Raw genomic sequence first — 72,089 nt, forward strand, 5'->3', positions numbered from 1 at the left:
TTCAAGTCACTGATCAAAGTGCTGAATAAACAAAACGCATCTTTGTTCCTTAACAGGCTAGAGTTCTTAATTATGTTGCCTGTTCATATTTTCATTCTCATCATACAGTTCCTTTGCAAAATGGCCGTTCCCAGACACCATACCTTCTCAAGGCCACACTACATAGCCATGAAGTTACCTTCAGCTCTGCTCTCACCAGATGTCCATCACATGACCATTTTCACAGTGCTTCTTTGTTCTCCTGGTCCCAGCGTTTCTTTGTCTCTCTCTAGCTAGTTGCATACTCCCAAAGCTTGTCGGGATACTTGACATCAAGTCTCCGGCTGGAACAGGTAGTGCAAAAAGGGAAAGGAAACAAAGTTCAGAATATAATGTTAGAACTACAAAGAAAGTGCAGATAAAAAAGTGAAAGGGCAGCAACAAGGTAGATAGGTCAATTGAAAATACAATTGTGTGGAGGAGGCTGGTTAGCATGATATACTGGGCGATGTCCACAGCTCTTTGCAATGTATAGCGGTCTTTGGCAAAATTGCCAAAGCAAGCTGTGAAACCCATATCCAAGTCATTCACAAACATGGTAAACAGTAAGGGACCTAGTACTGATCCTCATTTGACACCAATAATCATTGACATCCAATCGCAAAAACAACCCTCTATTGCCCCCCTCTGTCTCTTGTTGCCAAGTTAATTTTGGATTCAGTCCAACTTATCCTCAATCACATAGGCCCCTGCCTTTTGAACATCTCCAATGAAGGATTTTGTCAAAGGCTTTATTAAGGCCTTTATTTATTACTGAATCACGTCTTCTGTCCTGCCTTCATCAATACTTTGATTCTTCTTCAAAGAATTCAATCACATTGGTCGGACGGGCGGCACAGTGGCAGATTTGCTGCCATACACGCTAGAGACCCTGGTTCGGTCCTGACTGCAGGTGCAGTCTGTATGGAGTTTGTACGTTCTCCCTGTGACTATGTGAATTTTCTCCGAGTGCTTTGGTTTCCTCCCGCACTCTGTGTAAAAAAACCTGCCCCACACATCTCCATGAAACTTTGCCCGTCTCATCTTAAAGTTATATCCTCTTCCATTCTGGGAAAAAGATTCTAACTGTCTACTCTATTAATGCCTCTCATAATTTTATATACCTATCGTCTCCTCTCAACCTCCAATGTTCTAGAGAGAACTATCCAAGCTCTAATTGTAGCTGAATCTATTCAAAATTCATCTAAATCATCCTTCTAAATTTCAGTGAATACAAGCCCAGTCTTTCCTCATATGACAGTCCCGCCATCCCGGGGATTAACCTCGAGAACCTACGCTACACTGCCTCAATAGCAAGGATGTCCTTCCTCAAATTGGGAGACCAAAACTGCACACAATATTCTAGATGTGGTCTTACCAGGGCCCTGTACAACTGCAGAAGGACCTCTTCACTCCTATACTCAAATCCTCTTGTTATGAAGGCCAACATGCCATTAGCTTTCTTCACTGCCTGCTGTACCTGCATGTTTATTTTCAGTGACTGGTGTACAAGGACACCCAGGTCTTGTTGCACTACCCTTTTTCCTAATCTGACCCCTTGTTCTTGCCACCAAAGTGGATAACTTTACATCATAATGCATCTGCCCACTCACTTAACCTGTCCAAGTCACCCTGCAACCTCCTCTTTCCATTTCACACTGCCACCCAGCTTTGTGTCATTTGCAAATTTGGTATTGTTACTTTTAATTCCATCATCTAAATCATTTATATTGTAAATAGTTGCTGCCCCAGCACCGAGCCTTGTGGCATTCCACTCGCCATTCTGACAGGGACCCGTTTATTCTTACTCGTTTCCTGTCTGCCAACCAATTCTCTATCCATGTCAATACCCTACCCCAATACTATGTGCTCTAATTTTGTCCACAAATCTCCTATGAGAGACCTTATCAAAGGCTTTCTGAAAGCCCAGATACACTACATCCACTGGCTCTCTTTCATCCATTTTACTTGTCACATCCTCAAAAAATTCCAGTTATTACTTCTTTAGTAAGCATCCAGCATCTTCCCCACCACCAATGTCAGGCTAACTTGTCTATAATTCCCTTTTTTCTCCCTCGCTCCTTTGTTGGAAAATGGGATAACATTAGCTAACATCCAATCCACAGGAACTGATCCTGAATCTATAGAACATTGGAAAATGATCACCAATGTATCCACGATTTCTAGAGCCACCTTCTTGAGCACCCTGGGATGCAGACCATCAGGCTCTGGGGATTTATCAGCCTTCAGTCCCATCAGTCTACCCAATACTATTTCTCGCCTAACGCAAATTTCTTTCAGTTCCTCTGTCTCCCTAGATCCTCTGTCCTCTAGTACATCTGGGAGATTGTTTGTCTTCCTTCGTGAAGACAGAACCAAAGTACCTGTTCAACTCTTCTGCCGTTTCCTTGTTCCCCATAATAATTTCACCTGTTTCTGCCTTCAAGGGACCCACATTTGTCTTTAATCTTTTTCTCTTAACATACCGAAAAGAAGCTTTTACTTCTTTATATTCTTGGCCAGCTTACCCTCGTACTTCATTTTTTCACCCAGTATTGCCCTTTTTGTTACCTTCGGTTGTCCTTTGAAAGTTTCCCAATCCTTTGGCTTCCCGCTACTCTTTGCTACGTTATACACCTTTTCTTTTAGTTTTATTCTATCCCTAACTTCCCTTGTCAGCCACGGTTTCCTCTTACTCCCCTTAGAATCTTTCTTCCTAAGGTTTCCTCTTACTCCCCTTAGAATCTTTCTTCCAAAGGTTTCCTCTTACTCCCCTGAGAATCTTTCTTCCAAAGGTTTCCTCTTACTCCCCTTAGAATCTTTCTTCCAAAGGTTTCCTCTTACTCCCCTGAGAATCTTTCTTCCAAAGGTTTCCTCTTACTCCCCTTAGAATCTTTCTTCCTAAGGTTTCCTCTTACTCCCCTTAGAATCTTTCTTCCAAAGGTTTCCTCTTACTCCCCTGAGAATCTTTCTTCCAAAGGTTTCCTCTTACTCCCCTTAGAATCTTTCTTCCAAAGGTTTCCTCTTACTCCCCTGAGAATCTTTCTTCCTTTATGTTCTGTACTAATTGACGGCAGCGTTCACAGCAGAGCCGGATGGGCAATGAAAGGGGGAATATGCGGGATCATGAGGAGAGGCTAGATCACAACGAGCCCGGCTCGCTATCCCGTGGGCTGAACAATTTTGAGATAACTTAGTTTGTCTTTGTCCTTTAGGGAAGAAAATGAGCTTTCTTCTGCCTTTGGCGTTGATGTCTTCGATTTACTTCAACTCACTCTTCCACTCTGCAGCAGCACGTCGCTGCACCGCTGGTCACCCTCCTTCGTCCTACTGACTGCGCCTGCGCGGAGACGGCGGTCCTCCTCATGCGCATGCGCCGAGACAGCCGGTCTGTCCCCGCGCACGCGCGCCGCTGTGAAGCGCGCTGCCATTTTGCTCGAGCGGCCGTTTCCCGCCCGCCGCCAGCAGCAGGAGGTGAGGACGACGGTCGACGCCCGAACTCGGGCCGGGCCCACGGGAGCTCGCTGGACCGGAGCTGCCTCGGGATCGCGCCCATCCTGAGGTGGCGTCGCCCTCCTGCACCCATCCTGGGTCCAGGGAAGGAGGCCCCCCCTCCATCACACACACACACACACTGCCCACCCACCATGTCGTAGCCTCAACAGTCCCACTGTGTTGCATCAGGCAGCATTGCTCACAAGTAAGGGCGACATTTCCGTCTGGACCACTCTTCAAATTGATTATAGGTGGGAACTGCTGGAAACAAAAAGTGGATGGGGGCTGGTTGAAGGAGAGGCGGCGGGACATTGCCCTGGTAAATGATAGGTGGATACAGATGAGAGTTTAATTGGCAACTGGATGGACAAAAGCTGGAGATGAAAAGGAAACAAGGGTGCTTACACCCTTAAATAGAGGAGGAATGAATACAATGATCCCTGCCCCTCAAGTCAGAAAAAGCAAGAACTCCCCTGGTCCTAACCTTTCACCCCACCAGCATCCAACACATTCTTCAACATTTCTGTCCCCTGCAATGTGATCCCACCACTAATCACAATCCTGTTCCCACCCCTTTTTGCAAACTACTCCCTCGGCAGCTCCTTGGTTTACTCATCCCTTCCCATCCAAACCGCTGCTATATCTGTCCCTATACCTCCTTTCTCTCTTGCATCCAGGGACTCCGACAGTTCTATGGCCTGAGACCCAAGCGTAGGCCAGTGTTTCTTAAACTGGTGAATAGTTCACCCAAGGATGAATGAAACTCGAGGGGTGAATGACTTAATTTATTCAGATATTTATTTATTTTTTTCTCACAAGAGAGAATAAGACAAAAATTACCAAAAAACATAAAATTTAATCGAGGGTGAATGAAATGTTGTGATAAAGACTCAAGGGTGAATGACACTGAAATAGTTTAAGAAGCACTGGACTAGGTGACTGTTTCGCAACACACTTGGCTCGATCTGTCAAGGCCTGCTTCTCCCGGTTGCTAACATTTTAAATCCCATTCCCATACTGACCTTGTGTGTAGGAAGGAACTGCAGATGTTGGTTTAAATCGAAGATAGACACAAACGGCTGGAGTAACTCAGCGGGACAAGCAACATCTCTGGAGAGAAGGAATGGGTGATGTGAAGAAAGCTCTCGACCTGAAACGTCACCCATTCTTTCTCTCCAAGATGCTCCCTGTCCCGCTGAGTTACTCCAGCTTTTTGTGTCTATCTTCCCATGCTGACCTTTTATGTCCTGGTCCTTCTCCCATTACCTCATGCAAACGGAAGGAACAGCACATCATATTCTGCTTGAGTAGCTTACAACCCAATGGTATAAACATTGAATTTTCCAATTTTAGGTAAGATCCCCCCATCCCCCCACTCTCCTGACTACGCCCCCAAACCCTGGTGCATACCTATTTCTCCCACTACCTCCTCCCCCCCCAATGGCATTCCACCTATATTTCTCCCTCTGGCTTTACATTTCACTCATTGCCTTATCTATGGACTGACATTTCACTCTTTCTCCTTGTTTCCTCTTTGTATCTTAAACTCGAGCCTTTGTCCACATCTGCCAATTAACCTCCCTCACCCGTATCCACCTATCATTCGCCAAGCTTTGTCGCATTCTCACCTTTCCAGTTTTCTCTTACATACTACAATCAGTCTGAAGAAGGGTCCGACCCAATTGCCCATTCATGTCCTCCAGAGGTGCTGCCTGACCTGCTGAGTTATTCTAAAGCTTTGTATTCTGCACAAGATTTCAGCAACTGTAGTTCCTCCTGTTTCCAAATGATGATAATACAGATCCCCTCCATGCCCAAAGTAAGCGGGGGAGACTCTACAAATAATAATTAAAGTGATGGTCAAATGTGAAATTTATGGGTCCGAAACAAAATGCTGGAAATACTCAGGGTTTGATCAATGTTTTTCATTTGAATACCTTTCATATGCTCAGATTGTTTTCACTTTAGATTTTCAGTATCTGCATCTTTATAATGATGGCTCTAACGACCTGGTGAAAGGGTGGAGGTGTGGGATGGCCTTTTATCTGAACTTGTTACTCACTGGTCGATCCTCACTGTTTTAGTATCCCAGTTGAATCTGGGAGTGTGTACCTAAGGTCAGGATGAATCTCTGGAATTATTTGATACTACACTCATTTTTATTACTTTCCAATTCCATTTTGGGCAGAAAGTGAACTGATAGTAAACCTGAGTCCTGGTAGTCAACATTGCTGAAGAATTCTTGCTGCTCGTGGCTTGCAGAAAATTAAAGTTCTCGAGAAGTTCCTGCTGGAAAGAAGTTATGAATTATAATTAGCCAAATCTCAATTTATTTTAAAGATTTGGAGAAAATTCCAAATGTTTTAAATTACTAGTTTGACACTTTTATGTGTGGAAGTCCTGTTAACCTGATGTTACACTCTGTAGTGGCGATGGGTGACTGAAACTCATTGAGTGGTATTTTGAATCTGTCATTGCTGTGCTGTTAAAGGTGTACTGTGCTACTGTACTATGAAAATCTGAAAAAGGAGGAAAGTATGGTGTAAGAAAATGTTTTGCATATATAAAATACCTTTCACAGCATCCGGAAGCACTATGGTAGTTTGAAGCCAAAGTATTCTGGAAGTGCAGTCTTTAATGTTCCATTAGTTTGAGGCATATATTCAATTGTTTTGACTAATTCATGTTTCTTTTCAGGCATCCATATCAGATGAAGTCTCAGAATTGGAAATATTTTGGAAACATTTACTTATTACAGTTCACTAAAAGAAAAAAGTGATGCAGTTGACAGAATACAAAGCTAACGCAAAGTGGAAAAATCTGAAGTTTAGAAACCATGATGGAAAGTGAAATTTTATTCCATGAAACAACTTTATTTTTAACAAAATCAGAGGAGGACATTGTGGAATATTCTGTAGAGCAGGGAAGTTCTGACAAAATGCACATCATCACGTTACAGGTGGTGAATATGGATGAACACGTCCAACCCTGCCTGAATGAGATTAATTTAATGACAGTGCATCAAGAAGGGATTGAAATAATTCCAACTGGTGTGAACCAAGTGTTGGAAAGTGAGGGAGAGATAATGCATACTCTTCCGCTCCCTGATGGAGTACAAGTGTTTAAGGTATGGACTTGAAAACATTGCAAAATAAGTTTTTACTACTTTATTGGTAGCTTTTCTAAAAAGGTTTTAAAATTTCAAATGATTATTCAGCATTATTTTATACCATAACTTTTATCATAGAAACATACAGCATATAAATAGACTCTTGCAGCCCATCTTGCCTATGCCAACCATGATGCCTATCACAGATAATCCGATGTGCCTACATTAGGCCAATATCCCATCACACCGTTCCTGTTTAAGTACCTATCCAAACGTCTTTTAAAAGTTGTAATTGTATTTGCCTCCAATACCTCTTCTGGTATCTCATTCACTATCTTTTGTGGGAAAAACTAAAACCTGTCCCCCTAGTTCTAAAGATAGACATTCTTTCCATCCAGAGATGCTGTAAACCAACATCTGCAGTCTGAAGAAGGGTCTCGACCCGAAACGTCACCCATTCCTTCTCTCCCGAGATGCTGCCTGACCTGCTGAGTTACTCCAGCATTTTGTGAATAAATCGATCTGCAGTTCCTTCCTCCAACTCTAGCTCTAAATTTGCCTGTCTGGGCAAAAGATTCTAACTATCCTATCTATGCCCCTCTATAAGGTCACTCCTCAGCCCCTTACATTCCACTGAGAATAAACCCAGCTTATCCAGTCACTCCATGTAACTCCATTTCTGGCAACATCCTGGTGAAACTCTTTAGCCCTTCGATCCACAGATTTACCGAGAGCTGAAATTGGTCGTAGGACAGAAGAATGGATGGTGACGTAACAATTAAACTAAACAGTTTATTCTACAGTGATAAAAAAACAAACACATGAAGAGTTGAAGTGCAAAGATGCTCAAATAAGGAATCATTATTGTTATCAAAGAATCCATGAGCGGACAGAACGATTCACAAATGCAGGAAAACGAGATCATAATTAAATATTTTTAAATGAATCTATAATTGGTTTATTAAACTATATTGATAAACTTATAATTATAAACTAATTATAGATTATCATCTATAATGCACTCAGTATGCACAGTTGTGTATACCACTTAGTTAAAATGTGTTAATGGCTGATAAAATTTGTGATATATCAAATTCTGAGCACCAATTGTCAAACTTATCTTGGTGATCAATCAAAAATTGGCTTTGCGGAGCAATTCATTCACAACCTAGTGAGCAACAGAATGGACGAAATTTTGGTACAGTGTTCATACTTATGTTTTGGTGTGTGTAAGATTTATAGTTGCCCAATGCACACTACAAATTTAGAGATTAAAATTAATGTCAGATTGTCTGATTAGTTGTGTGTGATACACTGTATCTTACCCAAACTTAGTTAATGTAATCTGGTCACTATCCGTTGTTTGATTTATATTTTTACCCAGCCTTAAACTTACTTCTTGTTGTTAATTTCTTCATTGTTAGGTTGGTCCTAATGGAGAAATGCAGAATGTTGAGAGTACAGAACTGGGTACTGCTACCACTGAATCAGATTACATGGGCACACTGGTGTATCACGATCATAATCCTGCTAACAAGGAGAAAAGTACATTGCCACATAACATGCAAGTTGGAAATACTACAGATGTGTCCATTTGTGAACATCGAGAGACACTTTTGGAAGGGTCACGACCAGATGTAATTGTAGAAAATATTGGTCTTGTCAATAGCAACAAACCTATCAAAATTAAAACTAAAGGTTAGTGTTCTTTTCCACTTGAAAATAATTTGTTTGTCCCTTTCATGCCATCATTCCATCTTAGCTAAGAGTTAAGCGACTAGCTTCCAGGTATCTTGTTACGCTGATTAATTGCTAGGAAGTGGGTAAAGAAGTAATCTGCAGCAACTTCCCAAATTGTTATCACTGAAGCCAATTGTGATTTAATCTTAACTTAAAGGTCATTAAAGTTGATATCTGTACACTGTTCTAATGGTCCATTTTTATTGTTGAAGAGCTGACTCTTGAGTGAGTAACAAGCTGTGGTATTGATGTAGGAGTAGATATGCTCTGTTTCAGTGCAGGCAATTTATTTAATTTACGGGGCATTGTAATGACATTAAAATAACTGCTCCACTACAATCTGAATTAAAAGCAGAGCAAGCGTCCAGAGGAATGTGTCATATCCCAAAGGCAATTTCTGGACATGGTCAGAGTCCTTCCTCTGTTTAAGTACGACAATCACTATGTCTCCATATTTTTTCTTTATTTTAGCCCTTTTGCCACTGACAACAGTGACACAGCTGGTTGGAAATTCCATCATATAATGCAATGTTTGTTGGTCCTTCAGAATTGAATTTCTTTGAGTAGTCTTTAAAATACAATTGCTCTATACAAATGTCCGCAGTCCAAACGTAAACAATGGGTGGGAAACAGAAATCTCCCCAATCAAATCTGGATTTAGACAAGGTTGTCATCTCTTTTGTCTTGTTTGTGTGCTACATAGACTCTTTTTCAGAGTCCATCAAAAGGAAATGGGTATAAGAAGGATGATGATCTCAAGCAGTAGAGGCACTTAGGTCAAGGTCTCCCTTTAAATGGTCAATGTCATCATCTATTGGGATTTCCATCCACAGTGATTTAAAATTCACCGGCAACCAGTTTGAAGTGGTCTTGGGCCAAAGTCAGTTGCACCAAAAATGAAGTGATGTTTTTTGGCAGTTGGTGCAAGTAATCCCTCCACTGTCAGGTCCAATTATCTAAGGTGCTTGGAACACAATTCAAAGGATATGAATAACATATGAATAACATAAAGAAAAAAATTGATAACTGGTCACAGCGCTCACTATTGATCGTGGTAGAGAGCCTGCTCATTTGGGGCGAGGTGTTTCAGTGTTGCTATACCGGGTGCAGGTATAGCCCATAATCAGCAATTGTGTTGTAGCAGTCACCTGAGAACTTCCCTGCTTCATCTGGAGTGCAAAACTGGACTGTTTGTAGCATCTCAATGTTTAAATCTCCAGTAAAAATGGGGAAAACTACCCACATGATCCTCATTTTGAGGGCTTCTGCAGGCAAAACTGCATCAAACTGGGCATAGACCCTGGATATGTAAAACACAAGCATCACCATATGACGAAGTTCAGTGTAACCACAATGTTGTGAAGCGTGGATCTCGTCATATTGTTTAGGAACATTCCTTTTCGGTTGGCCATTCCCTTCCACGTGTACCTTGTAGAACATGGGAGCATTGCGTATGATTTCCAATGTAACTTTTAAGTTGTTCTCTTGTTCCCGATCAAAATCGCATCATAATCAATTTGGTTCGCATCATTCAAGATTCAAGATTCAATTTATTGTGACGTGTACCAATTAAGGTACAGTAAAATTTGAGTTACCATCATACAAAGTGTTCCCTAATTCATCAGTCGTGTTGTTATCCAATTAGTGTTATGGAAACAGGCGTTACAGCAGAACTATCTATATAATATATGGTAAATAATATTCACCTCAGCTGCATTGTCCCTTTCAGAAAGCAGCATTGGCTGCTCTAAAGGGGGAGTGGTGTGATCTTACATCAAACACGACTATATGCACTTCAAATATTGCATCTGCCATGACAATATAATTTATATTCATTTGAAACTTGCATGCTCATGCAGTTGAAAGACATTTTACAGTTAATGTTAACTTCTGTGCAAACATATCTTTAAGTGTCATAGAGAACATCATTATATTTCAGAGATAATCGTACCAGTCTCATCACCCTGTTGTAGAACAGAGAACAGCACAGGAATAGGCCCTTCAGCCCACGATGTCTGTGCTGAACTTGATGCCAAATTAATCCATTCTGCCTGGAGGAAATTGATCCTTTCTCCCTGACAGTCATGGCAAAGGGCAAACCTAGTCATTGAATGAAGGGGAAAAAATAATACATACAGTGATTATATTGTTACCCTTTGATCCCATTTAGAAGTCACTTACTGTGCCTAAATGTTACTTGTGCTGCTCTTCTGCTCATGCACCTTTGTAGTAGAGATGCATCTATGCCTAATTGACCTGGCTGTGGACTTAATGTCTCATCACGAGTGGGAGCAAGTTAGTCATGGAGCAAATACAAGGGGACAATTGGATTAGCTGGAGTAGAATGCTGTTAACCAGAGAGAAAACAATAGTTTTGTGCAGTGCTCATAAGGTCAGAACTTGAGGTGGCTTTGCAGTCTAATGGGGCCCAGATTGCCCTGCTAGTGTTATAATCTTGACGGCCTTCCAGTGCATTGATATCAGTTGGCTGTGGTTGACCAGTCTGGTTGACAAGCAAAATCAAACCAAGCTTTGAGCTGAACTGAACATCCACTACTGCATGCAAATATTGAGTGTATTCCATCTGCGCTTCCATGGAACCTATACTATGAATATATCGACATCTTTCAGCTTGGGAGTGGCCACCATATCCGAGTTGGTAATAAGGGGCTCCAGGCTCAGATGGTAGCCATGTGAATGTTTGGGAAACCCTAACTCTTGTTGTTTGACTTCTCTGAAAGGTAATCTGGCCGGTCAAGTAAAATGTTGAGCATATTGATGTGGATCTCCAGCTGTACAATGTCCTGTCATAGTTTTCATCTATTCCCAGGAAATTAACATCACGCTTAAGTTTTGACTCATTTCTATTGCTTCATACCCTGATTGGAGCATGCAGGTGCTTGGCAATAGTTATTATGGCACAGAGGAGGCCTTACCAGTCTCGTCATGACTAACTATAGCCTAATAGTTTGTGATCTTGGCAGGCACATTCATGTTCCTCCAGTCAAGCAAATAACCACAGATATTTAAATCAATTTTCTCTTCCCAAGCTTTAAGTCTTTGCCTCCCAAAACCTGCTACTATTTCCCCCCAAAACACAGCTTTGCCTTTGCACCCTTACCTGCTATGGAAGCAGGTATGTACCAGCTCATACCTTCTTTCATCTTCATACACAGCCATAAGAGATAGAAAAAGAAATATACTATAGTTTTGAAGATGTACTATTTTAATCAGCATGATACAATAAAGAACTGTGAAGTTTACTTGCATTTAGTACAAGCAGAACCAGGCATTGAGTCTGGTTGGTATTAATATTATTTCAATAGCAATGTAGAATAGGAGAAGAATTTTGGAGTTGAGCTTCTCAATCATAAAAAACATCTCAAACAGAGATAAAACCAAACCAAATAAAACCAAAATCAAGCAAATTGAATAATAATACATCTAAATTAGCAAACATGAAATCTTGGTAAGATCTCAGATTGTGTGGAAATTCGGAATGAATCTGGATAGGAGGAAGTCTGAAGTAAATCTGAAGTAATAGAAATGACGCAGCATAGATCCAGTATGTTGTTGACTGATTCTATTAAAAGTGTCAGATTTTCATATTCACCAATGTTGATTGTAGCTTTGTATTTACAATTTTTAATTTGTGTATTTGAATTTGTCAGCTAGGTTTAAGTACATGCCATACCTTCAGTCACTCCTGGATTATTTGTATTGTGGCACAACAACAATCCTAATCTATCTCCACTAATCCTTATCTTCCACCATAAACCAATGATAGAAAAATCTATGCTGTGCACGTAAATCAGAATCAATATTACGCAGCTTTTGATTAGAACTGATAAATGTATGCTTTTCGTAAGTCAGTCCCTACTCACAACACTTTCCTGGAGCCAATGGTGACACGATACAAGATGAAAGGTACCATTTGTTCAGGCACATTAAAAATAATCTCATCCAACCATCCACATCGAATAAGCTTGCTCTTCAGCTTTTCTGCTCTTCTACATATAACCTTCATTATCGCAAACCATAGGGGAGGGGGTGGTGTCTGTTATTGCCGATTGTTCGCTATAACCAAGTAAGGGATTTGCTCCAACCACCTAGCAGTCACTCCATGAAACAATGAGTTTTTTTCAAATACAATGTTTATTTTGCTTTCTCATTCTCGATTGCCCTAATTTTAGACTAAAATTTGCTACAAACCTTTCTGACAAGCCGAAGAATTGTATTTTGTAATTGGCCAGTGACAATTAAGAAATCATTACTATGTAGTGCAAGTTATTAACTGAGAATCAGTTCCCTCAGCTCAGTTTGTTTATTATTAGTAAAATTATTTGACATTCACGAACAGTAACTAACATGTTTTGTTCTTTAATAGCTTTTTATTCTACAGGCATGAAGAAGACTTTTCAGTGTAAACTGTGTTCACGCACCTTCCCTCAACGATCTGGTCTAGACCGTCATATGAGAAGCCATACAAATGAACGGCCACATAAATGTCATCTATGTGATAAAGCTTTCCGAACCATCACCCTCCTGCAAAACCATATAAATACTCATACAGGTAAATGGGCTGGTTACCTTCTGTGTTCATGTACATTGCAATGTGGTGTTCTTGATTACTGGCCTGTTAGAGACCGACATTTGAATGAGGACATCAATTAATTCCTGTCTGCCCTCTCCTGATAGGTTGTGGTAATGCATGTTGTCTATGAGCCATTTAATTCCAAATGTTTCTTACTTGACTGGCCTGTGAATTTAAGACTTGGGCCCACTTTGGTTTTACTGACCATAACATAACATAACATAACATAACAACACTTTATTGTCACTCGGCACAACACCGAGCGAAATTTCAGCAGTCACACAAAATACAGCAAAAAAGAAAAGAACACAGGACACCCGACCCCAACACAAACATCCATCACAGTGACTCCAAACACCCCCTCACTGTGATGGAGGCAACAAAACTTCCCCTCTCTTCCTTTGAAAGGTTTCTCTGGGAATGGTGAGAATGTGAATTTACTCTTCTATTTCAGACTGCTACAAATAATTTGCTTGTGTAGGAAGGAACTGCAGATAAACCGAAGATAGACACAAAAAGCTGGAGTAACTCAGCAGGACAGGCAGCATCTCTGGAGAGAAGGAATGGGTGACGTTTCGGGTTGAGACTCTTATTCCGACTGAAAGTCACAGGAAAGGGAAAGGGCCACTTTCATTTCACTGCACATCTTGTATGTGTATGTGACAAATAACGTTGACTTGATTTGACTTGAGATATAGATGATGATGTAGAGAGATATAGAACAATGAATGAAAGATATGCAAAAAAGTAACGATGATAAAGGAAACAGGTTAACTGTTAGGTGAAAACATGAAACTTTATTTCTATAATAAAGAAAAATCCCCAAACATCTGTCCAACAGATCAGAGACACTCTTCAGAAGTCAGGTGTGGATTTGTCAATAACCACTGTCCGCAGAAGACTTCATGAACAGTAATACAGAGGCTACACGGCAGCAAAAATAGGATGGCCAGGTTACAGTTTGCCAAGAAGTACTTAAAAGAGCACCACAGTTCTGGAAAAAGGTCTTGTAGACAGATGAGATGAAGATTAACATATCAGAGTGATGGCAAGAGCAAAGTATGTAGGAGAGAAGGAACTGCCCAAGATCCAAAGCATAACACCTCATCTGTGAAACACAGTGGTGGGGGTGTTATCAACTGGGCATGTATGGCTGCTGAAGGTACTGGCTCACTTATCTTCATTGATGATACAACTTCTGATGGTAGTAGCACAATGAATTCTGAAGTGTATAGACACATCCTATCTGCTCGAGTTCAAACAAATGCCTCAAAACTCATTGGCCGGTGGTTCATTCTACACCAAAGCAATGATCCCAGACATACTGCGTGTAGCGGCCAGTTTCTCATCTATATCAATTAGCTCCCAAGCTGTCAGCGATAAGCGTAATGACTCGAACAAATAATAACAGAGATCCTCCTTGATGTTTAATAGTTAGTCTTCTTTATTTGAAGGTGCAATAAACATATTGGCATATCTCTTGTCATCGACTGGTTATTAATTGCTAGGTAAAATTCCATATCTTACCACAGTCTATGCGATCGTTACGAATTGCCAGATATAACTTTCGACGCAGTTTGTATTAATCTTCTAGTTAATAAAACTTACAGGCGATTACATCATGGCTGATAAATCTTTTGGCGGAGCTTATAGCTGACCCTCTGTCAGCACCTCCCAGCTCACATACTCTGCCAGCACGTACCCAACTGCCCGTACTCTGGCTCCGCCCAGCCCCAACGTAAACATTGCATTAACTCTATAGTGTCCAGACTACAGCAGGATACAAAGTAATAATATTAATAAGCAAAAAAACGAATAACTGCAAAATGGCTCCTACACACCGGCCCCTAATTGTTATAAGTGTATAGCGCAACAATTACTAATACAAAAAAAAGGATGAGCCAAAATAAGCTCCATACATAATCGAAGCATGCACTATACATTGGCATCTAATCTTTACAGTATTTAATCAACAAAATCATCAGTCCATGTTAAGTCAAGTATCAGCTTCCAGTAGCAGACATATCTTGGTTATCGGTCTTTCCAAGATATTGTTCTTGGTCTACAGCCGAACGTGCCCAAATGCGTCCGGTATGGTCTCCAATATTTTGTTTATCAGCCAGCAGTTTTCAGTTCAGCTCCTTCTTTTCCAGTTTAAGAAGCGGTCTGCCGTTAGTCCTCCGGCTTCATCTGCGGGATTTGCCTTCGTACTAACATATCTCCATTGCGATACGTCAGTAACATCTCTCGCGACAACGATTCTGTTAGCTACAAACGTCTGAAAACGTTTGTTTTCGCTGTTGATGTATTTAAGCACTGTTGTGCTATCAGTCCAGAAAACTGATTTGTCTAGCTGAAGCTGTAATTCTTTTTTCAGCATTACATTGACTTTTAACAGCTAAGACTGCAGCTGTAAGTTCCATTCTGGGAATCGTCATTGTTTCAATGGTGCCACTCTGGCCTTACCAATTACAAATGCAACATGCACTTTCTTACTGTGATTTTCCAGTCTCAGATATGAAACAGTGCCATAACCACTTTCATGTGGTGTAGCTGTACATTTCTGATTTGACCAAAGTTGGTAGGCTTCATGCACCGGTCCACCTCAAACTCTGCAATCTTGTCAAGATCCGTCAGCCATCCTGTCCATTTCTGATGCAAAGTTTGGGGTATATCGTCATCCCAACCAAGCTTCTCCTTGCAGAGTTCCTGCATAATCAACTTAGCAGGCAGAATAAATGGTGCCAGAAATCCTAGAGGATCGTAAATAGAGCCAACTACTGACAGGATGCCACGTCTGTTGCATGGTCGGTCCTGTACAGTAATTTTGAACTTGAACCTATCGGTTTCCACGCACTAGTACAATCCTAGTGCTCTCTCCATCGGCAGATTGTCCTGATCTAAGTCCAACTCCTTGATCTCTTTAGCCCTACTTGCTTGAGGAATGGATGCTAGTACAGCACGGCTATTACTGATCCACTTCGATAGCGTAAATTCTCCCATTTGGCAGATGTCAGTCAGGTTTTTTACCATCCGGACTGTTTCTAGTTCAGAAGGCATGGACTTCAAACAGTCATCCACATAGAAGTTGTTCTTCACCATGTCTACCACCTCTTCCGAAAAGTGTGCTCCGTTGTCCTCAGCATTTTCTCAATGCAAAGTTTGCACAACTTGGTGATGACACGGCTCCGAAAAGAGGTACCTTCATCCGGTATTCCACAAGATCTTGCTGCACATCACCATCAGGCCACCACAGAAATCGCAGATAGTCAACATGCTGTCCGATACCTTGACCTGATGAAACATTGCTTTAATATCCGCCATCAAAGCAACCGGCTCTTGCCTGAATCTGATGAGAACTCCAATGAGTGAGTTAGTTAGGTCTGGACCTTGTAGCAGCTGGCAGTTAAGTGATGTCCCTTTAAAGACTGCCGCACAGTCAAAGGCCACTCTTAAGGTTCCTTTCTTCGAGTGATACACCCCGTGATGAGTGATGTACCAGAGTTTACCATCATTACGGTACAGCTGGTTCATTGGTACCTTTCAGCATAATCACTATTGATCATTTCCGTGAGGAAAGATGTGTATTCACTGCAAAACTTTTCATCCTTATTAAACTTGCGTTTCAAGCTCTGGATATGCTGTTCTGCAATGCACCGATTGTTAGGCATGCTGGTATTCTCCCGCTTGAAAGGTAAGTCCAGACAATAATGTCCATCTGTCATCCTTGCCGAACAATTCATAATATCCATGAACTTTGCCTCTTTCCTCGACATTTCTTCCTTGTCCTTGCTGGTTTCTTCATTGAAGTCATGGTTGTATTGTTTGACCAGAAGTTCTTCCAGATTAACAACGGATATTCGATTAACAACCGTTGTAGGAAAGCCTTTTCCAATGCTGTTGTCATGGTCCTCTCTATTTAGACCACAAATAACCCATCCCAACAAGGTTTTCATGGCGAATGGTCCATCTTCTTTGCTGTGGACCACTTCCCAATGTTCGAATACCTTGGAAGCATTAGCTCCGATGAGTAAGTCAATACCAGAGTCTATTTATTCACAAAATGCTGGAGTAACTCAGCAGGTCAGGCAGCATCTCGGGAGAGAAGGAATGGGTGACGTTTCGGGTCGAGACCCTTCTTCAGACTGACCAGAGTCTCAGTTATCTTGATATTCTTCAAATAAGGCCATTGACCCAGGTCTTCCTGTCTAGGAATGCATAACCGTGAAACAGGAATGGTCTTACTGGTAAGCATGTCTGGTAGTTGAACAAAATCATTGCTGTCCAGACCAGATATTTCCAAACCAGAAATAACACAACTAGTTATAGACTTCTCTTGATTCATGGTATGCAGGGTAAACTTCTTCCTTTGTCCTGAGATCTTCAGCCTTCTTACCAGGCTTTCGGTGCAGAAAATAACTGAACTTCCACCATCCAAGAAAGCGTACGTTTGCAACACCCATTGTAGCTCTTCACTTGCACTGGTACGATCGAGAAGATACAAGTTTCTTCACCGGCCCGATATGTCCACACATCGGAGAAAGAGGAGTGGCGTCATCCTGGCTCGCCTTCTCCTTGGCTGGTTGCTCAGGTTTCCCTTCTTTGTCCTTCCGTTCAAAATGAAGTATCTCAGGATGCTCTCTTTTGCATACAGCACAAGCCAAACGATTCTTGCAATTTCTGCTCATATGACCTTCTTTCAAACAACCAAAACAAATTCTATTCACTATTATAAATTCTCTTCACTCTAGTTCCTTCTTTTTGATCTGCCGACAGTTCTCCAGTGTATGACCCCTCATGTTGCAGAACAGACAAGGATCTTGCTGCTTGCCGATAGTGAGCTGGCCGCTACATCGCGTAAAATTCCTTCTTAGCTGAAGCGATCAGCTTGAATCCACTCCTTCGGAAAGTTCAGAGAACTTGCCTTCGCTAGAGACGAAGTGTGAGGTCTTATCTGAACTGGTGTGATTCATCGTGAAATCTGCCTAAGCTGGAACGATTTATTGGAATTTTATGCGATGTAGCGGCCAGCTTCTCGTCTATACCAATTAGCTCCCAAGCTGCCACTTGCATAGACCGGGTCAGCGATAAGCGTAATGACTCGAACAAATAATAACAGAGATCCTCCTTGATGTTTAATAGTCTTCTTTATTTGAAGGTGCAATAAACATATTGGCATATCTCTTGTCATCGACTGGTTATTAATTGCTAAGTAAAATTCCATATCTTACCACAGTCCATGCGATCGTTACGATTTGCCAGATATAACTTCGGCGCAGTTTGTATTAATCTTCTAGTTAATAAAACTTACAGGCGATTACATCATGGCTGATAAATCTTTTGGCGAAGCTTCTAGCTGACCCTCTGTCAGCACCTTCCAGCTCACACACTCTGCCAGCACGTACCCAACTGCCCGTACTCTGGCTCTGCCCAGCCCCTACGTAAGCATTGCATTAACTCTATAGTGTCCAGACTACAGCAGGATACAAGGTAATAATATTAATAAGCAAAAATAACTAATAACTGCATAGTGGCTCCTACACTGTGAAAGCAACAAAGGAGTTTTACAAAACTAAAAAATGGTCAATTCTTGAGTGGCCAAGTCAATCACCCATTCTGAACCCAATTGAGTAAGCCTTTTATATGTTGAAGGGAAAACAGGGACTAGCTCCCAAAACAAGCATAAGCTAAGATGGTTGCAATACAGGTCTGGCAGAGCATCACCAGAGAAGACACCCAGCAACTGGTGATGTCCATGAATCGCAGACTTCAAGCAGTCATTGCATGCAAAGGATATGCAACAAAATACTAAACATGACTACTTTTATTTATATGACATTGCTGTGTCCCAAACATTATGGTGCCCTGAAATGGGGGAACTATGTATAAACATTGCTATAATTTCTACATCGTGAAACCAAAATGTATAAAAATGGCCTTTATTAAAATCTGACAAAGTGCACTTTAACCACATGTGATTTTTTCTATTACAAATCTCAAATTGTGGAGTACAGAGGCAAATAAATAAACAATGGGTCTTTGTCCCAAACATTATGGAGGGCACTGTCATTTTCTTGTGGCTCAGAGAGTAGTTGCTTAATTATAACATTATAGTGTTAAGTCACGTTCTGATGATTTCAACATAACATTTAGGTTAGGATTTCAGTGCAGCGTTGTATGATTGCTTCCCTGTTAGATGAAACATAAACTGAATTTCAAAGAACATAAGGATAATTTTCCTTGGGATTTGGCTATTATTTTTCCTTCAGTTGTCTTCATGATCACATTGGTGGTGTTTATTGTCAAATTAAGAGGATTTAATTGTCATATGTACCGGCGACAGGACAGGGAAATTCTTACCAACAGCAACTTTAGAGACACATTAACGCAATCATATAAAAAATAAATATTCAATAATCAAAAATACAACAATTTAACAATTAGGGCAGCACGGTGGCGCTGCGGTAGAGTTGCTGCCTTACATTGCTAGCACCCATTTCTCCCTTTCCTCTTCTCCCCATCCCCCACCACCTATATTCCTTTTTCTGGCTTCGCATTTCACACCACTTCTAACCTTAGACTCATAGAGTGATACAGTGTGGGAACAGGGCCTTCGGCCCAACTTACCCACACCGGCCAACATGCCCCAGCTACACTTAGTTCCACCTGCCAGCATTTGGTCCATATCCCTCCAAACTTGGCCTATCCATGTACCTGTCTAAATGTTTCTTAAATGTCCCTGCCTCAACCACCTCTTCTGTAGTTTGTAGAGCTTGTTCTATACTTCCACCACCTTTTGTATGAAAAAGTTACCCCTCAGATTCCTATTAAATCTTTTCTCCTTCAACTTAAATCTATGTCCTCTGGTCCTCGATTCACCTACTCTGGGCAAGAGACTGTGCATCTATCAGATTTATTCCTCTCATAATCTTATACACCTCTATAAGATCACCCCTCATTCTCGTTCACTCCAAGGAATAGAGTCCCAGCCTACTCTGCCTATAGCTCAGACCCTCTAGTCCTGGCAACATCCTCATAAATCTTCACTGTATCCTTTCCAGCTTGACAACATCTTTCCTATAACCTAGTGCCCAGAACTAAACACAATACTCTAATTATGGCCTCACCAACGTCTTATACAACTTCAACATGACCTCCCAACTTCTATACTCAGTACTCTGGCTGATGAAGGCCAATGTGCCAAAAGCCTATTTGACCACCTGATCTATATGCGACTCCACCTTCAGGGAACTATGCAACTGCACTCCTAGATCCTTCTACTCTACAACACTACCCAGAGCCCTGCCATTCATTGTGTAGGTCCTGCCCATGTTTGACTTCCCAAAATGCCACACCTCAAAATTTTCTGCATTAAATTCCATCATCCATTCCTCAGCCCAATTGGCCAATTGATCAAGATCCTGCTGCAATTTTTCACAACCATCTTCACTATCTGCAAAACCACCCACTTTTGTATCATCTAAAAACTTGCTTATCTTACCGTGTACGTTCTCATCCAAATCATTGATATAGATGACAAACAGTAACGGGCCCAGCCCCAAACCCTGAGGCACACCACTAGTCACAGGCCTCCAGTCCGAGAAACAACCGTCCACCATCGCCCCCTGCTTCCTTCCATGAAGTAAATTTTCTATCTATTCAGTTATCTCTCCTTGGATCCCATGCGATCTAACCTTCCAGAGCAGCCTATCATGAGGAACCTTGTCGAATGCTTTACTGAAGTCCATATATACAACATCTACAGCTCTGCCCTCATTGACCTTTTAGGTCACGTCTTCAAAAAACTCAATCAGATTTGTGGGACACGACCTCCCACATACAAAACCATGCTGACTATCCCTAATTAGCCCTTCTTATTTCACACTCTTTGTCTTTTCATCTCTGGCCATTGTCCAACCATCTGCCAGTCAATCCCTACCCCCCCCCCCCATCTTTATCGAATCTATTACTAGACTTTGTCCCGTCCCTACCTTTCTTCCTACTTTCTTTCCCCCCCCGAACTACAATTGGTCTGAAGAAGGGTCCTGACCCAAAATGTTGCCAATCCATGCTCTACAAAGATGTGCCTGGTCCATTGAGTTACTCCAGTACTTTTTGTCTTTTTTTTGTAAGCCAGCATCTGCAGTTCCTTGTGTCTACCTATTCCATAGTCTCACTAACTCAGAATGAGCTTCTTCCCGAGCTCGTTCTAATGTGGATTGGATTTTCCACTTGTCCGATATTAGTTTGGCCAACTTCCCATGAGTCTCAGCTTCCCTGTTCTGAGAGCGGATTGGCCTCAAAGCAGTGCTTTACCTAAACAATGCTCCAATGGTTGATTGCGAAACACATTATGTAAATTATCTATTAAAGTGAAACATGAACATTTTGAGAAAAAAGGTACCCGGACTATTTTTGATTTTGAAAATTAGTATGCACTCTAGTTTAAAACGAATGCTATGAAAAAGCTAATTTAATCTACATTTCTACTCCTTCCTAAAAGCAAATCACTAATCTTACTGCAATCTTTCTTTTAGGCACTAGACCACACAAGTGTGCAGACTGTGCTATGGCTTTTGTTACAAGCGGGGAAGTAGTGCGGCATAGACGTTACAAGCACACTCATGAGAAGCCCTTCAAATGCTCAATCTGTGATTATGCCAGTGTGGAGGTGAGTGCTGTACAATAGCTAATTGGGTTTCAGATTCTGGCAGTTTTTCCAAATGTTTGTTTTCTGAGGGTTTCTTAATTCCCAAGGACATAAGAGACAGAAAAGAGAAAAGAAAAAGTATAATTATCGGGTCTTAGATCCTTTCATTTTGCTTAGTGTTTTCATTAGGTTTCTTGCAACCAGGACTAAATGTGCATTAAATTTGCAAAGGAGGTAAGATTTTCCATTGCAGTTATTCCCTTAATTTACCTGCAAATATATTGGACTATCATGCCGAACACAAAATAAACTTGTTGGCCAAATACCCAGCATTACTACTGTATATCCTTGGGCAAGAGGTAATAGCCAGATAAATCACTGTGTAGTCATGGAGTCATACAACGTGGAAATAGGCCCTTCAGTCTAACACCCACATTGACCAACATGTCCCATCTACACTAGTCCCACTTGCCTGCGTTTGGCCCATATCCCACTAAACCTATCCTATCCACGTATCTGTCTAAATGTTTCTTAAACGTTGTGATAGTACCTGCCTCAACTACCTCTGGCAGCTTGTTCCATACACCCACCACCCTCTGTGTAAAAAAGTTACCCCTCAGGTCCTATTAAATCTTTCCCCTCTCGATTCCCTTACACTGGGCAAGAACCTGTGCTTTACCTGATCTAATAATCGAGTCCTAGCCTGCTCAACCTCTCCATGAAACTCAGGCCCTCGAGCCCTCGTAAATCTTCTCTGCACCCTTTCCAGCTAGACAACATCTTTCCCATAACAAAGTGCCCAAAACTGAACACAATACTGTGAAATTTTATACACAGTGCCCTGACCAATGATGGCAAGCATTCCGCATGCCATCTTTAACAAATTATCCACTTGTGTTGCTACTCACAGGGAACTATGGCCTTGTTCAATGCTCCTAAGGATCCCACCGTTGTTTGTACATTTTCCTCTTACATTTGGCCTCCCAAAGTGCACAACATCACAGTTGTCCAGATTAAAGCCTATTTGCCAATTCTCTGCCCAAATTTCCAACTGATCCATATCATACTCTATCCCTTCCTCAGTCACCACAACACAAATTTAAGTACCATCTGCAAACTTACTTTTCAGACCACCTATAATTTCATCCATATCATTTATATATACATCACAAACAGCAGTTGTCCCAGCAGTGATCCATTGGGGGTACTTGCGGAAACATTACTATTAGATTCATGAATTGTATTTCAAATAAATGGTTTAATGCAGATTGATTATCATTGGGACATCTCAAGCCTTACTAACATTTAATACAGTATTAGGAACATATTCCTCATAGCAGCGCCTAGGAATGATAAATATGTCAACTCTGCAGAATTTATATGTTTTCTTAGTACTATAACCAGAGCCACATGCAGATTAGACCTTTGATGTCAGCAATGCAACCATGACCATTATAATGCTTCAGAAAATTAACGTGTCTCCCATTGTCAAATTCAGGAAGAAATTTTTATTAATCCATTTTTGGAATAAAACTTCCAAGAATTTAATAATCATTTAAACAGATTTACAAGGATCACGCGGTAGAGATTAGAATGACTAATGAACTAGATTAAGTTTTTAAGGGAAGAGGAATTGGAGGCTAGAGAATAAGAGAATTAGTTTATTATTGTCATGTGTACTAAGATACAGTGAAAAGCTTTTACTCTGAGAAATTAAATAGACTATTTACTGGCATTGCTTCCTTAATCTGTAACGGAGTGAGTATCATGATGACACTTTAGATCAAATTGAAGAATCAAAGAGAAAGAATGTGGGCCTTAGCACTTAAAGGAAAAATAATTTGGAATCCACCTCAAATTATACCATTTGCCATAGACCAATGCCAACCAGGTTTGGAGGGTCATAGCGTTGGTTATGGTGAAACACTCTAAATCAACTTACAGTAAATATCTGTCTAACAAGAGATGAGAGTCAATCTGTCTAAAGAGAGTTCATTGGGTAGTCGGTCTTGGATGAAAACTTATTGTTAGACAGGATACCTGGACAACTCCCCAGCTTCTCTTGAAACATAAATTAAAAATGCAGTTATTTCATTATTATGCAATTGAACCTCAATTATTTCTGTATGATGATGATGATAATGGGCATGTTTTACGCTAGTACAGAAATTTGATGGGCATTACCTGGCATAAGTTGTCCTTGTGTGGTCGATGTGATTTCTGCATCAGTGATGAACCAGATGATGCCATTCCCTTTTGGGGGCATTGTTGGAACTGACAATGTTGTCTCAGGTATGATTATCTTTGGGCACTCTTGACAATAACAATTTTTTAAATTATTCTGGCATTAAACTGTCAAGCAAGCCCTATGCTTTTCTACCTCGAGATCACTCCATCACCACTCAATCTAGCCCTTAATTCTACCTGCCAACTTTCTCCAGACTCTGATGTCCTAATCCTCCTGACGCCATGAACCTGGATACTCCCAACAAAGACCCCAATAGTTCTTGGCAAAAAACAAAAGGCTGGGGGAGCTCAGGCAGCATCTGTGGAGGGAATGGGCAGACTGTTTTGGTTCAGGACCCATCTTCAGACTGATAGAGTGGGAGGGGGAGAAACATGGGAAAGAGAGGTGGGGATGAGAAAAAGCCTGGCAAGTGATCGGTTGATACAGGTGAGGGGGGATGATTGGCAGATGCACGGATTAGCAGATGCGAGGATGAAATGGAGACAGAAGGAGTCAAAGGATATGGGGAGAAGTTGGGCACAGGTTACTGATTGTCGATGATCAGCCATGATCACAATGAATGGCGGTGCTGGCTCGAAGGGTCGAATGGCCTCCTCCTGCACCTATTTTCTATGTTTTTAAGTTTCTATGTTTAGGAAATAAGAGGAGGGGTGAAATGTAAAGCTTTCTCCCCCTACTTCATGAGTTTGATGAAGAATCCTGACCCGAAATGTGGTATGTCCATTCTCTCCAGAGATGCGGAATTTAGTTTAGAGATACAGTGCGGAAACAGGCCCTTTGGCCCATTGAGTTCGCGCTGACCAGCGATCCCCGTACGCTAACACTATCCTACACACGAGGGACAATTTACAATTTTACCAAAGCCAATTAACCTGCAAACCTGCATATCTTTTGGAGGGTGGGAGGAAACCGGAGCACCCAGAGAAACCCCACCTTGTCACAGGGAGAACGTACAAACTCCGCACATTCAGCACCTGTAGTCAGGATCAAACCCGGGTCTCTGGTGCTGTAAAGCAGCAACTCTACTGCTGTGCCACCCTCCAACCGTTTCTCCAGCCATTTTCTTAATTTAAGGCTCCAGCATCTGTATTTCCTTGATCCCAAATCGTTCTTTCCCTTTTCACCCATGTCATCAGCATAGATGTCTGTGGCTGAGTGCTCTCCTGGCAGCACAATTACAGTTACAAAAACATGTAGCATCCATTTAGTTAGTTCTTGGAATTTGCAGCTTGGAGATCATGACTAAAATATTTGTTAGCAGCTTAGTGCTGTAACAGTATGTTGAATCCATTTGGTTGGATTAGAGCATCTTATCAAGTGATTTGAGAGAAAATTATTGGCAATTTGCAGATCATATGCTGTGGCCTCCAAGCATTTAGAATGTGCATTTCCTAAAACAACACTGTTGCATTTACTATGTCACGGTTTCCATTTTATTCCGCAGCTTACTTTATAATTCTCTAAATCACAAATTCTGCACCTCACTGTACTTCTGCATGTTTTGTTTTTAGGTAAGTAAGCTGAAGCGGCACATCCGCTCACACACCGGCGAGCGTCCTTTCCCGTGCACATTCTGCAGTTACGCTAGCAGAGACACATACAAGCTGAAGAGACACATGAGAACTCACTCAGGTATGTAAAGAGCATTGTGCATCTTCTTTGTAGGAGGTTTGTGATGTTACGCAATATATATAGGGCAGAACTCCAAAATAAATTAACTTGGGTTTATCCAAAGTTCTAGTAGTTTGCATTTATTTTGGTCTATTATTAACACCTAAAACATTGTTGACCGTTTATCTTCAAATTATATACAATGAAATTGAAAGATTCACTGACTGACTATAACAAGAATGATCCTACCATAGGCATATGATGAGAAGGGCCATGTATTCCACATGACATGAGTTTTAAATTAATTGTTCAGCTGGAATTTAGAGAATGATCTTGCGTCTCTTTAGTTAGTTTGAACTTTGCAATGTTATCTATTAACCATTTAATAGGTTGTTATTTAGCAATACATGTTTTTAAACATCATTGTATAAGTATGGAAAGATTCCCCAAAAGACATAAAGGTCACCAGCACTGTGAAACAGATCGGTTGATCCTAGGAGAGACACAAAAGGCTGGAGTAACTCAGTGGGTCAGGCAGCATCTCTGGAGAAAAAGAATAGGTGACGTTTCAGGTTGAGACCCATAACGTCACCTATTCCTTTTCTCCAGAGATGCTGCCTAACCCACTGAGTTACTCCAACCTTTTGTGTCTGTCTTTGGTTTAAACCAGCATTTGCAGTTCCTCCCTACACAGATGATCCTAGGAGTTTGATAGTGTGTTTAGTTGATCCTAACCATGGCAATAATTGCTGGGGGAATGGAATGTCCACAGATGCATTTAAGAGTCTGGTTGCAATTTGTAGATAATGAGCAGCTGCTAATGCTGTAATTTCCAATCTTTTGTAGGTGAGAAACCTTACAAATGCCATATTTGCCAGGCTAATTTCACACAGAGTGGTACAATGAAGATGCACATCCGGCAGAAGCACATGGACAATGTGCCCAAGTACCACTGTCTTCACTGTAACGCTATTATTGCAAGAAAAAGTGACTTGGGTAGGATCATCTGGACAAAGGAATGCTTTGAAAGTGAAGACAACGAAAGTCTATATTCTATTAACTTCTAAATATTCTACTTACCATGGCCTGGAACTTGCAATAGCAGTGGGCTAGATCTTGCTGACATAGATGACACATGCAGAATTGCTGCCTGTAGTCCCTTTATGTCAATGTGTGCTTGCATTTGCCTTGTCCTGATGCATTGATGCATTTCCATCAATACAGCAGCATCCACTTTGAAAGCTGGTTTCTTCGGTGGTAGGTTGCGGCGATACTGGCCTGGAAATATCCTTGATGTCTAGCAAAGCTGGGAGAGGAAGTTCTAAACTGTAAAAGCTGAAGCGATTTTAATATTCTCAAATGTTTCTGACATTGAGAAATGTTTAAACGATTGAAATTAACAATCAAAACGTGTACAGTAAACGCTCGTTATAACGGACCATGGGGGGTGGATGGTGTCCGTTATTGCTGATTGTCCGCTAAACGAGTATGGTATTATCGTTGTATTAGTAGTAGAAACAAACAACAGCAGAATACAAAAGGACACAAAGTGCTGGAGTAACTCAGCAGGTCAGGCAGCATCTCTGGAGAACATGGAGAGTTGACGTTTCTGGTTGAGACCCTTTTTCAGACTCTCGGTCAGGAACTGGGCCTGGAATGCAGGTGAGTTGATGGCCCTGGCCTGCTGTTGGCTGGAGGAAGAGGTGAGGATTATGGGAGCCAATGGTTGCAGCCCGTGGGTGGCTGGAGTGCAGGTGTGGATCAGTGGCGGCGGCAGACACAGCCTGGACGTTATGTGCAGTGGTGTGGGCGGCTGGGGCTATAAGGGCCCGCGGGTGGCCGGGGCAGTTAGCGGCAGGGGAGGCGGCGTGAGGGGGTGACACTGGCAGCCGTGCCTGTAGTTGGATAAGGATGCGCCATGGAGGAAACTAGCACTGCAAGTGGCCGGGGAAACCAGCGCTGCAAGAGGCAGCCGGCACTCAAGGCAGTTGGGCAGCGCAAGCCGGGGACATCGTAGTCAGCCATCAGTAGGTCTGTCCGTTAAATTGAAATCCGTTATAAAGAAATCCGTTAAAACAAGTGTTTACTGTATTAAAATATAACTTTTATAAATATATAAAGACAAAAATATTTAACATAATTAGCATTAAAAAATAAATAAAGTTTTAACCAAGTAACTTGTCTTCCCCTTTGCAGTCTAAATCTTAGTGCTACAATGCAGTAAAATTACTGGAGTACTGTGGAATACCTTTCCTGTTGTAGGATCTGAGTGACTTTGCTTCCCAGCATAAAGCTGGATAAACCCAGCAAGACTATGCTTTGCTGTTGCAATTAGCCTCCAGTGGCAGTATGAATGAACAGATTCAAGCTTCTCAAACAAGACATTTAAAAATCGCATAAGATTTTGTTTTATTTGCCAGTGATAAGAAAGCTTGGCATATTTCCACTCTGTACCTGCAACAATGTTGTGATCACATTTGGGTTTGTACAATGGCGCAGCTAGTAGAGCCTCTGCCTCACAGCTCGAAAGACCCAGGTTCAATCCTAACCTTGGGTGCTGTTGGTGTGGAGTTTGCACTTTTTCCCCGTGGCCAGTTGGTTTCCTCTCACATCAAAAGGACATGAAGGCTGGTAGGCCTCTATATGTTCTGTCACTCACCGAGTGTGTGGGTGAGTGACAGAATCGGGAGGGTATTGTTTGGAATGTGGAGAGAAGGAGATTGATGGGAATGGAGGGAGAATAAAAGTGGGATTAATGTAGGATTAGTGTAAATGGGTGGTAGATGGCAAGTGCATTCACCAGCCATGATCATCTAATCACCTGTGCTGTATGTCTCGATAACTGTTTGTGTTCCAGGTTATATCTTTACGACCAGAATTTGGATAGGCACATACTGATTAGGAATAGTCAGCATGCATTCTGTGAATGGGAAATGGTGTCTCATGAATCAGATGTTTTTAAAGAGGATTGATGATCACCGGGCACTGGACATTGTCAACATGGATTTCAGTAAGGCCTTAGACTAGGTCCTGCATAATAGGCCAGTCTGAAAGGTTAGATTCCAGGGAATCCAAGATGAGCTATCAAATTGGATTCATAATTGGAGGAAAAGTCAAAGGATTGTTGTGGAGGATAGGCACAAAGAGCTGGAGTAACTCACCAGGTCAGGCAGCATCTCTGGAGAAAAAGGATGGATTGTTGTGGAAGGTAGTTTTTCCCATGCAAGGCCTGAATAAGGTTGTGTGCCACAGGGATCAATGCTGGATCCACTGATGTTTGTAATATACATTAATGATTTCGATAACAATGTAGTTAACATTGTTCGTAAATTTGCAGATTAAGACAAATTTGGTGGTACAGTGAGGAAAGATATCTGAGTTTACATTGCATCTAGATCAGTTCGAAAGGTTGAACCCGGGCAGGACTTGCAGCTGTAAATAGTAGAGCCCTGCGAGGTTTTACAGACAGAAACTTTAGAATACAGGTGCACAGCTCTCTAAAAGTGGCAAGCCAGGTGGACAGTGTGATGAGGAATGCATGTGGCACACTTGCCTTCATTTGGAAGGGTATTGAGTACAAAATTTGGCATGGTGCAGGTGTACATAGCATTGGCGAGACTACACTCAGTGTATGGTCACCCAGCTATAGAAAGGATGTCAAGTTGGATTGGGTGCAGAAGACATTCACTGGGATGTTATGTGGTCTTGCAGAGTTATATGGAGAGATGAGATAGGCTGCGTCTTTGTTCTTTGGAATATAGGAGGCTGAGGGGGTGACCTTATTGAAGTGTTCAAAATCACTTGAGGCATGGATAAAATGAACACTCACAGTCTTTTTCCCAGGTAGAGAATTCTGAAACTAGAGAATATAGCCTTAAATGAGAGGGGAGAGATTTAAGAGGGACTTCAGAGGTAACCTTTCACTCAAACGTCGGTATCTAATGATCTGCAAGAAGAAGCTATAGTCGATGAAATTTAACTGAAGAATTTCAGTTACCACCTTCTCAGATCAATCATAAATGATGCTTCTTAAGTTACTCTACTGATTTAGGTGAAAACTGTGTGATCTGATTTTTATTATTGATTCTCTCTTCAAGTATAGGAGCAGGAATTGATTTTTTTGTCTCGCATGCTATTTCAAAGATTGATGGTAATTATCCAGTGCCTTTTGTCAGAGATTGACAAGTAACCGTACATGGCTCTAGATAGATGTACAGAGGGTAGCACAAAACATCATGCAGTGTACAGACTATCACTTGCAAAGAATGCTCTTTACGATTCATTAATTTGTTGCTTGCAGTCTTATGAATGACACTTAGCAGTTAACACTTTTCATTTAGAGCAAAATTGAATATCACAACAATAGATTATTTAATATTTAGAAATGTTAAATAAAAGCTATCTCAATCAACTTGCATTCATTTATTTTCACACCCAGTCAGTGCGATCGGTGTAGAAAATGTATCATGAACCTGTTTTATGTCTCTTGCCATGATCCTCTTGTCATGGATAGAGATGCAAAACTGGCTGTGACCGGTTTCCACTATTGCACAGAATTAAAATCTACCCCAATTTTTTTTAAAGTTGTCCACAGTGATATTCAGAAATAATGACACTGGTATTTTAAATCTACAGGCGTCCATTTACGAAAGCAGCATTCCTATACAAGCTCTGGCATGAAGTGCCGTTACTGTGAGGCTACGTTCCATGAGCGCTACGCACTTATTCAGCATCAAAAGACCCACAGGAATGAGAAACGCTTTAAGTGTGACCAGTGTGATTATGCATGTAAACAGGTACATAGCTCAAAACTATTCAGATATATGAGAACATATGAAATGCAGACCATTCACCCCATCGAGCTTTCCTCACCACCTATAAAGTTTGCAGCTTATCACCATACAATGTCCAGCTTCCCCTTCACTACCCATATTCTTTGATTGAATTAGTGCTCAAAATTCTGTTGGTAAACTTAATGATTGAACATCAACAACCCTTCGGGATTGCAGAGGCCCACAGATTTACCTCAGAGAAATGTCCCCTCATCTCCCTCCCAAATGTCCACTTCTTTATTCGGAGGCAATACAGTCCCCATCCCTTATTTATAGCCTGAGGAAACAGCCTATCAATCCTACTTCAGAATCTTGCATGACTCAATGAAATCACCTTTTAGTAGTATATACATATGAAAACTCAGTTTTGACAGGACTCCAAGAGTAATCCAAAGCAAAGATGAATTGTTAAGTCTGAGCCTAAATCTACACATAATACACCAGGCATGATTTCACCCAAACTTACATTAAATATTTGCATCTGAAATTCACAATTTGCATTTTCAATTTGCATTTACAATTGCTTGTTGTATCCACATAGTACTTTTCATAAATTTTGAGCATCTGAAAGGCCACTGATGTATCTCACATCCTTTGTCCCGCTTCACCATCTTGCCAACCTCAAAAGGCCCATTCATTCCTACTATATTTTCTGTCTGATCCAACATACTATCCATTCTGATTTGTCACCACCAACATTTTGAGCCCTTTGATTGTTTGGACTTTAGTGATAGACTCTATCAAATGTATTTTCAAAATCCAGACTTACCGTATCCCTTGATTATCCTACAGGATATCTCCTCCGAAGACTTTCATTAATTTGTTGAACACTGACAAAATGCTTTGAATGGGAAATATTAGCTCTGTTTCTCTTCCCACATGTACTGCCTGAGCCTCTAGATGTTTCCAGCATTTTCTGTTTTATTTCAGATTTCCAACATTTTCATTTCATTTACGTTTTCTTTTCATAAACTGCCAATCATGAGATTTTCAAAGTTTTCTGTTATTGGCCTGAATGACCTATTTTCCCCGCGCATGAATAAGAGTAGCTCACTTTTCAGCCTCCCAATCCACTGGACTGGAAGATAAGAGTAGGATTTTTTTAAAGGTCACAATCAATGCTTCCATTTATGTCTCCAGCCAACTCTTTTAAAATCTCAGGATACAGATTGCCAGATCCAGGAAATAAGTATCCTTGCTTTTTCAAGTGCTTTCCCTCCAGTGATGTTAATTACTTTAGGTTCATCATTGTAATTAAACTCTTGGCCCCCCACTACTTGTACTGTGTTTATTGTGTCTTCTTCAGTCAAGATAGTTACTAAATGATTTTAATGCCAAAACCATTTTCCTATTACAATTTCTTTTGGCTTTTCTTTTGAGAGAGCTGTATTTAATTTTGCCACACTCTTTGTCAAATACTTAGTCTTTTTTTAGATATTTCTTTCCGATCAACTTCCTTTCAGCACCAAATATTCACCACATTACTGCAATGAGTAATGTAACTCAAGATTTCAACCCAATCTCACTGCATTCCTTATATTTGGTTGTTGTTAGGCCTGCAATGTGATGTTGGAAGGTTCACCTCAAAGGAAATCTCAGACTATTTAATTGATCAATTGTGCCACCATATTATTCAACTAGTGGCTTCACATCTGGATGATGGTGTTTGGCAGCATAAATAGGTGGATTAGTAATACAATAATCTAAAGGTAAAAACTTATATTCACCAGCTTCAGGGAGCCTGCGCCAATGCATGTGTTCAGTTCAATATGGTTGACTCTTAACTGCCCTCTGAAATGGCAAACCATTTATTTCAAGAGCAAATAGGAATGAGCATGAATGCTACCCTCATAAGCAACACTTATAAACTGTGAACAGATAGGAAAACAAGGACAATTGCCCATTCCAAATCTGAAGGCAAGGTTATCACATATCTTGGAAAAAGTTAGCAGTACATGTAATGAATTTCTCTGAAACTAATTGTTACATGGGCTAAAAACAGATTTTCTTCCTGAAATCCATCATTTATCTTTCCATTGATACTGGACCTGCTAAATACTCTTTGTTTTAATTCCATATTTCAAACGTACTATTTTACTTCTTTAATTCCTGAAAACTAATCTGATTTAAAAGTATCTGATTACTAATGCTGGTGTTATTCTATCCACAGAAACGTCACATGATAATGCATAGGCGTATCCACACTGGGGAGAAACCATTCAGTTGCACTCAGTGTGATAAAAGTTTCAGACAGAAGCAGCTCCTGGATCTGCATTTCAAGAAACATCATGATCCGAGTTTTGTTCCAGAGGCGCACGTTTGCTCCTGGTGTTGCAAAAGCTTTACACGCAAGGTACCTTCTTACATTTTGCCTTTATCAAAAGGTGTACATAATCTGTCAGATACCCTAAATTTCTACCACAGCAGGCAATGTGCATTGCAGTCTTGGGGGATGAGCAATAAAAGAGTAATTTGCATTTCCCTTAACTGCTGAAAAAGAAGTAACATCTGAACATATTATAGAGTATGTACTGTGAGGCAGTGTGCTTTGACTGCTAAGAGTGGCTTCTGGACATCAAAACTATTCATCATAATTTCCAATTTCATTCTATTTTATAATATCCTATAATATTAGGAGTATTGATCTCATTTGTAGCTGTTATCCTCTTTAATAAACTTTAGTAGAGCACATGATCTTGAGCACAGAGGCACACTTTGAGCCGCTGCCAATGACCTTGGTTCAATTCTTAATCTCAATGCAGTCTGTGTGTAGTTCACACATTCTCCATGTGACTGAGTGGGTTTCTTCACACATCCTAAAGATATGCAGGTTGGTAGGTAAATTGGTATTTTAAAATGCCTCAATGTGTAGACAGTTTACACTACCATATCTATGTGCCCACACCATCCAGAACGAAGCACTCACATTGGTATTTCATTGAACATTTATCCCCTCCACCCTGGCACACAGATGTGGTAGTGTACACTGTCTACAAAATGTAATGGAGTTATGCCCAGGCTAGTCCAAGAGCATCTCTCAACTCTGACTTCTGCTATTCGGAAAGACAAGCAAGGGCAGCTGCTTCCTTCATCACCATTTCCAGATTCCTCTCCAACTCACATGCCATTCTAACTTGGCAATGTATCTTCATTGTGGTGCTGGGTCTAAATCAAGTGGGAATATCTTTGCCAGGATCTGGGCACCTCTGGCAGGACCAACATTTATTGCTCATACTTCATGGTCCTTAAGAAGCTGTTGATGGGATCACCTGTCGGATCCCCTCCACTTTTTCTCAAGATCAATTAGGGATGAGCAATAAATGCTGGCCTTGCCAGTGGTGCCCAGATCCTGAAACAGGAATAAATAAAAAATAAAAGTTTGGGGTCCACGCTGCAGTGAGTGATTGAAATTGACTTCAGACATATAATTTGCATGTAACCATCCATAACATTGCTTTTTTTTAAGCTGCTTTACAAAAGAAGTTACTGTAGATTATCCATTTTGCTCTTTAAATTGGGTGTTTACTGATTAGATGTTTACTGTATAATTTGAACTCTTCTGTTTTTCACCAATTAAGTCAAAAGCTTTCCCATAAGCTATTTGAAAACATTGAATGCAATAAATGTTAATCATGCTGAATTTAAAGTTTTCATTCTCATTCATGTTGTTTCAAGAATCTCATACGTGGCTTTCAAAATGTGCAAATGTATTGTTAACCAAATCTTTGTGTTTGTGAGATGTGCTGTCAGTAAGTGACAGTGATGAATAGATAGGTGTTGGAAAGCATTAATGTTAATATGGTAAATTTCAGGAAGGCAATTTTGCAGTACACTAATTTTAAAAAAATGATAAAACACTCTTGAACAGAAACAAAATCAAAGATTGAAATGTTCAAGTATTATCATTTTTTTTGTTTTTATTATTATATTAATAATAATATTAATTATGTCAGTTAATTATATAGTTAAGTTAATTATATCATATAATATAATTAATTATATAATCAGTTAAGGTATTCTGTTATGTCAGTGTCTGAATAGTTTAGTGTTGCTTTTACAATGATTAATCATTACTGTTTATTAGCTGTACTATTGTTTATTTATAATGCTAAATGAAAATGACAGTGAGGATGAAAATGTTATGTACATGCTTCAAGCAAAAGTCTGTTGCTTTATCAGAACATCATGAAAAAACATGCTGAGAAGTGCAGGAGTCAGAGGGGGCAAGATAGAGATACGGCAATGACGGTAAAGAAAATCAAGAGTAACAAGATGATGCTGGACTCCAGAAACTCCAAAAAAGCAAAAGAAGGTGCATTTTAAACAAATAACTCGAGCCAAAATTATTATATAACAAGTTAAATGCAGGTTTAGCTTGTTATGGATAAATGTTTATCCTTTGTACTGTCTGCTGTGTGTGATTGCATCATCTGGACTGCTTTAATTTCGCTGTACTTTGTGTAATGACAATAAAGGTTTTTAACATTTTTTTTACATTTACATTTGAACAGATTAGTCATCAGATAAGAACTACATTTGCATTTCTGTGAGCAGCATGCTCAGGTCTTTTATAAGCTAAACTTGTGGGCTTACTCCTTTTAAGAAGTTTTTATTGTTTAAATATTGATTATGTAACTCTCTAGAATCCCATTTTAAACTGCCACATAATCCAAATTTTGTCAGCTCAGGTTTCTCTGCCTGCTCCTCTGATTCAATCTTTTTCATCTAGCTATCTTAATATCTCTATGTGAATCACTATCAGGTTTTTGTTTAGCTATCTGAATTTGAAACGTATTCTTACATTAATGTGCTGCATAAATGCATTCATTGTCATATATAAATCCCTTTTGACATTTTTTCCCCCAAATTTTCACACTTTAAAAAGACCTATTTTTTAAGATCCTTTTGGATATTGTTGATTGTTTTATAACCTGTCATAACCTTTTATAACCTTTTATAAAAGGGCCCCTGTTAGTGCCTTTTTAGGTTTAAGTTCAGGTTTATTATTGTCACATGTATCGAGATACAGTGAAAAGCAATTGTTTGCTATTCAGTCAAATTGGATAATACTGCAGATGAATACAATCAAGCCAAACACAAGTAGACAGAGCAAAGAAATACCAGACTGCAGAATATATTTTCGCAACATAGTAGCATAATAGTTCGAGAGAAAAAGTCCAATGAGGTAGGTTTGGAAATCGGGATGTAATCTAACTTATGGAAGGACCATTTTGAAGTCTGATAACAGAGGGGAAGAAGCTGAGTCTGGTAATACATGTTTTCAAGCTTTGGAATCTTCTGCCCAACAGGATCGGGGAGAAGTAATGAATAGGATGGAAAAGATCTTTGATTATGTTGGCTGCTTTCCCGAGACAGCATGAGGTGTAGACGGAGTCAATGGTGGGGAGTCTGGTCTGTGTGATGGACTGGGGTACAACTCTCTGTAATTTGCAGTCTTGGGCAGAGCTGTTCCTAAATCATGTGGTGATGCAAGCCGGCAGTATGCTTTTTACAGTGCACCTGCAGAGGTTTGCAAGAGAGATATTTGGATACATCTCCAAGTCAACAAAAAAATCAGGATTAATAGCATAAATGTTTTAGCTCAAGGATGTACGTGGAAACTGTGCTGTGAAATGTTTCTGTTTGTTATAGATCAGCCTCCAGTTGAGCAAAGGACTACGAAGATCATTGAAAGAACAAATGATGCTCACATTGGAAAGTATGTCCAAACAAACACAGTTAAAGAGGAGGAAACAGGTACAGCACTTTATAATGGTACAGCACTTTATAATGCATGTGTTTAACTTTTCAGTTGACTGTGCCTGTGATATTCTTTTCTGTTTCTTGGATACTCCACCTGAATTTCTAATAATTGTCAGCTTCAGTTGACTAACTCAGGTACAGTGCTTCAAATCTTAGCATAGCTTTATTTTTCTCAGGGAAACAAATGTGGGCAGAAAGATATATCCTTTCACATTCCACAAAATCAATGGTAATCTATATTAACACAGCACCACTTTCCTTCACTAACCCCATATCCCTTGATTTGCTTACTATCTAAATATATATTTAGTGTGTGTTAAATGCATTGATCAACTGAACTTCAACTGCCCTCTTGAGTAATGAATTCCAAAGATTCACTGCCTATGGTTGAAGATTTTTTGTTTACATCTGTTGAGAATGGTTGGCAGTTGATTTGGAGACTTACCTTTGGTTCTCGACACTCCAGTCAGAGGAAACATAATTCTGCCATCAATTTTGTATGTTTCCATTTGATCACCTCACTTTCTTCTAAAATGAATCATTATGACACACCTACCAATCCAAAAATCAATCTGGTCAAGCTTTTCTACATACACCCTCTCTCCATTGCAAGGTTATTTTCCCTTGGTAGGAAGACTGCATAAATACCTAATATTCTAGAGGAGATACAAGGAACTGCAGATGCTGGTTTATACAAAAATAACATAAAGTGCTGGAGTAACTCAGTGTGTCAAGCAGCATCTCATATATCATCATATCATATCATATCATATATATACAGCTGGAAACAGGCCTTTTCGGCCCACCAAGTCCGTGCCGCCCAACGATCCCCGTACATTAACACTATCCTACACCCACTAGGGACAATTTTTTTACATTTACCCAGCCAATTAACCTACATACCTGTACGTCTTTGGAGTGTGGGAGGAAACCGAAGATCTCGGAGAAAACCCACGCAGGTCACGGGGAGAACGTACAAACTCCTTACAGTGCAGCACCCGTAGTCAGGATCGAACCTGAGTCTCCGGCGCTGCATTCGCTGTAAAGCAGCAACTCTACCGCTGCGCTACCGTTCTCTGGAGAACATGTCAGGCCGGAACCCTTCATCAGACTGACAGTGGAGGGGAGGGGGTGGGGTCAGGAGGAAGCATGGCGAGTGGTAGTTGGGGGAGATGGGTTGACTGGCAGATGGTTGGACAAAGGCCAGGGATGAAAAGACAAAAATTGAGCTAAGGTTAGAAGAGGTGCAGATTGTGAAGCCAAAGGAAGGAATATAGGTGGAGAGGGAAGGGGAGAAATGGGTGCAATTCCAGATGGGACACAGGGAAGAGAGGGGGAAGGAACGTGCAGATCTTCTAAGTGTGCAAGTACACGGCTTTATATAATTGGAGCAAGATGTCTCCACCCTTATCCTATCTATATGCAGGCCAAAGTACAGTTGTCTCACTAATTGATAAGCCTACATATTAACTTACCTTTTTTTGATTGAGTTTTCTTTCAAATCATTGTTTCTTTTATTTGCCATTGTTTCTCACCACTTTGTTATCCTTATTCAGATTATATTCCTCATTTCATTTTCTCTTGATTCTTTTTCACACTGAATATTTTTCTTCTGTTCTGCTGTGAATGTTCTTTTTTCTCATATTTTCTCTTTCCCCATTTCCTTGACACAGTGCTTTTGGTACTTTATTGAATTCCAGTTCTCTGGATATTTTTCCACACTTCTGAACTTTTATTTTATCCATTTGTTTGATCTATCATCTTTCTCACTTCTCTCGTTCCCCATTTTGTGGGTTTGATTGAATTGTCTTACAGTTTTGAACATTCATGTATCCTTTCTACTTCTGCAGCTGACATGAGTCCTGGCCCACAGGATCCTGCAGAGAGTATTTCCAGCCACATGGACAACAGCAGAAAGCTGGATACACTGCATACTCAAGCCAAGAAAGAGATTACTCCTGAGATGATCCTGAAAGAAATGGTCCTTTGAGGAACCATCTCCTCTCCTCTAACATTTTGTCACTGTTTTTTTTACAAGGAGCTGATTAAACGATATATATAATCAGAGTTGAAAAAAAGTTCCAGAGATATTGTTGCAGTTTTTATGCCTAAATCAGCACACCAAAATAAGGGACAAGATTGTTTAAAAGTTAAAGCACTTGTATAAAGAAAATTAAGTAAGAATTTACAACCACCAAGCAACACTTCTGAAAGCTAGCTAGTATTGTGTAATTTTAAAGCTCTGGGCTACTTTTTCATTCATAGTTGTTAGTTGGGAAATGTAAATAGCTGTAAGTTTTAATGCTTTTTGTTTATACCATTCTCCAAAGCAAGGTTTGAGAACATCTCTGGGGCTTCCTGGCATGCCTGGACAGTTCCAGTTGATCTTTAGGCCATTGTCCTAGGATTCATTGTCATTGCCAGTTTGTTCAATAATGAAAGGAGAGTTGATGTCCAACGCATTTGTGCAAAACATCGTTATGCATTTTGTAAACTGGTGCTGGTGACAAATTTAGATACCACCTGAAGAAAATTTGCAAAGTTACCAAGTTTTGTTAATTTCCAAGATTGGAATAAAAATTGGAGGTAATCGATCAGTGTTTGGTGCCAGTAGAAATTGCAATAGATCTACCGCACTTCTGAAATGTGGTTCCATTCACTTAAATGGAAACAAATCCTGAAATCTGCCTGTTTATAGCACATGGATGATTTTCAAAAAATTGTTTTCCAGTAGGGTCATGAACAATGGAGCTGAGTCAGTCAGCAGTGGGTGCACCAGAATTTATCCCAACTTTCCTATTAGGAATAGGAAAATGTCCAGGTTCTCTAGAATGATAAATGTTCGATGTTCAACAGAATGTTAAATCATCCAGGTTCGAGTCGCTTAAATGCCATTCAATTATTTTGCTAAGGATCAGCTGTTTGCCTGTCAGTCAAAAGTTAAGAATCAGCTAAAGAAATATGAGCATTTTCCAAAAATATATGAATTACTATTCTGCACCAGTATAAATAGAGCTTGCAAGTCGAAATGACGGTCCAAAGCATTTAGATCACATGTTCTAGATGAACATGGTGGGCTGAGTGAAGATTGGCTAAAATGTTAATGACATATTTTGCTGGCATAGGATGGAATTTGCTGTATAATTGGCACAACCAAGTTGATCAGATGTTGATCCACCATTAACCCACCACCATTCATCATTTTATTTCTCAATTCATCTTTCCCATACAGACCTTTCTTTTTCTTAAATTCTTCTGTATTCTTTTGACCATTAATTATTTAAATAAAGTTGTTTTTAATGATATCAACAAATATTTTAATCTTACTGTTGGAAAGAGTTATTAACTTTTTAGATGATTTGTATAGATGACCCTTGCATTATGGCCGTTTGGGTAATGGAAATTCACCTCTAACAAATTCACAAATCACTCTCCAAAAAACTGATAAGGAAGAAAATTCTTTCTCATGGAATTTATGTGAAAAAAGTAAATAAATAAACACAACGTTGTTTTCTACTGTGTTTCTTGATCTGGTGGTTCTTGCCCAGATTTTTAAAGTGGCTTTAAAGCACAAATACAGGAGATAAATGTAAAAGGAAAAATATCATTATCACATCAAGTTAAAGCAGAGTTCTTCCTGGCTTCGAGTATTGTCCCTCATTTTATTCAGTTACGACTGGGAATCTGTGCCCACCCCACCATCTACAGATTGACCAGTTCATCCATCTGTGTTTCTGAGATCTTCCTATGCAAAATGGTTACTGTATAACAACTAACGGTGTATTGTTACTTTCTTTTTGAAGCACATTGGAAGTTTTTGGCAAATATGATGAGGCAGTGTGACATAAGTTTATTTTCATTGCATTGTCCTATGCACTATTTTTAAACATCCTTCGTCAACTGCACTATAAAAAGATGAAATGGACCCAAACCTCTCCGTTTATCTAAGCTTACCTGCCTTTTCTGTAGTTACCATCACAAAATTATTTTTTGGTACGCTGAATTTATGCAAAATATCCTCTGGTGAATTGGGATCTTGTTTCTCCTGATCCAATTTTCCTCTCCATCACGTTCATTGGTAAACAGTATGAAATGAAATGCCGATTCGTATCACCCATTTTGTGCAGCCATTGAGTAACAATGTTTTTGTGAAATGAAATGAGTAATAGGAAAGACAGAGTGATCATAATCTTTGCCTTTCATGTTTATTTTTTGTAATTGTTATACATGTCATAATCTAGCATGTTGTGGGTGTTTTTAAAAAAAATGGATTGTTGAAGTTGATACTTTCATTCTGTTAAGTTATTTCAGCTGTTTAATAAAACACAAAAATGCTGCATTTTACTTTTGTAACAGAAATTATTTATTTTGTGTTTAGTATTTTACTCATTTGATATAATTGCACAAATATTGTACTCTGAATGCACAGATGTTTCTTGAGGCACAGCTTCATGTGCATTGTTTAAATCATTTGTATCATTGAAAATTAACTTTTGTTACAAGCATCTGTAAAATTTGACTGTTCTGGAAGTCAAATGATTTTCAACCCGAAGAACCGACCAATGAAATTCTTACTTGCTGCAGTTTTGCAGTCACATTAATGCAACAATACCACAAAATTATAAATACAATACAATACAATAAATGATCATTATTCTCTTCAGCACATTTCAGGTTTATTAAGCCTGGGACCAGAAAACTCAAGGGAAGATGTTAATTTGCAAGTCTAATCGTAAGGAAGTCAAATGCAATGCTAGCATTTTTTTCGAGAGGACTAGAGTACGGAAATGGATGTAATGCTGAGACTATAAGGCACTGGTCAGACCGCATTTGGAGCACTAAACAATTTTGGGCATCATATCTGAGGAAGGATGTGTAGGCGCTGGAGAGGGTCCAGAGGTTTGCGAGAATGATCCCAGGAATGAAAGGGTTAGCATATGATGAGTGTTTGATGGCATTGGGTCTGTACTCACTGGAGTTTAGGATGAGGGAGGGGGGGGGACCTCATTGAAACCTACGGAATAGTGAAAGGCCTGGATAGAGTGTATGTGGAGAGGATGGTTCCACTAGTGGGAGAGTCTAGGACTAGAGGTCATAGCCTCAGAATTATAGGAAGTTCCTTTAGGAGGAATTTCTTTAGTCAGAGGGTGGTGAATCTGGAATTCATAGCCACAGATGGCTATGGACAATAGACAATAGGCAATAGATGCAGGAGTAGGCCATTCGGCCCTTCGAGCCAGCACCGCCATTCAATGTGATCATGGCTGATCATTTTCAATCAGTACCCCATTCCTGCCTTCTCCCCATACCCCCTGACTCCGCTATCCTTAAGAACTCTATCTAGCTCTCTCTTGAATGCATTCAGAGAATTGGCCTCCACTGCCTTCTGAGGCAGAGAATTCCACAGATTCACAGCTCTCTGACTGAAAAAGTTTTTCCTCATCTCCGTTCTAAATCTAAATGACCTACCCCTTATTCTTAAACTGTGGCCCCTTGTTCTGGACTCCCCCAACATTGGGAACATGTTTCCTGCCTTTAACTTGTCCAACCCCTTAATAATCTTATACGTTTCGATAAGATCTCCTCTCATCCTTCTAAATTCCAGTGTATACATGCCTAGTCCATCCAGTCTTTCAACATATGACAGTCCCGCCATTCCAGGAATTAACCTAGTAAACCTACGCGGCACGCCCTCAATAGCAAAGTCAATGTCAATGAGGCCAAGTCAATGGATAATTTTAAGGCAAAGATAGATTCTTGATTAGTATGGGTGTCAGGGATTATGGGGAGAAGGCAGGTGAATGGGGTTAAAGGGATAATAATTCAATGGCGGTGTAGACTTGATGTGCCGAATGGCTTAATTCTGCTCCTATCACTTATGAACATGAGAATAATGTGCAGGATGACAGTAAGGAGCAAGGGAATGATGCTGATTGGATTCAATATCTTAAGGGTCCTGAACCGAAACCAATCTGTCCTCGTTCTCCAGGGTTACTGTGTGACCCACCAGGTTACTCCAGCACTGTGTCCTTCTTTGTAAATCAGCATCTGCAGTTCCTTGTTTCTACATACTAATGGGATGACTCTATTAGAAGCTGGCATGGACTTAATGGGTCAAATGGTGTTTTTCAATGATGATTATGTGATCCTAAAAAGTAGTTAAAAATATCTTCCCTACCTCTCTTTGACTTGACATGGATCCAGGCTGCCATTGCTTTTTACCGATGAATTTCAAGGCCTTTCCACACGTTAATTCAGACAAATTCAGATAGAAGGAAGGGGTTAGAAATACCCTGCTCCCAGTTGTTGCTTTAACCCGCAATGCCCATCCGGATCCACCAAACAGAAGGATCAAGGTTTCTCCTCGAGCCATTGCTGTGTCCAGATCACTCTTAGTTTGGTCACTAGGTGGCGCAATCATGCTGCTGACGAGACCAGCCCTCAGCAGGTCAGACCAGGCCAGGCTGTATGTGTGCCAGAATAACCTAGCAATGATATTCCGGGTAGGGACCCATCAGCTCCTTTAGGACCCATCAGCTCAATGGTAGGGACCCATCAGCACCTTTCACATTACCTCGCTAGTAATTTGAGAAAATACTCTCTCTGTACTCGACTATATAGCAAGACACGTCATCTTTAAATTTGCTGACAATACCACCATCTTGGATAGTAATGATAGAATATAGGAGAAATAGACACAAAAAGCTGGAGTAACTCAGCGGGGCAGGCAGCATCTCTAGAGAGAAGGAATAGGTGACGTTTTGGGTCAAGACCCTTCTTCAGACATAGGAGGGAGATTGCTAATCGAATTGGAGGGCGACTGAAGTCTGAAGTAGGGTCTCGACCTGAAATGTCACCCATTCCTTCTCTCCAGAGATGCTGTCTGATCCGCTGAGTTACTCCAGCATGTTGTGTCTATCTGATAATAAATGTCCTGACCACACTAATGACATCCAAGTAAGTGGGAAAACCCTTTCACTGCACCTGACAATAAACTAAAATAAACTAAACTGAAAATTGGAGAAGCTTTTGATGGGTCACCACACTAATTTTGCCCATGCAAAGAAATACATGTGCCAGAGGGTCCCTCAACATGATGGCACATCCAAAACTTTAGGATGAACGGACTCTACTGCAAATAGTCACAGGTAAAGGTTTTAATCATGATGCAATAGGTAAAATGCAAGGGGAAACCTCAACGGAACAATTAACTCTGTAATGTTTACCAGCTGTTCAGAATCTGGGATATTGCCTACACATCCCATAAGGGGTAGTAAATCTCACGGTGTAGATAAACTTAAAGATGCATGAGATTAACAGGTTGAATTGTACCGAGAAACACTGATACATGAGGAACTGTGTGCTGGGAGAAAGAAAAGTTGCAGGCACAGGTAAGCTGAGAGATGCAGGTACAAAGGTCCAGGTGTACTGAGGGGAAGGGATAAGGAAGTCACAGATGTGCTTATATATACGAGGCACATGTGCTGAGACACACAGAAAGAGGGGTGCAGGTACACTGAGGCAAGATTCGGGGACGTAGGTGTGTTGAGAGACGTAAGAGATACCGGTATGCTGAGGGAGGCAGGTGCACTGGGGAAAGAGATGCAGGTGTGCTGAGGGGAACCGATAGAAGAAGTAAATGTATTCTAAGGTAAACAAGCATGGGAGATATGTGTGTGCTGTGGGAAAGAGGTGGGAAGAAGATCAAGTGTGCTGGAGGGCACAGACATAGAAGGTGCAAGTTTGCTGTTTATACACAAATACCAGAGGTACATGTGCGAAAGAACACAGATATGGGATAGATGTTTTGATGGACAGATGCAGGGCACACAAATGTATTGAGAGACACTTACCAGAATTACAGAAGCGTTGAGGGACAGGTACAATGAGACACAGGTGTGCTGAGGGAGAGATGGAGGAAGTGCAGTACTCCACAAAACCATATTAGGTGTTGAATAAATGGTGGAACCATTTCAGATCATGAAGAAAACATTTAACTAATATCATGCGCAATTAAATATAACCGCAAAATATAGCTGTTAGCACTGTGCATTGAGGCATCTAGACCTTGGATCGGATCCTGGAATACATAGCTGTCAACATATTTATTATTTTGTGGCAGGAGTCCATGTCTGCACCAAACATGCATTAAGGGGCAGGATCGTGTTGCAGATATACCAACTGATTGTAATTGTATTTCTTTTCTGCGAGTACCTCATCTGTTTACACACCCCTTCACCATGTGCCATTCTGAAGATAAGAGGAAGGAATAGCCCTACTGGTTGCAGGGGAGGGCTGGAATCAGGCGGGCAGATTTTTGCTGTACCAACCGGCACAGGTTGCATTTGGCTTTGATATCAATGAACTGGTTGCAGCAAAGTCCACAGCATTCAAAGCCACCGGTCAAGAATTGGCCACTCTTTTTTAATTCCATAGCTAGCAACAGATCAGCAGGCAAGGTGCCTGATAGTGAGAGACTGAAGAAGGGTGGTCCCATCCTGAAACGTCGCCTATCCATGTCTTCCAGAGATGCAGCCTGACCAGCTGAATTACTCCAGCACTTTGTGTTCTACGCTCGATTACAAGACCTAGCCTTCAGGAGAAGATCCCCTTTGTTTCAGCTCTTTGTTGGCAGAAAGCGAGCTGCTGTCAATACCCCATCCCCCAGCACAAAGAGGTATAAGCAACGTTCCACAGATACTGGGGATCTGATGGAAACGCAGTGTGGCAAGTACTACCAGCCAGGCAGCATCTGTGGGGAGCGAAAGGCGGGTTCACTGCTTCAGTCTTTGGTTGCCTTATCATGAGCGGTGGGGAGAGATATTAGAGGTGAAGAGATGTTCCTTTCACAGCAGGCAAACCATGGTTAGGACAAAGGAGAGAGAATTTGCAAGGAAATTGCCTTTCTCCGTAACAGATTTCACTTTTGTCTGCTGCAAATTAAGTCTGTTTTCAGCCCTGCCATTTAAGAAATCTGCCCATTTCCTGATAGTGGTGCGTGTCTGAAAAACAACAGTGATCTTTAATAATGTCTTCAGCAGTCACCTTTGACCTGCCTCACAAGAAGGATGCTGTCAGTTCCTATCACGCTTCTTGGAGCCTATTGTGTGGTTTGAATGCATTCGGCTGTTTACGGGACAAGTGGTTAACCAGGTCATCGTGGCTCCCTGCACACCAGCCTCCCACTGTGAAGCCTGCTCCTGCCTGGCAGCTCGACAAGCAGCAGCCTTCCTTCCCACTGCTGTTCTTTCAGTGGCTCATGTCTGGCCAGACTGAAAGCCTCCCCTGCTGTGCCAGAGCCACTGTTCATTTGGGCAACACGCAACATATGCATCCCTCACTTGTCTGGCTCAGAATCCAGTCATTACTGGCAGTAAAAGCAAGGAGGCGAATGGTGAATGGTTCACAATTGATTGAGATGAGCAAAGCGACAGTTTGTAGTTCGGTAAATCATTCCTAATCATCATTTTGTGCAGGTGCTTAAGTTGCACGCAAGCTGCCTCCACTTTGCTTCCTCCCATCTCACTGACAGTTCCTTCAGTTATTCTCCTTAAATGTATTCTCTCAACCTGTGGCACAAACAGGAATAATTTCTTGACTAGGCCTGAAGTTAACCCCGGCAGTAGGCCTCAAGATGTACAGACCATACTATGTCCCACGCAGTAGCAGTAGTCAGACACGAGTCAGCTTTTGAACCACAAAATGTTGACATACGATCCAGAATTAATATTTGTAGATCTCCTTTTCATAAAGGGACCTTAAGTGATTAATAATTCAATACGGGCACCTTTTACGTGTGTTAATTTATGCATTTTTGAAAAACACGCTTGTTCCTTTAATACCTAAGCTTTATTTATATCTAAGCTTTAATACCTAAGCTTTATTTTGGGGATAATGCTAACAACGTGTATGTTTCATTTATGTATTTTTGAATTACGCGCTGCTTTTCAAGCACGTAAAACGCAAAGTGCCTATATATAGACGTGCAAATATTTAAATGCTAAGCTGCTAGGTGCCAGTAATTTGATGTGTGTATACTATGACATTATCAACATGTTAAGCACTTCTGCACAAAGTTTCAAGATCGGAGGGTGCATGCGAGAGGGAACACTGGTGCTGTAGATAGTACACACCCACACAGCTTCATAACCTGGGATCAATCCCCATCTCAGGTGCTGTCTGTGTGAAGTTCACAGCTTCTCCCTGGGGCTGTTTCCCCTGGATGCTCTGTGTTCCTCTCTCATCCCAAAGACATGCAGGTTGGTCGGTGATTTGGCCATTGTAAATTATCCCAAGGTTAGGTAGCTGGTGGGAGAACTAGGAGGAAATTATAATCATAATTCACTGGATGAATTTAAAGGAGAGTTAGATAGAGCTCTAGGGACTGGTAGAATCAAGGGATATGAGGAGAAGGCAGGCACGGGTTACTGATTGTGGATGATCAGCCATGATCACAATGAATGATTGTGGAGGACTGTTACTGATTGTGGATGATCAGCCACGATCACAATGAATCACAATGCTGGCTCGAAGGGCCAAATGGCCTCCTCCTGCACATATTTTCTATGTTTATGTTCCTATAATCATCATCATCATAATCATACTTTATTAGCCAAGTATGTTTTGCAACATATGAGGAATTTGTTTTGCCACACAGTCATACCAATAAATAGCAAAAGAACACATAAAATACATTTTAACATAAACATCCACCACAGCGACTCCTCCACATTCCTCACTGTGATGGAAGGCAAAAGAAAATTAAAAGGAATGTGTGAATAAACATATTAGAGGAAAATAATTGTTGGAGTGGGACTGCTGGGGCTGCTTGGAGAGACAGCACGTGCCCAATGGGTCATTCTAAAATACATGGAAATATAATAATATCTGCAAGATAACATGGAAACAAATTTCCAATACATTTCCAGTACATTCCAAAACAACACGTGGAATATGAGGAAGCATCGTACAGAAATTGCTGCAAAGATTAATTTCACCCACACTTCAAAAAATAATTAATTTAAAATGCTGCAACATAGATTCCACTCAAGTTTCTCACATGTCAGTTAACTACTTTATTATCAATCTGCATTTATAAAGTAGACAAATACTTCTGGGCATCTCTTTCCCCTTCCCTCTATGAGTGTGTGTGTGTGGGTGTTGCATACATGCCCATGATTGTACAGCTTGTCTCCTATCAAAGCAATGTGCAGTAATTGTCTATGCGAGGTGTATTCATTGTGGTCAGTGGTTTAATACAGTAAACACTCGTCATAATGGACCATGGGGGAGGGAATGGTATCTGTTGTTGCCAAGTGTCCGCTATAACTGAGTAAGTTATTATCATTGTACAAGTAGTAAAATCAAATAACTGCAGTTGCTGTTTAATACACAAAAGGATACAAAGTGCTGGAGTAAATCAGCAGGTCAGGCAGCATCTGTGAGAACATTGGTAGGTGATGTTTCGGGTCAAGACAATGGTGGTGGGGCTGGTGGTGGTGATGACGGTGGCGGTGGCGGGGGTGGTGGTGGTGGTGGGGATGGGTGTGGTGGGGGTGTGGGTGGGGGTGGTGATGATGGTGGCGGTGGCGGGGGTGGTGGTGGTGGTGGTGGGGATGGGTGTGGTGGGGGTGGTGGGGGTGTGGGTGGGGGTGGTGGTGGTGGTAACGGTGGGAGTGATGGTGGGGGTGATGGTGGGGGTGGGGGTGGTGGTGGTGGTGATGGGGGTGGTGGGGGTGTGGGTGGGGGTGGTGGTGGTGGTGATGAGGGTGGTGGGGATGGGTATGGTGGTGGTGTTGGGAGTGGTGGTGACGGTGGTGTCGGTGGTGGTGGGGGTGGTGGTGACGGTGGTGCTGCTGGTGGTGCTGCTGGTGACGGTGGGGGTGGTGGTGACGGTGGTGTTGGTGGTGACGGTGGGGGTGGGGGTTGGGGTGGGGGTGGTGGTGACGGTGGAGGTGATGGTGGGGGTGGGGGTGGTGGTGACGGTGGAGGTGATGGTGGGGGTGGGGGTGGTGGTGACGGTGGGGGTGATGGTGGTGGTGACGGTGGGGGTGATGGTGGGGGTGGGGGTGGTGGTGACGGTGGGGGTGATGGTGGGGGTGATGGTGGGGGTGATGGTGAGGGTGATGGTGGGGGTGGGGGTGGGGGTGGTGGTGGGGGTGGGGGTGATGGTGGGGGTGATGGTGAGGGTGATGGTGGGGGTGGGGGTGGGGGTGGTGGTGGGGGTGGTGGTGGGGGTGGGGGTGGTGGTGACGGTGGAGGTGATGGTGGGCGTGGGGGTGGTGGTGACGGTGGAGGTGATGGTGGGGGTGGGTGTGGTGGTGACGGTGGAGGTGATGGTGGGGGTGGGGGTGACGGTGGGGGTGATGGTGGGGGTGATGGTGAGGGTGATGGTGGGGGTGGGGTGGTGGTGACGGTGGAGGTGATGGTGGGGGTGGGGGTGGTGGTGACGGTGGAGGTGATGGTGGGGGTGGGGGTGGTGGTGGGGGTGGGGGTGATGGTGGTGGTGGGGGTGGTGGTGACGGTGGAGGTGATGGTGGGGGTGGGGGTGGTGGTGACGATGGAGGTGATGGTGGGGGTGATGGTGGGGGTGATGGTGAGGGTGATGGTGGGGGTGGGGGTGGGGGTGGTGGTGGGGGTGGGGGTGATGGTGGGGGTGATGGTGAGGGTGATGGTGGGGGTGGGGGTGGGGGTGGTGGTGGGGGTGGTGGTGCCAGGCGTGGCTGGAAGCGGCAGAGGAAGCCTTGTTGGTGGACGTACATCTGGCCGGGAAGGCGGCTGGAGCTGGTGGTGGAGTCGGCATCCATCAATATGTCAGTCCACTATAACCACAATCTGTTATAAAGAGGTCCAGTAAAATGATGGTTTACTGTAATTAGTATCATCCATTCGATCACCCCACAAGAGAAAGTGTGGTGGGTACAAGCAATGAGCTGCCATAGAAGTATTTGAGGCAGGAACTATCCCAATGTTTCAGAAATAATTAAACAGGAACATGGATAGGATGGATAGGACATGTTTGGAGGGAATCAGGCCAAACGCAGGTAGGTGGGACTAGTGTAGTGGGGGCATGTTAGCCAGTGTGGGCAAATTGGGCCGATGGTCCTGTTTAAACGCTGTAACAATATAATAGATATCACTTTTTTAAATTGCCTTCAGATCCAAGCTCCTTGAAAATCAGAGCACTCTTTCAGGCAACTATATTACTTAAGAAATGTTGGCACAGAATTAACACCATGAAAACGAATACATCACAAGAATGGAAAAAAATGGTATACATCAATAAAACCCAAATGACCTCGACTTCAAGCCTCCTCAGGCATGATGATGTAGTTTAGGGCAATCTTCCAGGCAGCGTAATGCCAGCTATAAATGATATAATTACAAGTACACTCCCGATGGTTAAAACTGTAGAGTGAATGAACAATATTGAATAAAATATAATATATATACTTTGAACAATGTTAAATAAAAAGTTAGTGGGGTCCCACACTCCATCTACTAATTCCAAGTAACCCTTGCATCCCCTCTCTCTCCGTCCCTCCCGCAACCAAGTCATTGTACCAGCTTCAAAGTAGTCTTGTTGAGTCTCATTGTCTGTTACTCGTTTTCACCTAGCCCACAGCTGTTTCCTTTATCATCGTTACTTTTTTTGCATATCTGTCATTCATTTGTTCTATATCTCTCTTTATCACGGTCTATATCTCTTGTATCCTTTTCCCATGACTCTCAGTCTGAAGAAGGGTCTCGACCCGAAACGTCACCTGTTCCTTTTCTCCAGAGATGCTGCCTGTCCCACTGAGTTACTCCAACCTTTTGTGGTTAACTCCACCTACTGACTTGGCTGCTTGTTGAAATTCACAGACGCCGTCTCTCGGTACTCACTCACTTTGAGATCTCCTACCATTTCCCCACTCATCCTTCCCCACCACCTCACCAGCTTTCTCTGCACAAAGCAAGACAAAGGGTTCCCTTCCCAAGCTTCTTAACCTCTTTCCCACATCTTGTGCAAGAGAAGAAGGAAAAGTGCAAAGAAAATCAGAATGCAGGCAGCACTTAGGGAGGGAGAAGGGAGGGAGAAGCCCAGTTAACATTTCACTTTTAGTGGAGCAAATTCCACACCTGCAATATCTCTGGATCGCCGGTCCAGAATTCAGGCTGCTGGTCCTATAATTTAACTGCTGCACTATCATAGCCCAGCTAACTTAGAGCTGAAGGTAGACACGGTGTGCTGGAGTAACACGGTGGGCCAGGCAGCGTCTCTGGAGAAAAAGGATAAGTGACGTTTAGGGTTGGGACCCTTCAGACTGAAAGGTGCCTTTCTTGCCTCCAGCTCTCACTCCCTACTTTCAGTCTGAAGAAGGATCCCGACTGGAAACGTCGCCTGACTTTTTTCTCCAGAGATTTTGCCAAACCCATGAGTTACTCCAGCACTTTGTGCCTTTCCTTGATATCAACCAGCATCTGCTGTTCTTTGTTTCTCCATCCTAACGTTGAGCTGGTTTGTCATCTGTTGAGACCTAAGACAGTTGTATTTCACCAATTGCAGCAGCAATCGCCTCAGTTTCTGTGCGATGCCCCTGGTGCTGGATGGGACCACTCCAGCTCAGCTGTCGCTCGTGGTGCAGCAGAGAAATAACTCAACTGTGCGATGTGTATTCATGAGACCATGTTCAACCACTGGGTATGTGCCAAAGCCATACAAATACTGCACAATCTGGTGGCAGAGATTCAAACCAGTAATTAAATCAAGTAGACACAAAATGCTGGAGTAACTCATGGGGACAGGCAGCATCTCCGGAGAGAACGAATGAGTGATGTTTCGGGTCAATTTAAACCAGCCTCTGCAGTTCTTTCCTACAAATTAAATCAAGTATCCTGAGCTTGCCATGGTGAAAACAAACCGTAGTCATTTTATGCTGTTTTTAAAAACAAGCGTTAATTGAACCCTAACGAGAGGGAGTGCAGGACGAGAGGCACATCAGACCCTGTGAATCACTGGTACAAGATGAGCAATGATCATGACATTGCAATTTACTCCCATTGTGTTTCATGCTGCCAGCTGCTTTTGTACAATGACTTTTGTTCTATTCACTGTTACTCTATCGGTTTCATCCTCTTCCCATTCACTCCCCTCTTATAGATTAAGTTATTCTCCATTCTTTCCCAATCCTGCATTATTCAATTACCAATCCAGTCGCTGAATTAAAAGCAAGCTTCTCCTTCTCATCTGGTAGCCGTTGGCCTTTATATAAACACAAGCCATGTTCTTATTTTCCAACCTGGAACTCCAAAGACGTACAGGTTTGTAGGTTAATTGGCTGGGCAAGTGTAAAAATTGTCCCTAGTGGGTGTAGGATGGTGTTAATGTGCGGGTTTCGCTGGGCGGCGCGGACCCGGTGGGCCGAAGGGCCTGTTTCTGTGCTGTATCTCTAAATCTAAATCTAAAAATCTAACTGTGAGTTACTCCAGCATCTTGCATGCGAGGTAGTTGTGGATCTACGAGTTGTCTCTTCCATGCTGAAGGTCTGCATTGATATGAGTGCATGATTATACGGGTATGTGAGGAATCGGAGCAATGCTAAACATGCATCAGTAGCCATGGGATGTATAATACCAGGCTTCTGCTGGTGGAATTGGACCCAGAGACTCTCATACCAGCAGTCAGAGATGTCCCACTTTAACAATTGCGTGTCCAAATGCAGCAAGACCTGGACAATATCCAGGCCTGGGTTGCTCGGTGGCAAGTAACATTCACACCATACAAGTGCCAAGTTACAATGATATCCAACTAGTGAAAATCCAGCTATCACCCTCTGTCATTGAATGGCATTGGCATCACTGAATATCCCAACATCAATATCTTGGGGGTTACCATTGACCAGAAACTGAACTGGAGTAGCCACATACACACGTGACAAGTCAGGGGCTAGAGATCCTCACCTCCCCCACCTCTCCAAAGCCTGTGCACCGTATACAAGGTTTGAGTCAGAGTGTGATGAAATACTCTCCTTGCTTGGATGGATGCAACTTCAACACTCATGGAGCTCGACGCAATACAGGCCAGAGCAGCCCTCTAGATGGGCTCCCCACCCACAACCATTCACTCACTCACTCCACTACCAACACACTGTGGTAGCAGTTTGTACCATATACAGGATGCACTGTCACAGTTCACCAAGACTCCTTCGGCAGAACCTGCCAAACCCCCGCCCTCCAGCGGATAGAAGGACAAAAACGTCGAAACATCAACAACTGGAGGTTGCCAACCAAGCCACACTGCGTCCTGACCTGCAAATATATCGCCTTCCCTCACTGTCGCTGGGTCAAAATCCTGGAACCCCCACCCACACCTCCAGACCTACAGCAGTGCAAGAAGGCAGATCACCAGTACCTTCTCAAGGGCACTTGGGGATGGACAACTAAATGCTGGCTCCGCACACCTGCAAAGCCCACACCCCATGAATGAATAAAAGAAAACAAGCTCTTCATATCCTCCACCTGAGATGACTGAATGGGAACATTGGAGCCCAGCTAAAAGGTTCGGTGCTGGGACCCCAGCTATTTACGATATACATTAATGACTTAGACGAAGGGATTAAAAGTACCATTAGCAAATTTGCAGATGATACTAAGCTGGGGGGTAGTGTGAATTGTGAGGAAGATGCAATAAGGCTGCAGGGTGACTTGGACAGGTTGTGTGAGTGGGCGGATACATAGCAGATGCAGTTTAATGTAGATAAGTGTGAGGTTATTCACTTTGGAAGTAAGAATAGAAAGGCAGATTATTATCTGAATGGTGTCAAGTTAGGAGGAGGGGGAGTTCAACGAGATCTGGGTGTCCTAGTGCATCAGTCAATGAAAGGAAGCATGCAGGTACAGCAGGCAGTGAAGAAAGCCAATGGAATGTTGGCCTTCATAACAAGAGGAGTTGAGTATAGGAGCAAAGAGGTCCTTCTACAGTTGTACCGGGCCCTGGTGAGACCGCACCTGGAGTACTGTGTGCAGTTTTGGTCTCCAAATTTGAGGAAGGATATTCTTGCTATGGAGGGCGTGCAGCGTAGGTTCACTAGGTTAATTCCCGGAATGGCGGGACTGTCGTATGTTGAAAGGCTGGAGCGATTGGGCTTGTATACACTGGAATTTAGAAGGATGAGGGGGGATCTTATTGAAACATATAAGATAATTAGGGGATTGGACACATTAGAGGCAGGAAACATGTTCCCAATGTTGGGGGAATCCAGAACAAGGGGCCACAGTTTAAGAATAAGGGGTAGGCCATTTAGAACGGAGATGAGGAAGAACTTTTTCGGTCAGAGAGTGGTGAAGGTGTGGAATTCTCTGCCTCAGAAGGCAGTGGAGGCCAGTTCGTTGGATGCTTTCAAGAGAGAGCTGGATAGAGCTCTTAAGGATAGCGGAGTGAGGGGGTATGGGGAGAAGGCAGGAACGGGGTACTGATTGAGAGTGATCAGCCATGATCGCATTGAATGGCGGTGCTGGCTCGAAGGGCTGAATGGCCTACTCCTGCACCTATTGTCTATTGTCTAAAAGAAGCCAGCTGAGAGTGAAGTGGCCCTTTACAATTTAGACAAGGAATATTACAAAAAAATGATTCAATTGTTCCCAAGAGACAGACGGATTGGGCCAAACCTGCTTGTATTCTGAGGCTATTGTGTTTGTGATACTGAGGAAAGAAAGCTGGTAGTGATAATGATTCGTGCTGTTGAGCAAAGAGGCTTCATCCGCTGGCACCTCTTCAGCAACAAGACTGTTGCTCCAGATCAAGGCTCCTCACAAACTGATGTTGGGCAGCTCTCGTGAGATGGGCCATAGAATCATTCTACTCAACGTGTGGAGCAGTGAGGGGCAACGTGAGACGGCACGGGAGAATGCGGGATGGACTGGGACAGCATTGGAAAGTGTGAGTCAGACAAGGACAGTGTGGGACAACGTGGGACAGTGTGGAGCTGACTGGGACAGGTGTGGGACAACTGGAATAGTGTGAGGCATAGCGAGACAGTGTGGGACAACGTGGGACAGTGTGGGACAACGTGGGATAGTGTGGGACAACGTGGGACAGTGTGGGACAACGTGGGACAGTGTGGGACAACATGGGACAGTGTGGGACAACTGGAATAGTGTGAAGCATAGTGAGACAGTGTGGGACAACGTGGGACAGTGCGGAGCTGACTGGGACAGTGTGGGACAACTGGAATAGTGTGAGGCATAGTGAGACAGTGTGGGACAACGTGGGACAGTGTGGGACAACGTGGGACAGTGTGGGACAACGTGGGACAGTGTGGGACAGTGTGGGACAACGTGGGACAGTGTGGAGCTGACTGGGACAGTGTGGGACAACTGGAATAATGTGAGGCATAGTGAGACAATGTGGGGCAGCGTGAGACAGTGGGTAATCGTGTGGGTCAGACTGGTACAGGAGTGGGATAATGTGGAACAGAGTGGGAAGGTGTGGGATGAAACATGTTAGTGTGGTGGCACAGTGGCGCAGCGGTGGAGATGTTGCCTTGCAGCGCCAGAGACCCCGGTTCGATCCTAGCTACGGCGCTGTCTGTACAGAGTTTGCACGTTCTCCCCATCATCTGCGTGGGTTTTCTCTGGGATCACTGGTTTCCTCCCACACTCCAAAGACGTACAGGTTTGTAGGTTAATGGGCTTGGTATATTTGCAAATTGCCCCGAGAATATTTAGATTAGCGTTAATGTGCGGGGATCGCTGCTCAGCGCGGACTCGGTGGGCCGAAGGGCATGTTTCAATGCTGTAACTCTAAAATAAAATAAAATAAAATAAAATACTGGGAGACTTAAGGTGGTGCAGGGCAGTATGGGACAGAGCAGGGACAGTATGGGTCACAGTGGATAGTGCAGAGCAGAGCGTGACAGTGTGAGACGGAGCAGGACAGTGTGGGACAATGCACAACAATGTGGGTCAATGTGGGACAGTCTGCAACTTACCCAGGTGGAAGATGAGGTTCAATCTGAGAAAGGCTCCTGACCTGAAAGTGTCTGTCCACGCCCAACCACAGCTGCTGCCTGGCTCACTGAGTTACCCTTCTGCATTTTGTTTTTTTAATGGAAGATGAGGTGCTTTCCTTTCAGCTCACACAGTGCACAGGGGCAGAAAGGTCAGAATATCTGAAATTCAAAAAAAAACTTAAGGTGCTGAAACCAAACCAGAAAATGTTGTAAAAACTCTGGCGGTTTGGCAGCGTCTATAGAAAGGGAAAACAGAGATGAAAGATATGCTGTACTCAATGTGATCTCCTCAACGACATTTGTTGGGAGGGGAGTTGGGGAAAGCCACTCTGATGCTCGGCCCTGACAATCCCCCTCAGAACCTTTTGTGTTTCAATAAGATTCACCTCTCAACCTTCAGAACTCCAGTCAATACTGACCCAACCTGTTACCCAAACGTCACCCATTCCTTCTCTCCAGAGACGCTGCCTGTCCCGCTGAGGTATTCCAGCGTTTTCCAATCTTCTAACCCACCACTCTATCTCCAGGTCCCTCAGGTCGGCTGACTTGGGGCTACTCACTATCCCGCGGTCTAGGCTTAAGCTCAGGGGTGACCGCGCTTTTGCGGTTGCAGCTCCTAGACTGTGGAACAGCATCCCTCTCCCCATCAGAACTGCCCCCCTCCATCGACTCCTTTAAGTCCAGGCTCAAAACCTATTTCTATTCCCTAGCGTTTGAGGCCCTCTGAGGGGGCGCTGTGAACTGTTTATGTATGTGCTGTTATGTTTGTGTGCCATTTGCATGTTTGTTCTTAGTACCAGAACTGATGTACAGCACTTTGGTCAACGTGGGTTGTTTTTAAATGTGTTTGACAAATAAAATTGGCTTGACTTGACTTGACTTGTGTCTAAACCAGCATCTACAGTTCCTTCCGACATCCAACCTATACGATCTTTCCTGACAAAACAAACCCTCCAGCCCAGAAGTCAACCCGTGTAAGCTGTACGGTAGTGGTGTGTAGACAGAACCAAATCTAGGTTTCAGTCAAAATGTGTAGGAAGGAACTGCAGCTGCTGGTTTATACCGAAGATAGACACAAAATGCTGGAGTAATTCAGCGGGACAGGCAGCATCTCTGGAGAGAAGGAACGAGTCAAGCAGTTGCTCGTGTGGGTCTTCTTTCTTTTACACTGTGCATACTCACACATATATTCACGAGACTGATAAGATATGAATATATCACATGAATCAGATCCCACCATCTGGTACTCAGTTCTTAAAGGTATGGTCACCATTACATACACTAAGATGGACACAAAAAGCTGGAGTAACTCGGCGGGTCTGGCAGCATCTCAGGAGAAAAGGAATAGGTGACGTTTCAGGTCGAGACCCTTCTTCAGACTGAAGTCTAAGGCGCTGAAACAAAAAACAGGAAATTTTATACAAACTCTGGAGTTTGAAGTCTCACTCGGGGTCTCCTCGATATCCCGCAGCTCCGCTCTTGCTCCCCCTTCCCCTCATTCATAACAAGGACAGAGTCCCCCTTGTCCTCACCTTCCACCCCATCAGCCGTCGCATACAGCACATTATCCTGTGATATTTTTACCACCTCCAATGGAATCCCACTACTGGCCACATCTTCCCACCTCCACCCCTTTCCGCTTTCCACAGAGACCTTTCCCTCTGCAACTCCTTGGTCAACTCGTCCTTTCCCACCTAAACCACCCCCACCCCAGATACCTTCCCCTGCAACCGCAAGAGATGCATAACCCGTCCCTATAACCTCCCCCCTCGGCTCCGTCCAAGGACCCCAACAGTCTTTTCAGGTGAGGCAGAGGTTCACCTGCACCTCCTCCAACCTCATCTACTGTATCCGCTGTTCAAGGTGTGGACTCCTGTATATCGGCGAGACCAGGCACAGGCTCGGCGATTGTTTCCTGAACACCTCCGCTCCGTCCGCCTAAACCTACCAGATCTCCCGGTTGCTCAGCACTTCAACTCCCCCTCCCATTTCCACACTGACCTTCCTGTCCTGGGCCTCTACTGTCAGAGTGAGGGCCCAGCGCAAATTGAAGGAACAGCACCTCATACTTTTCTTGGGCAGCTCACACCTCAGTGGCATGAACATTGACTTCTCTAACTTCAAGTAGTCCTTGCTTTCCCTTTCTCTCCCCCTTCTCTGACCAGTCTTACCGTCTCCTACTACATTTTATCTCTGTACCGTCCACTCCCCTGACATCAGTCTGAAGAAGGGTCTCGACCCGAAACGTCACCCATTCCTTCTCTCCATAGATGCTGCCTGTCCCGCTGAGTTACTGCAGCAGTTTGTGTCTATCCCATGAATCTGTTCTCTTTCTCCAACACAAACCTATCCCATTAGAGAAGGGCAGTTTGAATAGTGCACTCAAACCCACAGTATCATTGCTAGGATTCTTGGCATAAAGCATATTCTTTTATGTTTCTTATTTTCTCTTGGATGCAGCTTGGGTAACCCAGAAGCACTGAGAGGAGCTGGCCTCCCAGAGTGCCTGGACCGGTCCCCTGTGGTGCAAACAAAAAGTTAAGTTATTAGTTCCATGTGAGAATCTCCTTCAGAGTAACAGGCTCTCAGCTCCTCCCACCCTCGGCAACAGCCACTGAGAAAAGCGGGCACAGACCGACCAGTTGACTTGCCTGTAAATCTGTGGGGAAAGTCTTGTGGCTCCCACAGTTGCTGTTTTATCTTGTGGATCTGGGTCTCATCGGCAAGGCCAGCCTATTGCTAATCGCCTTTCAGAAGGTGATGGTGAGGCATGCTCTTTGACCACAGCAGTCCTTTGGGTGCAGGTTCTCCCACAGCGCTGTTACACAAGGAGTTCCAGGGTTTAGACGCAGCGACCATGAAGGAGAGGTGATATTGTTCCAAGTCAGGATGGTGTTTAACTTGGAGGAGACCTCAGAGTTGATGCCCTTCCCACGTGCCCGTTGCAATTGGCTGTAGGTAGCAGATCTAGGCACAAGAGTAGTGGAGATACTAAGTGCACGACTGGGTGCTGGTGAAAGGATTGAGGTGAGGGTGTGTCTTTGTGTGCATTTGTGCACATTGATGTGGATGAGTCTGGGCGAGTGATTGTGCAAATATCAATGAGTATTTATACAGTTGTGAGCCTGTGTGCGTATGTAAACATGTGTCTGTGTGTCTGTGTCAGTGTGTCCAGTGAGATCGCTAGTGTACACAAGAGTGAGTGATTATGGGTTTATATGTGCGGTTGAGTGAGAGTGCGTGAGTATGGCTGTGTGAGAACGTGTAAATTTATGTTTGTAGAATTGTGGGTGTGAGAGAGGCAGATTGTGTGACTGTATGTACGTGTCAGTGTGTGTGTGTGTGTGTGTGTGTGTGTTAGCATGTGTGGGTAGTATGTGTGTGAGTTTTTATGTGGTGTGTGATTGTGAGTGTGTGGATGTTGCGTGTGCATGGAGTGTTTGTATGGTGATTGTGTGCATGGTGTGTGTAAGTGTCTTTTCCCTAGGCACTGTGAGTTCAGCCACATAAAGTGATAAATCATATCATATATCTCGCACTAGCACACAGTGCTGCCTTGCAATGAATGGGTGATGAGAGAGCTTCATGTGGCTAACTTTATTTCTAAAGACAAGGTGACATCAAATTGTGTGTATACACTAAAAAAACATTAATATGCACACACATGCACCCACCACACTTACGCACACGTAAACATCTACTCACACTTATGCACACAAATATATTCACACATGTACACACAAACATGCACATGCATTCACACTTATGCATGCAGGCATCCACTCACACGTATACACACACATGCACACTTGCTTACACACACACACAAACCATCTGTCACACTTATATGCACACCCACTCATACTCAGTTTGAAGGGTCTCGACCCGAAACGTCACCCATTCCCTCTCTCCTAGATGCTGCCTGACCTGCTGAGTTACTCCAGCATTTTGTGATACCTTCGATTTGTGCCAGCATCTGCAGTTACTTTCCTAGACTCATACTAAGAAGTGCATGAACACCCTAACACATACAAACATACACCCATTCACACTTAAATTGTCCCCTCCCTCTTAATTGTTTGGAAATTCCTGAATATAAGCTGCGCTCAAAAAGAGTTGTTTAGTAAAAGGTTGACGACAGAGCAGTCCGAGTGGGACAATGTATTACGATAGGTTCCATCGTACCATGGAACATGTTGTGGTCTGTGCCTCTGGAATAGAAGGTGCATGAACTACATGGGCCCACACTGCAATAGTTCTCTTTCAAAGCTTTCTCTGGCATCAACTCACCTGAGTTTTCCAGCTTGGAACTTCATATGCAAACATCCACTGTGTATCTGTAGTAAAGATTACGCCTTCTTCAGTGTAGGTGCTGCAGTGTAAGAGTATCTTCTACACGCCGACCATTCATCAACGGAACAGGGGAGGATATTGAAAGTACTGAACAATAGTAAAACCCAAATTCCATTAGTGATAAAAGCTTAATTTAACTTAAAAGGTGGAGCAGTAAGAATGTCAACAGAGACAAAACATTAAGATTTTACATTTCCAGGAAGAAAAATATCCAATTACAAACACAATTGAAAATCAGTGCAGGAAGTAAATTCTAAGAAATGGCAGATACTTGTCGTGTCTGTTGAACACCCTTCAACACCTAAAGATCCAACATACTCGAGCACTGTCCCACCACCATCAGGAATGCTTACTGCTCCATCTCTCATCCGCACCAGGGAATATCTGACCTGCCCGTGCTCCTCCTCCCTGGAGCTCTTCCATGAGGAGCACGGCATCGGTGAAGAAGTCTACGGATTACTGGACAGGGAAAGCATGGGAAGGGGTAAGGGGTAAGGGACTGCTTCAGATTGGTGGGCGAGGTGATAGAACGCCTGTTTGAGTGGTGCGGTGGCAAAATGAACACTAACCCTATCCTCGCACTCAGCAAAAGTCAACAAAACCGAAATATCACCCACCCATGTTCTCCAGAGGTGCTGCCTGACCCGCTCAGTTACTCCAGCACTTTGTGTCCGTTTTGTAAACCAACACCTGCAGTTCCTTGTTTCTACATTCTTACACCAAGCAAATGTCGACATCATTAAGGGGATGTCGGTTTTCAATGGTGGGTGGGTGGACAGTTAGCAGCTTCAAATTCCAGGGCTTTAACATTTCAGATGGCTTGTTCTGGGCTCGGCACATAGATGTTATCATGAAGAAGGCATGCCAGAGTTTCTACTTTCTTGGGAGTTTAAAGAGATTGGCATGACACTGAATGCTCTAAGGGGCCTGTCCCACTCAGGCGTTTTTTTTGGCGACTGCCAGCGACTGCAGTAGTTGTAGCAGTTTGCCGAAAAACCCGCGACTGGACCCCACCCCCCCCCCCCACGACAATGTCTACGACATACTACAACAACCTACCACCTAGTCGACGTCAAGCTACGGCAAGCTACCGACAACCGGCGACCCTGTCATCACGACTTCGGACGTCCACCTACGACCGCACCTACGACAACCTACGACCACACAGGCGGCAACCTACGACAACCGAAGTCAACCTACGTCTACCCGCCACAAGCTACGGCAAGCTACGACCATGTCGGCGACAACTGAAGACAATTCACATCATTTTGGCCTCCGGTTTTGACGCCGGTACCTGTCGCCGGTCGACGTAGGTAGTCGCCAATGGAATTCACCGAAGTCAGCACCGGCGGCAACCTACGTCACCTGGCGACAACCCACGACAGCGCCCCCGTCAGGAGACGTCAAGCTATGATCATTGGCGTCAAACCAACAGTCGCCGAAAATTTCGAAACATTTCAAAATCCAGCGGCGACCAGAAAAATGCTACTTTGGAGATGACTCACGACCGTACGGGCGACACCCCGACGACCGTGTGGCGACAGCCTAGTCACCTGTAGTCGCCTAAACAATCGCCTAAATGGGACAGGGGTTTAACAAACTTTTGCAGAGCGGCATGGTGGCGCAGCAGCAGAGTTGCTGCCTTGCAGCACCAGGGACCTGGGTTCGATCCCGACCATGGGTGCTGTCTTACATAGTTTGTATGTTCTCCCTGCAACCACATGAGCTCTGGTATCCTCCCACACTCTAAAGATCAAAAACCCACAGGTTTATATGTTAATTGGTTTGGTAAAATTGTAAATTGTCCCTGGTGTGTGTGTAAGATAATGTTAATGTGCAGGGATCGCTGGTCGGCGCAGACTCGGTGGGCCTAAGGGCTTTGTTTCCACGCTGTAAACTAAAGATACCCTACAGAAAGTATCCTAATAAGTGGTATTATGGCTGGGTGCAGCATTTCCATTGCACAAGAACTCAAGAGGCTGCAGAGAGTGGTGGACAGCCCAGTCGATTATTACACGGCCCTCTCCTCCATCGAAATAATCTACATGAGCCGCTGCCTGAAGGAGGCGGGGTGTGTTATCAAGGATCCCCACTCTCTGGGCGTGCCTTCTTCTCACTGCTACCATCGGGCAGGAGGTACTGGCGACGTGAGTCACATAGCATTGGGTTTAGTTGCCTACTTTCCTACAATCATCAGGCTTGTTGGACTGATGTACACAACTCTAATCCTAGCTCGGCATGGAACACTGTTGACCACCTCTGACACTATCATGGACTTGGTTTTATCATTGTGTTTGCACTAATGTCTTGTTTTTACACATCTTTACACAGTCTTTTGCTGTGTCTTGTAGAGTTTATGTATAATTTATGTTTTTGTGTGTTGTCTGAGTATGTCCCTGTGTTCCTACTGCAGGCAAGATCTCTGTTGAAATGTTCAAATGCACATGTTCAAATGGCAATAAATAACTTGACTAAACTGGATGTTCAGTTACAGATGAATGTTTGTTTTAGAGAACTAACAAGGCCCTGAGAACTTGCCATTCCTTATTTACTAGTTAGATAGAAGATCTATTGGATCTATTGGAGTTAGATGGAATTCTCTGCCTCAGAAGGCAGTGGAGGCCAAGTCTCTGAATGCATTCAAGAGAGAACTAGATAGAGCTCTTAAGGATAGCGGAGTCAGGGGGTATGGGGAGAAGGCAGGAACGGGGTACTGATTGAGAATGATCAGCCATGATCACATTGAATGGCGGTGCTGGCTCAAAGGGCCGAATGGCCTACTCCTGCACCTATTGTTTATTGTCTATTGTCTATAAGAGTATCGGCAAGTTATTTCAGGGTCAATACTTGAATACCCAAATGATTTCCGCAGTGAGGGATTCTTGTAGATAAGAACTCTATTTGAATACATTTGACTGAGGAAGTTAACAGTGCAGCAGTCTGTAAAGGCAGTCTCCAACTGCCAGAAAAATTGTGCCCAAATCAGTTTCCAGTCTTCAGCGGCATGCTAATGGAGTAACTCAGCAGGTCAGACAAAATCTCTGGAGAAAAGGAATAGGTGACGTTTTGGGTCGGGTCTGAAGAAGGGTCTCAACCCGAAATGTCACCTATTCCCTTTCTCCAGAGATGCTGTCTGACCCGCTGAGTTACTTCAGCTTTTTGCGTCTATCTTCTGTACTTTCACTGTTCTGCCACCATTTTGGACAAAGGCTTTTCACTCTACCTCAGTACACGTGACTGGGCTAATCACCCCATGCAGGTGGACTTCACCCAGAAACGCCCCATAGCATGATCGACCCTGGGTAACATTGCTTTTATGAATGACTCGCATGTAAAAACTAAACTCGAGGTTGTCAAAACGTAGACACGCAGATGCAGAAAATCTGAAACAAAAACAGAGAGTGCTGGAAATGCTCAGTAGGCCGGTCAGCGTCTGTGGAGAGAGAAAAGTACAGTTGACATTCCAAGTTGCAATTTAGAGCAAAGTTTGCCTTCTAAAGTTTCCCATCTCTGATTAGAGATTGTAGTCTGAAACTTTAACTCTGTTTCCCTCTGTACAACTGCTGCCCAACCTGCTGAGTATTCCTGCCATTTCCTATTTTTATTCTGGGCTCAGCTGGCCATTGCAATTCAGCGGTGGGTTTTGGAGCAAAACCAAGCAAGCAACAAAGCTCTTTTGAAAACCACATTGTAAATGATTCACAAAACAGCGATTAACTTGCACTTCCAATCCACTCTGCTACATTCAGTGTTGGCAATGTGGTCCGTTCTACATTGCAACCTTCAAGTCTGCATCAGTCACCCAACCGCTGGGTGAGTTTGTGTTTTTTCACCTGGTTTCCTTTTATCTCTGGATTGAAGAATATGCTGAGGGTGACCTGCTGGACATATCTTCCTGATCTACTTTTCTTATCTCCACACTCATTTCTCTGTGCTCCACTCTCTAACTGCTTCCATTCATTCATTGATCTAATAACCTTGTTTACAGCTCATCCCCATGGTCACCTCAGTTTCCCTGCAGTTTAATGCTTCTTTTCTCTCCTTCCCAGTTCTGACAATCCTAAAACACTAGCCCTGTTTATCTCCTCACAGATGCTGCCTGACGCACTGAATATTTCCAGAAATATTCTGTTCTTATTTCAGGTCTACCAGTAACTGCATTGTTTTAATTTTTCTGAAGACCTGGATCTGAAGCACCTTGCTAACACTCTACACCATAATTCTGAGTCAACTTTACTGCCACTCAGTGTCTTAACTCATCATTGAGCAAAGGGACGGGTGCTTGCTCATTCACCAAGGTTCCCTGGCAAACCTGGAGCGCTGATTATCAATCATTGATTCATGATATTTACTCATGTTACGCCAGACCACACCACTAGTCGGCATTGCATGTTTAAATATGTCAAACAACAGATTCACCTGCTTGTGGCACCATTCCAAGAAGAAAATAAGTCAAAGGTCTCTTCTTTGAGGACAGGCCTAAGTTTGCAAGATTGGTTCCAGGTGCATTGGAACAAATAGGATGCAGCAGCATTCACACAGAGCAGGACTTAACAGGAGAACCGAGAACCGATTTTGTGTTACTTAAAGGAGATCAGTCTTCCTGATCAGTCTAAAGAAGGGTCCCGTCCCAAAATGTCACCTGCCCATTCCTTCCCCAGATGCTACCTGACTCGCTGAGCTCCTCCAGCACTTTGTCTTTTGCTGGAGATTCCAACATCCACAGTTTCTGGTGTCTCCACAGTCTTCCTGATCCTTGCCCAACTTCGGAGAAAATGTTGACCTCTCGGGTAGAATCTGCTTTCAGTTTGCTTCAAGAGTCAAGAGTGTTTTACTGTCATATGTCCCAGATAGAACAATGAAATTCTTACTTGCAGCAGCACAAAATAATATGTAAACATAGTACTCTGTAAACAATATTATAAATGAGAGAGAGAAAAAAGGTTCAGTGTGTATATATACACATATTCAAAAAAACACACACACACACACACACACACACATATATATATATATATGTGTGTGTGTGTGTGTGTGTGTGTGTGTGTGTGTGTGTGTGTGTATATATATATGTATGTACACACACATACGTACACACAAAAAAAACAACAATAGTGCAATAATAGTCTATTTTTTTAGCTTCAGAGCTTATTTGAGGTTGTAGTGTTTAATAGCCAAATGGCTGTTGGGAAGAAGCTGTTCCTGAACCTGGATGTTATAGTTTTCAGGCTCCTGTACCTTCTTCCCCATGGCAGGGGTGACATGAGTGTGTGGCCAGGGTGCTGCTCATTGTTTGGGGTCTCCTGATTGTGACTCCAATTCCCTGCAACCCCCACCCCCCAGTTGTGGACCAGGGCCCAATTTGTCCCACCTCTAGACGCACCACTCCTCAGAGTGGGACCGGAAAACGGAACGTGGTTTAATGTGTAGGAAGGAATTGCAGATGCTGGTTTACATCGAAGATAGACACAAAATGCTGGAGCTACTCAGCGGGACTGGCAGCATCTCTGGAGAAAAGGAATGGGTGACGTTTGCGTCTTTCTGTGGTTTAATGGGTGTTCACCAATTCAAGGCCTTTCCAGTAGGCCTTGGGCCTGAAGTGTAGTGGAACAGAAGAGGGCACCTACACACAAAGCTGGCATGGCCACTATGTGCCTAGAATGCAGTTTACATACTTAAATAAATCCTACCCGTAGTAACATAATAGAAACATAGAAAATAGAAACATAGAAAATCGGTGTATTCGGCGCTTCGAGCCTGCACCGCCATTCAATATGATCATGGCTGATCATCCAACTCAGTATCCCATACCTGCCTTCTCTCCATACCCCAACACCTTTAGCCACAAGGGCCACATCTAACTCCCTCTTAAATATAGCCAATGAACTGGCCTCAACTACCTTCTGTGGCAGAGAATTCCACAGATTCACCACTCTCTGTGTGAAAAAAAACGTTCTCATCTCGGTCCTAAAAGACTTCCCCCTTATCCTTAAACTGTGACCCCTTGTTCTGGACTTCCCCAACATCAGGAACAATCTTCCTGCATCTAGCCTGTCCAACCCCTTAAGAATTTTGTAAGTTTCTATAAGATCCCCCCTCAATCTTCTAAATTCCAGCGAGTACAAGCCGAGTCTATCCAGTCTTTCTTCATATGAAAGTCCTGCCATCCCAGGAATCAATCTGGTGAACCTTCTCTGTACTCCCTCTCAATATATGTACCTCGTTAATATAGCAGACCATGCCCACTATTAAACTATTAAACTATTAAACTTAGACTTATCGTCAACCTTGTACATGTTCTCTGTACCTCTCTCATGACTCGATAATCCTTTTGCTAACATGGTGAACAGAACTGTACAGGACAGGTCTCCAAGGTTTGCTAGTGCAACTTCCCTATTTTCTAATTCGATCTATCTGGACATAAACCCTGGTGCTGTGTAGGAAGGAACTGCAGATGCTGGTTACACCGCAGATGGACACAAAATGCTGGAGTAACTTAGCCGAGCAGGCAGCATCTCTGGGGAGAAGGAATGTGCGATGTTTCCGGTCGAGACCCTACTTCAGTCTGAAGAAGGGTCTCGACCCGAAAAATCACCCATTCCTTCGCTCAGAGATGCTGTCTGTTACTGAGTCACTCCAGCATTTTGTGTCTTTCTTTGATTTAAACCAGCATCTGCAGTTCTTTCCTACACATTTATCATCAGATGTCAGATAGACTTACATGAATTATTGTGCACCACAATGTGGAAGTTTCAGCTGCTGCTGGCCTGCAGAGAATGGTGCAATGGGCATGTCACGGATTGAACGTCACATGTAGGAACTAGCTGTCTGCCTCAGAAATGTACATAAGAGCTGATTTACTTCATTTTCCCTTAGACTTATTTGATGAATATAGACCAGAGATTCCTGCTTTCTTCAGACTGAGAGTCAGGGGAGATAAGGAAGTGTAAGGTGTGAAAACGAGACATCAAAGGGGATGTTGCAGTCAAGGAAAAGTGTTGAATAGATCACTGTTAGCTAGGAGAAGGTGACAACGAAGCATACAGAGATAAAATGTAATCAGGGGGACAGTCATACTGGCTGGAGAACCAGGAAGGGGGAGGGACAGAGAGAGGGGGAAAGCAAGGGTTACTTGAAGTTAGAGAAATCAATATTCATACCACTGGAGTGTAAGCTGCCAAGTGACATATGAGGTGCTGTTCCTCCCTGTTGCTTGCTTGTGCCCTTCGCGGCCATGCTGTGGAGGAACATTTAGTTACCGGGGTATTTGTTCCCCGACCACACCTGAACACTTTCCAGCAATTGACAGACACCCCCCTCTTGTTTGCCATTTCCGTGAGCTTTTTCATGTCCTCTTGTCGTTAGTCGGTGGTCTGCCTGCATGCTGACTTGTGCTTTTGATTTCAGAGCCAAAACTATTAACGCAAACCGTGAACAGTATTGATCACAAACACAAAAATGCTGGAATAACTCAACGGTCAGGCAGCATCTCTGGCGAAAAATGAATCGGTGACATTTCGGGTCGGACTGCAGTATTCATCGTTCTGCACCATTGCCACCCGCCTCCTTCCACTATGAATAGTTACCCTTTCCACCCACCTGTTTCCTGTCTCTGAAATTCATTTCTATACGTCTCCCCGCCACCAAAGTTCAACACACTTCTGACTGCTGGCTTAACCTCGGAACCCTATTTTGATCAAGAGCACAACATCAGCTGCTTTCCAGCTCTGAGAAGCCACCCCTGCACCTGCAGAACTGTGGACAATTGCGACCAATACCTTCAGCAATCTGTGACAAAAGCTGCATTCCCTGACCCTACCCATCATTCTGCTGCAGAGCACCTCATCGAAAGCCAGTGGAAGTCCCAGGAAAACAGTCTTTGCATTGTCCACCCCATTGCCTCCTCAGCTAATGCAGTCAGGTTGGTCAGCAAAATGGTCTCTTTAGCACTCCGGGCTGATAATGCATTATTATGCTGCTACTTTCTGGATGGCCTTTCACTCTTTTCTCTCATGGCAAATCCAATTTATTTCCGACTGCTTGTTTTTTTTAAAAAAGCCTAATTATTTTACAACTTTATTTCTGTAGCCGTCCAAGAGAGGACCCGGTGGAGGGCGGCCGAGGACAGGCCTGCGTGACACGCCGCCGAGAGAACAAAGAGAGGCCTGGCGTGGGGGAGGGGCTGCCGAGGACGAAGACAGACCATTGGGACTACATTGTACACTTTGTAACTCTGTCAGCACCCTATGCATACTGTTTGCATACTGAGTATATGGTGTGCAGAACAAAGATTTTCACTGTGTCATGTCATATGTGGTAATAACGTTTAATTCATTCATTGGTTAAAGTGCCAAGAAGTAGCATTTCTGCTACTTCACCAAACTCTCCTGCTGATATTCCTCGTCCGTACACACTGCTCTGCTGAATTATAACTCCGTACCACACACGGTGTCTGATCATGGAGCCCATATGGACGACACACTTCCTTCCGGTCTGAAAAACAGCCTCCTCCCCACCCTCTGTTTCCTGTCACTTCGCCAGTTCATTGCCCCTTTTATTCCATGTGCTCCGTAGAAACAGAAAATAAGTGCAGGAGTCGGCCTTTTCAGCCCTTCAAGCCTGCTCCATCCTTTAGTTTAGTTTAGTTTAGAGATACAGCAAGGAAACAGGGCCTGCGGCTGACCAATGATCCTCACACACTATCCTACACACACTGGGGACAATTCACAATTTTTCCAAGCCAATTAACTATAGAAAGCATTTTATCGGGATGCAACACAGCTTGGTTTGGGAACAGTGCCATCCAAGACCGAAAAAAATTGCAGAGAATTGTGGACGCAGCCCAGACCATCACACAAACGACTAACCTCGCTTCTATTGACTCCATTTATACCTCACGCTGCCTCGGCAAGGCCAGCAGCACAATCAAGGATGAGTCGCACCCTAGCCACTTCCTCTCCTCCCATCTCCCATCGGACAGAAAGTATAGAAGTGTGAAAACGCACACCTCCAGATTCAGGGGCAGTTTCTTCCCAGCTGTTATCAGACAACTGAATCATCCTACCACAACCACAGAGAGCTGTGCTGAACTACTATCTACCTCTTTGGTGACCCTCGGACTATCCTTGATCGGACTTGGCTTTACCTTGCACTAAACAAGTGCAAGGTGAGGCATCTTGACAAGACAATAGGGGTCGGCCGTATACAGTAAGTGATCGAGCACTAGGGGTTGCTGATGAAGAAGGAGCTTGAGGTTTGAATCCACAGCTCTCTGAAAGTGTCAACACAGATGGATTCGCTGGTGAAGAAGGCACATGACATTCTTGTGTCTTATCGTCAGGAATAGTGTATTAGTTATGGGACATTATGTTGCAATTTTGCAAAGCATGGTTTGTCCACACTGGTGTGCAGTTGTGGTCACCACACTTGAGGAAGGATGTCATTGCACTGGAGAGAGTGGAGAGCAGATTGACCACAGTGTTGCCTGGACTGGAGGACTCTAGTTATGTGGAGAGATTGGATAGATTGAGCTTGTAGAACCTGGAGCAAAGGAGGCTGAGGAGTGCCGAAGAGAAGTACATAAAATTCTAAGAGGCATAAATGGGATAGATAGGAAGAATTCTTTCCCCAGAGTAGAGTTATCAAAAAAAGGGACATAGGTTAAGGTGAGACAATAGACAATAGACAATAGGTGCAGGAGGAGTCCATTCGGCCCTTCGAGCCAGCACCGCCATTCAATGTGATCATGGCTGATCATTCTCAATCAGTACCCCGTTCCTGCCTTCTCCCCATACCCCCTGACTCCGCTATCCTTAAGAGCTCTATCCAGCTCTCTTGAGGAAGGAGTCCTGAAGGGGATCTTTGGGGAGAGTCTTTAACACAGATAAAGAAAGGCAGGCGATTAAAGACCAGTTTAAGGCTTTTAACGATGGCCTGGAAGAACTCTGCAAAGTGCTGGGCTATCCCAGACAAGGAACACAGGGATAAGACCAGGCGCGCATAGACGGAGACCGCAGCGGTGGCGTACAGTGTCTTCTGGCAGAGGTCCTCAAATGCTCCCTTTACCAAGAATGATAGCTGGAGCACTCTGCCAGAGAAGGTGTTGCAATGTAATACATTCACTACGCTGAAGAGCCATTTAGACAGGCAGATTACAGTCAAGGTGTGGAACGATACGTTCTAATGAGGGCAATTGGGATTAGAGTAGATGGGCAAAATGGTCAACATGGAAATGGTGGGCTAAAGACCCAGATTCTGTGCTGCAGGTCACTATGATACTACGTCCTCTCGTTCCTGGATGACGGAATACCCATCCCCTCTATGGGCGGCACGGTGGCGCAGCGGTAGAGTTGCTGCCTTACAGCGAATGCAGCGCCAGAGACTCAGGTTCGATCCCGACTGCAGGTGCCGTCTGTACGGAGTTTGTACGTTCTCCCCGTGACCGCGTGGGTTTTCTCCGAGATCTTCGGTTTCCTCCCACACTCCAAAGACGTAGAGGTTTGTAGGTTAATTGGCTTGGTATAAATGTAAGTCGTCCCTAGTGTGTGTAGGGTAGTGTTAGTGTGTGGGGATCGCTGGTCGGTGCAGACTGATGGGCCGAAGGGCCTGTTTCCACTCTGTATCTCTAAACTAAACTAAAAAAAAAAAAAATCTGAGTGCACTGGAGAGGGGAGTCTCGAACTCTTTGAGACAGGAGTCTTGAAGGAAAGGCAGCCTGCACCCTTTTTCACTGTGTCATGTCATATGTGGTAATAACGTTTAATTCATTCATTGGTTAAAGTGCCAAGAAGTAGCATTTCTGCTACTTCACCAAACTCTCCTGCTGATATTCCTCGTCCGTACACACTGCTCTGCTGAATTATAACTCCGTACCACACACGGTGTCTGATCATGGAGCTCATATGGACGACACACTTCCTTCCGGTCTGAAAAACAGCCTCCTCCCCACCCTCTGTTTCCTGTCACTTCGCCAGTTCATTGCCCCTTTTATTCCATGTGCTCCGTAGAAACAGAAAATAAGTGCAGGAGTCGGCCTTTTCAGCCCTTCAAGCCTGCTCCATCCTTTAGTTTAGTTTAGTTTAGAGATACAGCAAGGAAACAGGGCCTGCGGCTGACCAATGATCCTCACACACTATCCTACACACACTAGGGACAATTCACAATTTTTCCAAGCCAATTAACTAAAGAAAGCATTTTATCGGGATGCATCACAGCTTGGTTTGGGAACAGTGCCATCCAAGACCGAAAAAAATTGCAGAGAATTGTGGACGCAGCCCAGACCATCACACAAACGACTAACCTCGCTTCTATTGACTCCATTTATACCTCACGCTGCCTCGGCAAGGCCAGCAGCACAATCAAGGATGAATCGCACCCTAGCCACTTCCTCTCCTCCCATCTCCCATCGGACAGAAAGTATAGAAGTGTGAAAACGCACACCTCCAGATTCAGGGGCAGTTTCTTCCCAGCTGTTATCAGACAACTGAATCATCCTACCACAACCACAGAGAGCTGAGTGCACTGGAGAGGGGAGTCTCGAACTCTTTGAGACAGGAGTCTTGAAGGAAAGGCAGCCTGCACCCTTTCTTTGTTCATGTTCCAGCACTGATGTTCCTGGACTTTACTTTAATCTGGTGTTTTGTTTGTGGCCCCAATCTGTGTAAAAATGCCAGCGTTGAGTCACACAGCACTGCAGGCCTCGTTTATCCACAACACCCTCAGTGGCCACGACTGACTGGAGCCCGGACACCCACTTGCCTGTCAACATCTGCCATCACATCTACAGGCGTCAGCGTGACAGAACACAGAGGCAGCAAACTCCAGGGGCGTGAGAGGGAGAAGAGTGGAGCGAAAAGGAGTGGAAGGAGAGCGAGAGGCAGAGAGAGGGAGGGAGGAATGGAGGGAGAGTGAGGGGAAGCTGGAGGGAGGGGGGAAAGGAGAGAAAGTGAAGGAAAGAGGGAGGGAGAGAGGAAAGGAGAGAAAGTGAGAGAGGCAGAGACTGGGAGAGAAGGAGAGGGAGAGGGAGAGACAGCAAAAGGGAGGAATGGAGAGGGGAGAGAGAGAAAGGTAGAAAGAGAGGAATGGAGGGAGAGAGAGAGAGAGATGGGAGAGAGAAAGAGAGAGAGAGGAGAGAGAGAGAGAGAGAGAGAGAGAGAGAGAGAGAGAGAGAGAGAGAGAGAGAGAGAGAGAGAGAGAGAGAGGGGGGAGGGAGAGAGAGGGAGGGAGAGAGAGGGAGGGAGAGAGAGAGAGGGAGGGAGAGAGAGGGAGGGAGAGAGAGGGAGGGCGAGAGAGGGAGAGAGGGAGAGAGAGAGAGAGAGAGAGAGAGAGAGAGAGAGAGAGAGAGAGAGAGAGAGAGAGAGAGAGAGAGAGAGAGAGAGAGAGAGAGAGAGAGAGAGAGAGAGAGAGAGAAAAGAGAGAGAGAAGAAAGAGAGAGAGAGAGGAAAGAGACAGTGGGGGAGAGTGCAATAACCAGAGACAGAAAGTGAGAGATGGAGAGAACGTGGCAGTCAGAGAGGGATGGAGACAATTGATTCTGCACCTGCACAGCAGTTGGTGTGCACAATGTTCTGATTCGAAGCTTCTTTGAGAAAGAGACAGTGGGGCAGACAGGCAGAATTGACAAAAACTGTGGCACAAAGAGAAGCAAGCCAGTCCAGTCTGTAGACAGCAGAGCGGCAGGCTTCC

General features: G+C 43.3%; 1 protein-coding gene across 1 annotated transcript; it reads left to right on the top strand.

Moving 5' to 3' along the window:
* The first annotated feature begins 6,349 nt into the window (after positions 1 to 6,349).
* On the top strand, positions 6,350 to 38,050 carry LOC144604625 (transcriptional repressor CTCF-like). Its single transcript, XM_078419244.1, has 12 exons — positions 6,350 to 6,640; positions 8,047 to 8,320; positions 12,765 to 12,935; positions 21,494 to 21,627; positions 25,366 to 25,486; positions 26,312 to 26,461; positions 30,101 to 30,261; positions 32,468 to 32,650; positions 34,477 to 34,609; positions 35,950 to 36,054; positions 37,390 to 37,404; positions 37,911 to 38,050. Exons 1-12 carry the CDS (start codon positions 6,350 to 6,352, stop codon positions 38,048 to 38,050), a joined length of 1,878 nt encoding a protein of 625 aa, XP_078275370.1.
* Positions 38,051 to 72,089: the final 34,039 nt, after the last annotated feature.

Source organism: Rhinoraja longicauda, chromosome 22 (genome assembly GCF_053455715.1).
Source record: "Rhinoraja longicauda isolate Sanriku21f chromosome 22, sRhiLon1.1, whole genome shotgun sequence".
NCBI classification, from domain to species: domain Eukaryota; kingdom Metazoa; phylum Chordata; class Chondrichthyes; order Rajiformes; family Arhynchobatidae; genus Rhinoraja; species Rhinoraja longicauda.

Bases quoted from the DNA above. Each gene is read 5' to 3' on its own strand.
- LOC144604625 (XM_078419244.1), top strand. From the start codon at position 6,350: ATGATGGAAAGTGAAATTTTATTCCATGAAACAACTTTATTTTTAACA. The intron at 30,262-32,467 runs GTACATAGCTCA...TTCTATCCACAG, and splicing joins GTGATTATGCATGTAAACAG to AAACGTCACATGATAATGCA. The intron at 34,610-35,949 runs GTGCATTTTAAA...TGTTTGTTATAG, and splicing joins CTCCAAAAAAGCAAAAGAAG to ATCAGCCTCCAGTTGAGCAA.